Here is a 72089-nt window from a genome sequence, read left to right as displayed (position 1 = left end):
ACAATTTTACAAGCCAATGGTCTCGGGAAATCAGTCGGAGTAGCCATTCTAATATCAGATAACATTGACTTTCAACCTAAAGTCATCAAAAGAGACACTGAGGGACACTCCTTGCTGGTCAAAGGAAAAATCCACCAAGAAGAACTTTCAATTTTGAACATCTATGCACCAAATGCAAGCGCACCCTCATTCATAAAAGAAACTTTACTAAAGCTCAAAGCACACATTGCACCTAACACAATAATTGTGGGGGACTTCAACACTCAACTCTCCTCAATGGACGGATCAGGAAAGCAGAAACTAAACAGGGACACAGTAAAACTAATTGAAGCTTTGTACCAATTGGATTTGACTGGTGTTTATAGAACATTTCACCCTAAAGCAAAAGAATATACCTTTTTCTCAGAACCTCATGGTACCTTCTCCAAAATTGAACGTATAATTGGTCACAAGACAGACCTCAACAAATACAAGAAGATCAAACTAATCCCATGCCTCCTATGAGATCACTATGGTGTAAGAGTGGTTTTCAATAGCAACAAAAACAACAGAAAGCCCACATACACATGGAGGCTGAACAATACTCTACTCAATGACACCTTGGCCAAAGAATGAATAAAGAAAGAAATCAGAGACTTTTTAGAATTTAATGAAAATGAAGGTACAACATACCCAAATCTTTGGGACACAATGAAAGCCCTGCTAAGAGGAAAACTCATAGCCCCGAGTGCCTCCAAAAAGAAAATGGAGAGAGCAGCTTAATGACACACCTGAAAGCCCTGGAACAAAAAGAAGCTATTTCACACAGGGGGGGTAGAAGACAGGAAATCATCAAACTCAGGGCTGAAATCAATCAAGTGGTAACAAAGAGAACCATACAAAGAATCAACGAGTCCAGGAGCTGGTTCTTTGAGAAAAATCAACAAGATAGATAAACGCTTAGCCAGACTGACCAAAGGGCACAGAGAAAGTATCCAAATTAACAAAATTAGAAAGGAAAAGGTAGATATTACAACAGCAACTGAGGAAATCCAAAAAATCATCAGATCCTACTACAAAAGACTATACTCAACACAATTGGAGAATCTGGAGGAAATGGACAATTTCCTAGACAGATACCAAATACCAAAATTAAATCAGGACCAAATAGATCATCTAAACAGTTCCATAACCCCTAAAGAAATAGAAGGGGTCATAGAAAGTCTTCCAACCAAAAAAAAAGCACAGGACCAGATGGTTTCAATGCAGAATTCTATCAGACCTTCAAAGAAGACCTAACACCAATACTCTTCAAACTATTCCACAAAATAGAAACAGAAGAAACCCTACCCAATTCCTTCTATGAAGCCTCAATTACGCTGATACCAAAACCACACAAACATCCAACAAAGAAAGAAAACTTCAGACCAATTTCCCTTATGAACATCGATGCAAAAATACTCAATAAAATTCTTGCCCACCAAATGCAAGAACACATAAAAATGATCATCCACCATGATCAAGTAGGCTTTATCCCAGGGATGCAGGGTTGTTTCAATATATGGAAATCCATCAATGCAATCCACTACATAAACAAACTCAAAGAAAAAAACCACATGGTCATTTCATTGGATGCTAAAAAAGCATTTGACAAAATTCAGCATCCTTTCATGATTAAAGTCTTGGAAAGAACAGGAATTCAAGGCCCATACCTAAACATCATTAAAGCAATATACAGCAAACCAGTAGCCAACATCAAACTAAATGGAGAGAAACTTGAAGCAATCCCACTAAAATCAGGGACTAGACAAGGCTGCCCACTTTCTCCTTATCTTTTCAATATTGTACTTGAGGTACTAGCTCAGGCAATTAGACAACATAAGGAGGTCAAAGGGATGCAAATAGGAAAGGAAGAAGTCAAACTATCATTATTTGCAGATGATACGATAGTCTACATAAGTGACCCAAAAAACTCCACTAGAGAACTCTTACAGCTGATAAACAACTTCAGCAAAGTGGCAGGTTATAAAATCAACTCAAGCAAATCAGTAGCCTTCCTATACTCAAAGGATAAGAAGGCTGAGAAAGAAATTAAGGAAATGACCCCCTTCACAATAGCCACAAACTGTATGAAGCACCTTGGGGTGACTCTTACCAAACATGTGAAAGATCTGTATGACAAGAACTTCAAGTCTATGAAGAAGGAAATGGAAGAGGACCTCAAAAATTGGTAAAACCTCTCATGCTCATGGATCGGCAGGATTAATATAGTTAAAAGGGCCATTTTGCCAAAAGCAATATACAGATTCAACGCAATACCCATCAAAATCCCAACTCAATTCTTCAGAGTTAGAAAGAGCAATCCTCAAATTCATCTGGAATAACAAAAAACCCAGGATAGCTGAAACTATTCTCAACAATAAAAGAAATTCTGGGGTTATCAGTATCCTTGACCTCAAGCAATACTACAGAGCAATAGTGTTAAAAACTGCATGGTATTGGTTCAGTGACGGGCAGGCGGATCAATGGAACAGGATTGAAGATCCAGAAATGAACCCACACCCCTATGGCCACTTGATCCTTGACAAAGGGGCTGAAAACATCCAATGGAAAAAAAGATAGCCTTTTTAACAAATGGTGCTGGTTCAACTGGAGGTCAGCATGCAGAAGAATGGGAATTGATTTATCCTTGTCTCCTTGTACTAAGCTCAACTCCAAATGGATCAAGGACCTCCACATAAAGCCAGACACTCTGAAGCTAATAGAAAAGAAACTGGGGAAGACCCTTGAGGACATCGGTACAGGGAGAAAGTTTCTGAACAGAACACCAATAGTGTATGCTCTTAGAGCAAGAATTGACAAATGGGACCTCATAAAATTACAAAGTTTCTGTAAGGCAAAGGACACCATCAAGAGGACAAATCGGCAACCAACTAATTGGGAAAAGCCCCGTGAGGCTACAAACTCCCTCAGCTCCTTTAGTCCCTTCTCCAACTCCTTCACTTGGGGACCCCCACGCTCAGTCCAATAGTTGGCTCCTAGCATCTGCCTCTGTATTTGTCAGGCTCCATAGATCAGTGCTCAGCCATCATCAGAGAAGCTTCCTCGGGCAGTAGAGGGAAACAACAGAGATCTACAGCTATACAATAACAGCCCTAAATGTCTTTTTAAAATCCTTCCCCTCAGGTCTCAGGGAACACTGAAAAAGGAGATGCAAAGAGTTTAAGATCCAGAGGGGTTGAAAGATACCAAGGAAGCAAAGTTTGTGTACATACGAATTCACAGAGACTTGTAATGTTCACAGTGTCTGATCATTACTACATCAGATGAGGTCCTAGAATTGAGAGAAGATGGAGACCTATTCTCTTGCCCCTGACCCAAAAGCAATCTGCAATTCATTACCACTTGCAAATCAAAATTTAACTTTCTCCATGGGAGTTTCTTTGGAGAATCAAACCACTCTTAAAGGAAGATAGCATGCCCAGTAGTAGATGGTCAATAGGAACCAAATGCCAAGGCCATCTCTGGAGACTCTTTGTCTCTTAGTATTGTGTCAAGGCTCTGGTTTAAATATATTTTATTTCTTCTTATTATTGATTTTTCTTGTTATTTTAACCTGACAGGTTCTTTGCATGTTTTCTATGGCTTTTGTTATTGTGTTTTTGTGGCATCCATGAGTATGTAAATGTGAGTCTCTACAACTCTATCCATGTTTTGTGCCTTTCTTTACATTCTTTAATTTCCTTAGTGTTTTCAATTTTCATTTCATTTTATTTTATTTCATTTTATTTTATTTTATTTTATTTTATTTTATTTTATTTTATTTTATTTTATTTTATAGTTCCTTAAATGCCTGTTTGTTTTGTAAGGAAAGCCTGAATATAGAAACATCCAGATGAGCGGGAGTTGGACTCAGAATCTAGAAAGAGTAAAGAGAAGGGAAATCATCTTCAGGATACAAGAAAACTAGAGCTATTTTCTGTTGAGTGTACTTTTATGCTCTACTTGACTTTACTATAAGAGAGCAACTAGGATTGAGGTTCACAATAAAATTTATTCTATTCAATTTTTGGAAGGCCATTATGATCCTTTGTTGACTTACTAGTTTTATAAGATAGAATTAATAACTACTAAAACTGTTTTTACCAGAAACAAAATGGATCTCATATTGTAAAAATTTTAGTTAGTACAAAAGCAAAACTATTATTAATGAAAGATATTTTTACTTTATTTAAAATAAAATAAGTTATATTTAGTGGTTTGATTTCTAATTTCTAGGTATACATTCTACTATAGAAGTCAGGAATTATCTTAACTTTATTTCAGATAATTCTATGAAAAATGTATTTCTAATAATATACCCAAAGTAGACATTTTAAAAGTTTGGAATACAGGATATTAAACCCACTAATGTTAGAGTCTTCAGTCACTCCTGGCTTCCCCTCCTCCTTCTAAGAGATGGGACACATTAATGTGTATGCTCCTAAGCATGATGAAGTTGATTACAGTGCTGACTGTTCAGGGAACTAGAGACACGTTAGAAGTGAAATCTACAGATTAATCAGAGCATTAGTGATCAGGTTTTGTGCAGTTGTCAAGGGATTCCAGAGATTGCATGAGCATTTTCTTTGTAAAGAATGGTAGAGAAAATAAATGATTAATAAACCAGTTTTGCTACCACATCTATATTTTGTTGTCACAATATAAAAATAAAAAACAAAGACTTTCCTATATATATATGTAAACCAAACAAATTCTAAACTTGTGGTAAAGAGACTTTAGACACATCTTTTATTTCTTCTTATAATGTTTGAGGATCTATATTCAGATTATTTTGAACTCAAAACTGTCTTGCTACTCTAGAAAAAAAAATGTGCTTAAGGTGAAATCAATACTTCCTGTTTATGAACACAAATTAAAAACTGCCTAAGACTTATTAAGAATTTTAATGCAGCCTACTTCTAGTTATTTGCTAGAATGTAAGACTACTTATACCTATTTCTAGTGTCTGTGATCTACAATGAAAGTTATTTAACAAATGACACTTTGGAGTAGTGAATAAAATATTTTAGGATAAATTTGTGAAAATATGTGCTTAGAGACAATTACTGGAAATACATACATATATATATATATATATATATATATATATATATATATATATAATTTCTAGAGGATAATATAGATCATAGAAATCTATCACAGACACTAAGATAGAACAAATAGAGACCCCCAGAATTCTACCAGAGAACTCCTACAGCTGATACACAACTGCATCAAAATGGCTAGATATAAAATTAATGCAAAGAAATAAGTAGCTCTTTTTTTATACAAATGATAAATAGGCTGAGAACAAGATTAGGGAAATAAAACCATTTACAGTAGCCACGAATAAATATAAAATATATTGGTATAACTGTAAAAAAGCAAGTGAAAGATTTGTATGACATGTCCCTGAAGAAAGAAATTGAGATCTGAAGAAAAACAGAGCTCTGATAGGGCTGGACAGACCTCATGGCTGCTCATTTTAAAAGAGGTGCACACATACAATCAAAGCTAATAAAAATGTTTGGTAAATCTGCTCAATTCACTGAGTTCCTTGAAGGTGTCTGTTTCCCCCACATGATGACCTACTCTTTCTCTTTTCCCCTGAACAGCTCTTGTAATTTGGCTTGATCCTCTTAGACAGGATTGGATGACCTTTTCTCTGTCCTTGCTTTACAGAATCTTATTTATCTTCCTTTTCTAAAATACCATAATTTTTTTTTATTTATTTCTTTGCACCCTTACCCATTGAGGGAACATAGTCAGTCCATGCCCATGATGTAACACTTTTACAGAATTGAATTTGATTGAACTGTGCATGCCTATGAAGGAAAAACATAAGGGAGAATAGCCAGCAGTGTTTCTTTTACTCAATGTGTTTGTCAAACAAGACAAACTACCACATGTCAATGTCTAACACCTAGGGCAGGAGTAACCCCTTGCATTCTAACAATTGTTTGATTAGAGTTAAGGGTGAGGTTTACCTTGAAAGGAAATGCCATGTTCAATAAATCATGGTTAGTTGAAATATTTAGAGGGAATTATTTTTATTCTTTTTTTCCTGTTTCTTTGTCCATTCTTCCAATGACATACATATTTCTCCTAACAGATCGATTGTCATTTTTCCATTATTCATTATTATTTGTATAAAATAGTATGATTCTTTATGAAATTTTCACATAACATTCTGTGATCACATTTGCACACAATTACTATCTTACTCCACCTCTTCTATTCTGGTGATTCCTTTCCTTTTACCAAATATTCCACCTTCTATTTTTTGGATTTTATATATTATTTTAATGTAGATTTTTATCAGTAAGGTTTGCCTTTTTCAGTCTAGCTTGTTTTGTTTAATCTGATGTAGTTGAGAACTCCTAGTCTATTCATTTTCCTATAAATATGATTTTATTTTATCTTTGTATATATCTATTTCTGACCCTCCACACACATAGTATTTGTATGCATTACATTGCTTGTTTTCTAATTTAAGACTTAAAGTTATTAAAGATTATTATGTTAAGGAAATTACAGAATTAACATGTGCTTTCCCCAAGATTATAACATCACTAAGTACTTGCTGGTAAGAGAAGACTTCCTAATCTACCCAGCTGGTGCTGTTTGTGAATGGAGCCACAGTAATGCAGCCTTCAATAGTGACCTTCTGGGCTAGAATGGGTTTCTCAGTGGCATGCATTGATTTAAGTCATCCATAGACTTGTAGTTAACTTCTAATCCATATAATTTTAAGTAACACCATTAAATTCACTGTTCTATGCGATGGTGGGATAATTTATTTTTTTCTGTTGTTCATCTAGGTTAAATAGATGATTGTGTGCACCACATAGACTTTATTCTTTCATTCATAGGTTCCTTTTTAAATTTGCTATTGTGAAAAGTTCCAAAATAAACATGAGTTTACAGAAATTAATATTCATAATGTATTAATGTTTAAAGACTTACTGGAAATGTTTAACCATTTTATCTGCCAATACTTTTATTAAAGTTTTTATTTTAATGAAACTCCTTAATTAAAATTTTATTATGTTTTGAGAATTTCATAAAATGAATTTTGATCATACTTGCCTATTTCACCTACATATTCCCAGTTCTAGGCCCCCATTTCCCTATTCTCTCAGCTCTGTGACTTCTTTTTTCTTTTATAAATCAACAATTTGTGAGGTCTACATATTCTTGGGTCTCTGACCTTCCACTGGAATTTAGCCACCTTATCAGGGGTTACACTCTTTATGAAAAGTGAATCCTTCTCTCCCAGAAGCCATTGTTCCATGGCTATGCATGCCATGCATAAAGTTTTGCTCATTTTCAAGCTGAGATTTTGTCTAGCTTGTACTTGCACAGGTCTTTAACAAGATATCACAAATGCTCTAACTTTAGAAGACATGGTTTCCTTGTAGTCATCCAACACTTCTGACTTTTCAACTCTACCTTCTCTTCTTCAACAAACCCCAAACCTTCAGAGGAGTGAATACAGTGTATAAGTGCCATTTAGAACTGAGAATTGTGGAATGTATCATATTGTGTACTTTGATTAGCTGTGGGTCTCTGTTTTGTTTATAATCTACTACGAATAAAAGTTCCTCTGGTAAAGATTAAACAATGCAATAATCTATGGTTATAATGGTAAGTCATTATTAGCCAGTTTAATGCCTACCTCATCTGAAAAAACATTGCAGTAGAAAGTATTATAGGATACTTTTATTTACATTTCAAATGTTTTCCCCTTTCCAGGTCTTTCCTCCAGAAACCCCCATCCCATTCTCCCTACCCTTACCTCTTTGAGGGTGCTCCCATGCCTACCCACCCACTACCATCTTCTTGCCCTGGCATTCCCCTACACTGGGAGATTGAACACCCTTAGGCCCAAAGGGATCTTCTCCCACTAATGCCAAGAAGGCCATCCTCTAGCACATAAGCTGCTGGAGCCATGGGTCCCTCATCTATACACTTTGGTTGATGGTCAAGTTGCCTGCAGCTCTGGGGATCTGGACAATTGACACTGTTGCTCCCTTCATGGGGCTGCAAACGCCTTCAAGTCCTTCAGTCTCTTCTCCAACTACTCCTTCAGGGACCCCACTCTCAGATCAATGGTTGACTATAAGCATCCTCCTCTGTATTTGTAAGTTTCTGGCAGAGAAACTGTCTCTCAGAAGACAGGCTCCTCTCAGCAAGCACTTCCCATTATCCACAATAGTGTCCGGGTTTGTTGACTGTATATGGGATGGCCAATATTCACTTATTAGCGAGTACATACCATGTGTGTTGTTCTGTGACTGAGTTACCTCACTCAGGATATTTTCAAGTTCCATCCATTTGCTTGTGAATTTCATGACATCATTTTTTTAATAGCTGATTAGTACTCCATTGTATAAATGTACCACATTTTCTGTATCCATTCCTCTGTTGAAGGACATCTAGTTTCTGGCTATTGTAAATATGGCTGCTATTAATGTAGTGGAGCATGTTCACTTTTTCCTTTCCAATTTGTAACCATTTGATCTCCTTTTGTTGTCTAATTGCTGTAGTTAGAAATTCAAGTACTATCTTGAGTAGATAGGGAGCGAGTGGGCAGCCTTGTCTAGACCCTTATTTTAGTGGGACTGCTATAAACCTCTCCATTTAGTTTGAGGTTGACTACTGCTTTGCTGTATATGATTTTACTATATTCATGTATGGGCCTTGAATTCCTGATCTTTCCAAGACTTTTATCATGAATGGTTGCTGAATTTTCTCAATGCTTTTTCAGCATCTAATGAATGATCATGTGTTTTTTTCTTTGAGTTTGTTTATGTAGTAGATTACATTGATAGATTTCCCTATATTGAACTGTCCTCATCCCTGGGATAAAGCCTACTTGATTGTGGTGAATGATTGTTTTGATATGTTTCTTTCGATTCATTTCCTGCCTGACTTCTGCTTAAACATAGTATGAAATACCTACCTATATTTTGTAACACTTTCTGGTGTTACATTTGCATTTTGTTTAGGTATACACTAAAGAAGGCTACACAAACACAGGTTGGAATCAATAGACAGCCCTTATTTACCAGTTGACAACTACACTGAGTGTTAGGGACTTGTGTACAGTCCTGAGGCATTCTGAGGGTTAGCTTTGAGGCACAAAATCCACATGCTGGAATGATGCAGAACAGTTATGAGGGAGAGTTAAACAGAAGCAGACTTACAGAACAAAAATGCAAGGTTGGTATGTTTAGGAAATTTTCTCAGCACTATGGCTTTGATAAATTAGGTTTTTGTTCTTCTTTTGACAGGTATTGTGACCCACTTGCTATGTTCCAGGGCTTGAATGGTACTTCCATTATGGCATCAGGTTCATTGAGGTCTGGAGGTTCATGCTTATATAGCATGGTTGTGAGTTCAGTACTTATAAGCACTGTAAGTCAACTGTAGACCTTGTCACCAGATAGAAATTATTCACAATCACCATTATTATTGCTGTGATATTTCAGACCATTGTATGATAGTGTGTGCATATTTCCTTTTATTTTATTCATTCCTGTAGGGTCTAGATCTTCCCATTGTAGTTTCATCTTATCACCATTCTTATTTTGCCTTAAAAATGCACAGAAATATCTGAACAGTAGGTACAAAGAATCTTTGAATGCAAAAAGCCAAAATATCTGCAACAGTGTAATGGATATTCTGGAAAAAATACAAAAATAATAAATAATCATATAATAACAAAACAAATCAAATATTTTCACACACAACAATTAAGAGTTAAAGGGTTTTTTTTTTTTTTCAGATAAAGTCTTGCTTTCTCAAAGATGATCATGCTTGACCATGAGGGGATTTAGGAAATGGATTCATAGACAGCATATTCCCTTTTAGCAATTTGTACATACACATATGCTAAATGATACAGCGCCTTTTGTCAAAAGATAATAATGTAAATTTAGAGCTAAGTAAGGACATAATTTAAATAAGCAATCAAAGTCAGTGTTTTTAAAGAGGGGTGAGAATAATGTCTATACCCCAAATCTAGTTCATCATGAAAAATATGGCCTTTTTTCTTTTTTTTATACTCTACTGGCATAAACAAATTTTATCATTCACAATAAAACATGCAGAATATATATGATGAGAGCTGGTCCTTTTTGAAAGCACAATAAATAATCTAACACTGCACAGTAAAAAATGAGGACAGTTCATCAGGAAGAGGTGCTTCAGTGGTTTAGTGTAAAAAAAAAATTAAACTTGTTTTCTCAAGCTTCTACACATTCTACAGGCTAATTTATTATGCATTATTATTTACCTCCATAATTTGAAATAGTATGGTTAGAAAAGATTTTGTGCTTATCAGGGGTTCTAAATCCTTAAATTTTCAGTGCTTTGCATTTTCAATTCTTTATATACTAAGAGAAATAATATGTTTCCGACTTTCCCCTTATTTTTGTTTCTGTTCAGAGCTGGTACAGAGGCTGTTACAAAAAGGATTATTGACGCATGTCCTGAATCTAAAGCATGGCTGTGATAGAGACCTTTGATTCAGGAGGAAATAACAATACCTCCTGTGCAAAGGTGTTTTATTGTAATAACTGAGTCCATGTGATTATTATTGTGAAGAGAGTTTGCATTTACCTAAATATTGAGATTCTAGCACTACTTTATTGAATAAATGAATTTCCCTTTGTGTTTCTCAGAAAGTGGCTATAAAATGTCAGGGATGGTGGGTCACTGTGGCAGGAATGTTTTGCTGTCAGACAATTTAAACTACACATAAAAAATGATTTCACACTCCAAACTTAGAGGATGATCTGGATATTGAAATATCTATTTGAAGTAGTTTTTCAATAAAAATTGATATGCTGTCCCAATAATATTTGGAGAAATTTTGATACTGTACAATGGTATATATATTTGCAATTATTATATAACATTTTGGGATATGGTAAGAACACATTGCAAGTATGTGTCCATATCAAATTTGTTTGTTTGAAAGTACAATAATTGGATAAAGGTATGAGTTCTGATTTTAAAAAAAAACTAGATGAAAATCAGCTTCTACTGGAAAAAGAAAATAACTTATAATGGAAAAAAATACTTTTTGTGTGTAGAGATTAGATTTGAATGCTAAGAGAGACCAAAACAGTGTGACTAAAGAAATGAATCAGCCTATCAGGTGAAAGAAATTTTCAAACAGTCTGAAGAGTCACCCCAAGTCAACTGTGTTCCTTAGTGGATTGTAAGAAGATATGTAAAAAGCATCCTAAGCCAAAACAGAACAACATCCAATACACAAAAAGATTAACTCTCCCATCCACTCTTCACTTGCTCTCTTCTCCTGCCATGTTTTTTTAAGACCTGTTAACTTAGTGATGCTGCTTTCTCAGGTCTGATATTTCTACTAAGAATTGGAAAATATTTTCCAGCATCTCTGGTCTATAGAGATGTCAGTAGCAATCTTACTCTGTTATAGACACAAAAATGTCTTTAGATATGTTTCTCTCTGTCCAGGGGGATACAATAGTTGAGACATACTGTAGCACTCTGTCTGAAGGAGTATATATTCTTAGACTTTTTAGACATGAAAACATTTAATGAGTTTTACAGAAGCACTATTAATTTATTATCAACTTTCAGTCCTGAGGCCTATGGAGGTAGCCCTCGGACCTCTCCGCTTCCGGATCCAGATCGGCCTGAGCAGCAGCGCCACATCTCCAGGTCCTGAAAGAGGCAGGTGGGGCTTTCGGGCTGCCAAAGGGAGAGGTCAGTGTGCTCTGGTAAATCCAGCAGGCCCAGCAGGAGCCTTCAGGCTCCTGTTTTGGGATCTGAACAGCCTGGGCCACAGCACTCAGTCTCCAGGAAGTGCAGGGGACCTGGTGTGCACCCAGAGGCAGTCTGGGAGCTCACAGCAAAGCTCATTCCCTGTGGCACAGAGCTTAGGCTTCAGTCCTTAGGCCTCTGGCTGTAGCCCTCAGACCTCTATGCTACCGGATCCAGATCAGCCTGAGCAGCAACACCACATCTCCAGGTCCTGAAAGAGGCAAGTGGGGCTTCCAGGCTGCCAGCGGGGAGAAGTCGGTGTGCTCCAGTGAATCCAGCAGGCCCAAGCAGGAGCTTTCAGGTGTCTGCTTCGGGGTCTGAACAGCCGGGACAACAACACCCTGTCTCCAGGCAGTGCAGGAGGTAAGCTGTGCACCAGAGGCCACCTGGGAAGGGGCAGCTTGCACTGGTGAGTCTAGCATTGACAACAACAACTAACACCAGTGAGAACTAGATGGCAAAAGGCAGACGCAGGAATGTCACTAACAGAAATCAAGGCAATATGGCAACATCTGAACCCAATTCTCCTTTACCAGCATGTCCTGGATACCCCATCACACCAGTAAAACAAGATTTGGATTTAAAATCACTGGTCATGATGCTGGTACAGGAACACATGAAGGACATACTTAAAGAAATTCAGGAGAAAATCGATCAAAAGTTAGAAGCCCTTGCAAGGGAAACACAAAAATCATTGAAAGAAATCCAGGAGAATACAAAAGTCAATAATGAGGAAACACAAAAAACACTTAAAGAAATACAGGAGAACTTTGGTCAACAGGCTGAGGTCATGAAAGAGGAAACACAAAAATCTCTTAAAAAATTACAGGAAAGCACAAACAAGCAAGTGAAGGAGCTAAGCAAAAACAATCCAGGATCTAAAATCAGAAGTAGAAACAAGTAAGAAAACTCAAAGGGAGACAACTTTGGAGATAGAAAGCCTTGGGAAGAAATCAGTGGACATAGATGCAAATATCAACAACAGAATACAAGAGATAGAAGAAAGAATCTCAGACGCTGAAGATACCATAGAAACCAAGGACTCAATAGTTAAAGAAAATGCAAAAAGCAAAAAGCTTGTAACCCAAAATATCCAGGAAATCCAGGACACAATGAAAAGACCAAACCTAAGGATTATAGGTATAGATGAGAGTGAAGATTTACAGCTTAAAGGGCCAGCAAATATCTTCAATTAAATTATGGAAGAAAACTTCCCTAACCTAAAGAGAGAGATGCCCATGAATATACAAGAAGCCTACAGAACTCCAAACAGACAAGACCAGAACAGAAATACTACCCGTCACATAATAATCAAAACCCCAAATGTACTGAACAAAGAAAGAATATTAAAGGCAGTAAGAGAAAAAGGCCAAGAAACATATAAAGGAAGACCTATCAGAATCACAGAAGACTTTTCACCTGAGACTATGAAGGCTAGAAGATCCTGGGCTGATCTCATGCAGACTCTAAGAGAACACAAATGCCAGCCAAAACTACAATATCCAGCAAAACTCTCAATCACTGTAGATGGAGAAACTAAGATATTCCATGACAAAACCAAGTTTACACAATATCTATCCACAAACCCAGCCCTACAAAGGATAATAGGAGGAAAACACCAATAAAAGGAGGAAAACTTCACCCTGGAAAAAGCAAGATAGTAAACTTTCATCAAACCCAAAAGAAGTTAACCAATCAAATTTAAAAAATAATGTCAAAAATGACAGGACGTAACAATCACTATTCCTTAATATCTCTTAACATCAGTGGACTCAATGCCCCAATAAAAAGACATAGACTAACTGACTGGATACATAAACAGGACCCTACATTTTGCTGCTTAGAGGAAACACACCTAAGGGTCAAAGACAAACACTACCTTAGAGTAAAAGGCTGGAAGACAATTTTACAAGCAAATGGACTCAGAAAACAAGCTGGAGTAGCCATTTGAATATCAGATAAAATTGACTTTCAACCCAAAGTCATCAAAAGAGTCTCTGAGGGACACTTCTTGCTGGTCAAAGGAAAAATACAAGAAGAAGAACTCTCAATCCTGAACATCTATGCTCCAAATGCAAGGGCACCCTCATTCGTAAAAGAAACTTTATTAAAGCTCAAAGCACACATTGCACCTAACACAATATTGTGGGTGACTTCAACACTGCACTTTCCTCAATGGACCGATCAGGAAAACAGAAACTAAACAGGGACATAATGAAATTAGTTGAAGCTTTGGACCAATTAGATTTAACAGATATATATAGAGCATTCTATCCTAAAGCAAAAGAATATACCTTTTTCTCAGCACCTCATGGTACCTTCTCCAAAATTGACCATATAATTGGTCACAAGACAGACCTCAACAAATATAAAAAGGTCGAACTAATCCCATGCCTCCTATCAGATCACTGTGGAGTAAAAGTGGTCTTCAATAGCAACAAAAACAACAGAAAACCCACATACACATGGAAATTGAACAATATTCTACTCAATGATACCTTGGTCAAGGAAGAAATAAAGAAAGAAATTAAAGACTTTTTAGAACACAATGAAAATGAAGACACAACATACCCAAATCTATGGGACACAATGAAAGCAGTGCTAAGAGGAAAACTCAGCCCTGAGTGCCTCCAAAAAGAAAATGGAGAGAGCATACATTACCAGCTTAATGACACACCTGAAATCCCTGGAACAAAAAGAAGCTATTTCACCCAGGAGGAGTAGAAGGCAGGAAATCATCAAACTCAGGGCCGAAATCACTCAAGTAGAAACAAAGAGAACCATACAAAGAATCAACAAAACCAGGAGCTGGTTCTTTGAGAAAATCAACAAGATAGATAAACCCTTACCCAGACTGACCAAAAGGCACAGAGAAAGTATCCAAATTAACAAACTTAGAACTGAAAAGGGAGATTTAACAACGGAAACTGAGGAAATCCAAAAAATCATCAGATCCTACTACAAGAGCCTGTACTCAACACAACTGGAGAATCTGGAGGAAATGGACAATTTCCTTGACAGATACCAAATACCAAAATTAAATCAGGACTAAATAGATCATCTAAACAGTCCCGTAATGCCTAAAGAAATAGAAGGAGTCATAGAAAGTCTTCCAACCAAAAAAAGCACAGGACCAGATGGTTTCAGTGCAGAATTCCATCAGACGTTCAAAGAAGAATTAATACCAATACTCTTCAAATTATTCCACAAAATATAAACAGAAGGAACACTACCCAATTCCTTCTATGAAGCCAGAATTACGCTGATACCAAAACCACACCAAGATCCAACAAAGAAAGAGAACTTCAGACCAATTTCCCTTATGAACATCGATGCAAAAAAACTCAATAAAATTCTTGCCAACCGAATCCAAGAACATATCAAAACGATCATCCACCATGATCAAGTAGGCTTTATCCCGGGAATGCAGGGTTGGTTTAATATACAGAAATCTATCAATGCAATCCACTACATAAACAAACTCAAAGAAAAAAAACCACATGGTCATTTCATTGGATGCTGAAAAAGCATTTGACAAAATTCAGCATCCTTTCATGCTTAAAGTCTTTAAAAGAACAGAAATACAAGGCCCATACCTAAACATAGTAAAAGCAATATACAGCAAACCGTTAGCCAGCATCAAACTAAATGGAGAGAAACTTGAAGCAATCCCACTAAAATCAGGGACTAGACAGGGCTGCCCCCTTTCTCCGTATCTTTTCAATATTGTACTTGAGGTACTAGCTCGGGCAATTCGACAACATAAGGAGGTCAAAGGGATACAAATTGGAAAGGAAGAAGTCAAACTATCATTATTTGCAGACGACATGATCGTCTACCTAAGTGACCCAAAGAACTCCACTAGAGAGCTCCTACAGCTGATAAACAACTTCAGCAAAGTGGCAGGTTATAAAATCAACTCAAGCAAATCAGTGGCCTTCCTATACTCAAAGGATAAGCAGGCTGAGAAAGAAATTAGGGAAATGACCCCCTTCACAATAGCCACAAACAATATAAAGTATCTTGGGGTGACTCTTACCAAACATGTGAAAGATCTGTATGACAAGAATTTCAAGACTCTGAAGAAGGAAATGGAAGAAGACCTCAAAAAATGGGAAAACCTCCCATGCTCATGGATCGGTAGAATCAATATAGTTAAAATGGCCATTTTGCCAAAAGCAATATACAGATTCAATGCAATAACCATCAAAATCCCAACTCAATTCTTCACAGAGTTAGAAAGAGCAATTATCAAATTCATCTGGAACAACAAAAAACCCAGGATAGCTAAAACTATTCTCAGCCACAAAAGAAAATCTGGGGGAATCAGTATCCCTGACCTCAAGCAATACTACAGAGCAATAGTGTTAAAAACTGCATGGTATTGGTACAGTGACAGGCAGGAGGATCAATGGAACAGGATTGAAGATCCAGAAATGAACCCACACACCTATGGCCACTTGATCCTTGACAAAGAGGCTGAAAACATCCAATGGAAAAAAGATAGCCTTTTTAACAAATGGTGCTGGTTCAACTGGAGGTCAGCATGCAGAAGAATGGGAATTGATCCATCCTTGTCTCCTTGTACTAAGCTCAACTCCAAATGGATCAAGGACCTCCACATAAAGCCAGACACTCTGAAGCTAATAGAAAAGTAACTGGGGAAGACCCTGGAGGACATCGGTACAGGGAGAAAGTTTCTGAACAGAACACCAATAGCGTATGCTCTAAGAGCAAGAATTGACAAATGGGACCTCATAAGGTTACAGAGTTTCTGTAAGGCAAAGGACACCATTAAGAGGACAGATCGGCAACCAACAAATTGGGAAAAGATCTTCACCAATCCTACATCAGATAGAGGGCTAATATCCAATATATATAAAGAACTCAAGAAGTTAGACTCCAGAAAACCAAACAACCCTATTAAAAAGTGGGGTACAGAGTTAAACAAAGAATTCTCACCTGAAGAACTTCGGATGGCGGAGAAGCATCTTAAAAAATGCTCAACTTCATTAGTCATTAGGGAAATGCAAATCAAAACAACACTAAGATTTCATCTTACACCAGTCAGAATGGCTAAGATTAAAAAATCAGGAGACAGCAGGTGTTGGAGAGGGTGTGGAGAAAGAGGAACACTCCTCCACTGCTGGTGGGGTTGCAAATTGGTACAACCACTCTGGAAATCAGTCTGGCGGTTCCTCCGAAAACTGGGCACCTCACTTCCAGAAGATCCTGCTATACCACTCCTGGGCATATACCCAGTGGATTCCCCACCATGTAATAAGGATACATGCTCTACTATGTTCATAGCAGCCCTATTTATAATTGCCAGATGCTGGAAAGAACCCAGGTATCCCTCAACAGAAGAGTGGATGCAAAAAATGTGGTATATCTATACAATGGAGTACTATTCAGCCATTAGAAACAACGAATTCATGAAATTCTTAGGCAAATGGATGGAGCTAGAGAACATCATACTAAGTGAGGTAACCCAGACTCAAAAGGAGAATCATGGTATGCACTCACTAATAAGTGGTTATTAACCTAGAAAACTGGAATACCCAAAACATAATCCACACATCAAATGAGATACAAGAAGAAAAGAGGAGCGGTCCCTGGTTCTGGAAAGACTCAGTGAAACAGTATTCGGCAAAACCAGAACGGGGAACTGGGAAGGGGTGGGAGGGAGGGCAGGGGAAGAGAAGGGGGCTTACGGGACTTTCGGGGAGTGGGGGGGGGCTAGAAAAGGGGAAATCATTTGAAATGTAAATAAATTATATCGAATAAAAAAATTAAAAAAAAAAAAAAGAAAAAGCAATCGTCAAATTCATCTGGAATAACAAAAAAAAAAAAAAAAAAAAAAAAAAAAAAAAAAAAAAAAAAAAAACCCAGGATATCTAAAACTATTCTCAACAATAAAAGAGATTCTGGGGGTATCAGTATCCCTGACCTCAAGCAATACTACAGAGCAATAGTGTTAAAAACTGCATGGTATTGGTACAGTGACAGGCAGGAGGATCAATGGAACAGGATTGAAGATCCAGAAATGAACCCACACACCTATGGCCACTTGATCCTCGACAAAGAGGCTGAAAACATCCAATGGAAAAAAGATAGTCTTTTCAACAAATGGTGCTGGTTCAACTGGAGGTCAGCATGCAGAAGAATGCGAATTGATCCATCCTTGTCTCCTTGTACTAAGCTCAAATCCAAATGGATCAAGGACCTCCACATAAAGCCAGACACTCTGAAGTTAATAGAAAAGAAACTGGGGAAGACTCTTGAGGACATCGGTACAGAGAGAGTTTCTGAACAGAACACCAATAGTGTATGCTCTAAGAGCAAGAATTGACAAATGGGACCTCATAAAATTACAGTGTTTCTGTAAGGCAAAGGACACCATCAAGAGGACAAATCGGCAACCAACAAATTGGGAAAAGATCTTCACCAATTCTACATCAGATAGAGGGCTAATATCCAATATATATAAAGAACTCAAGAAGTTAGACTCCAGAAAACCAAACAACCCTATTAAAAAATGGGGTACAGAGTTAAACAAAGAATTCTCACCTGAAGAACATCAGATGGTGGAGAAGCATCTTAAAAAAATGCTCAACTTCATTAGTCATTAGGGAAATGCAAATCAAAACAACCCTCAGATTTCACCTTACACCAGTCAGAATGGCTAAGATTAAAAATTCAGGAGATAGCAGGTGTTGGAGAGGGTGTGGAGAAAGAGTAACACTCCTCCACTGCTGGTGGGGTTGCAAATTGGTACAACCACTCTGGTAATCAGTCTGGCGGTTCCTCTGAAAACTGGCACCTCACTTCCAGAAGATCCTGCTATACAACTCCTGGGCATATACCCAGAGGATTCCCCACCATGTAATAAGGATACATGCTCTACTATGTTCATAGCAGCCCTATTTATAATTGCCAGATGCTGGAAAGAACCCAGGTATCCCTCAACAGAAGAGTGGATGCAAACATTGTGGTATATCTACACAATGGAGTACTATTCAGCCATTAGAAACAATGAATTCATGAAATTCTTAGGCAAATGGATGGAGCTAGAGAACATCATACTAAGTGAGGTAACCCAGACCCAAAAGATGAATCATGGTATGCACTCACTAATAAGTGGATATTAACTGAGAAACCTGGATTACCCAAAACATAATCTACACATCAAATGAGGTACAAGAAGAAAGGAAGAGTGGCCCCTTGTTCTGGAAAGACTCAATGAAGCAGTATTCAGCAAAACCAGAATGGGGAAGTGGGAAGGGGTGGGTGGGAGGACAGGGGGAGAGAAGGGGGCTTACGGGACTTTCTGGGAGTGGGGGGGCTAGGAAAGGGGAAATCATTGGAAATGTAAATAAAAAATATATCGAATAAAAAAATGTAACTGAATGTCTTAAAGGCATTCATAAAATCAAAAAAAAATTATTATCAACTTCTACTTTCTTAATGATTAATTTGTATCTTACATCTGAGACTATACATAAACTATATTTCTCATACTGTATTCTAATTAACCACATCTATAAGTATTAGTTTACCAGATGCTAACTTTTGAATGTTAGCATAAATATTTATATAGGCTTGAAGGTGGGTTTCATTGTTTCCTTTAATGGTAAAGATAGGAAACTTCCTTTTTAAAGGGATTAAGGATGCTTGGTACACATACATCTTATTTGGCCAAGGAAAATTCATGGAGCACTTAATTTGAAATCATATCAGGCTTGACTTTGAAGTTTTCAATAAAATGATTGATAAAACTTGTGATAAAAGATGTCAGGGAGATAGACAGTCACACTTTTCTTGTGGTAATATGAGTTTCTTTGCTACAAGCTTGGGGTAGGATAAGTGTATTTTTAAAATTATCAACATTTTTGGATATTCTGTTTCTCTATTGTCTCTTAAAAGTACCTGCAGGAAGGTGAATAAAGTAGACTTGGAGATAATATTGCTCTACTTAGATAACAGCAATCATTAGAGAAGACCTTCGTAGAATTTGAAACTATTGTGCATTTTGTAAGGTATGCAGCAAGTTTGAAATCCCAACATGTTCTCCTGACTGTTCCATTTCTGCCCCTCTCTACTGTTTTTCAGTGAATCCCAAGTATTGGACTTATTTTAGAAGCCATGAATCCTTCCTTGTCAATTTGGCTGCAACTGTAATGCCATTATTGTCTGATTTCTCTCTTTTGCTTTGGATGAAGTATCCCTCTTCCAATTAAATGTGTCAGGTAAGTCCTGAATTAGACCAACTAAGAACTTGACCACTACAACTTATCTCATTCCTATTTCTCTACAGGGAAACAACAGCTTGACCTAAGAGATGTGCATATGCATAAGGGGTGTATAGACTGTGGTTTTGATAAAAAATATCAATAGAATTTATTAATTTATTTTATTTATACACAAAGCAAGAGAATAGTAGCAAGTTTTAGCATTTTTTTTTAGGCAAGTCAAGAGCTGTTATTGATAGGACTGTTGGAAGTCAAAGCATATAAGTTTGCAATTTTTGGTGTATTTATCTGAGGGACATTCAGAAGGATATAAGGTGACAGTGAAAATAATATGGGACTTCCTACTGAGCTAAGACTTTTCTCATAGGAAAAGTGGTGAGAAGAAATAGGAGTCTGCAGAGCTAAACAACTGTGCTCAACTACAGAAAATTAGGAGATCCAAGAGGTCTTCTAAAATATTGTGTCTAGGTTAGATTCCCACCTTGGGTGGTTTCCTCTTCCCATCTTGATAAGAGATGTCACACTTTGTCAATATAGTTCACTTTTTCCTTTGTACTATCTTCATTTTAGTAATCTTGCCTTTCCTTTGTTTATTTGTTGCTTTTTTCTAGACAGTTTATTCTTTGTGTGTCCTCCGGACTTAAACATGTTTCACATTAGAATCCTTATTAAATAATCACATAGAAAAAATTACTGTTTTTTGTTCACTCAGCAGATGTATGGAAGTCTTTGCAGCTCTCTCTATCTAGCAATGCCACATATATTAGTAGAGCCTGAGACCTTAGCACGTAGACATTATTCCATAATGGAAATAACATTTAGACTGTAAATCTCCATGCATAGACAGCACCACCTGCCAAAACTAAAACAACGACTTAATTCATAAAAGCCCATAGATTTAGGAAAGTCTCTAAGTGTACTAATCTGGATTTTGGCATCTACAGTTCTGCTTCTGGCTATCAGTTCATGTTAACTAAAGTATGGAAAACTGGACATACTTTAAAACACACCAAGAGCTAGGCTTGGAGATTCTGAACATTGAGTGTTACTGCCAGTGGCTATAAAATTTTTTGATTGGCTTTAAACCAAAGTCTTGTGGAATATTTCACAAGACCTTCCCTTGAATGTTTTTAGGCTCTCATAAGCAGTTCACTGGTAGTCTTTCTACTAGTGGATGTTTACACTCCTTCCCAAGGCAGAACATTCATAATCTTGTTAGAAAGGAGCTTTGCACATGGAAATTATTTCTGTGTTCTTGATGATTGATTTTCCCCTTTATATTTTCCTTGTTTTGGTACATGTTATTATAGTTATTGTGAAGAACTTAGAGAACTTAAAATATTATAAAATGAACATATGAATTGTTATTAAGTGTTTCATAGTTATGATCTTATTAACTCTTCCCAAGTGATAATCAACTATTTTAATGGCAGGTTATATGTAGATAACAAATATATTATTATCACATTCTAGTATTTACTTACTAGCTTTTTACTTTTATTTAGGTCACTCATGTTTAGATGTCTGAGTACAGAGTAGGGAATTTAGATAATATCCCTAACCTATTGTGTTCAAAAGTATTAGATTTTATTGTCTTTCTTTATTTCCCTTCATTTCATTTTCTCTGTTCAGGATATAAATCTAGGGTCACATTCATGCTAGGTAAGTACTCAAACACTTGCTACAGAGTTATATCTCCGACCTATTAGTAGGTACCTGTATGGTGAACTATGAACATTAAAGTTAAGCTATCTTCACAAGATCTGTACAAGTTTGGACTTGTGAATGATTCATTATGGAAGAAAGAAGGGATCATTAGGATTCAGCACTTTAGTAGGGACTGCTGACAGTTAATGGTGTCTGAGGAGAAAGAATGCCACTTTCTCTTGTGGTATCACAAATGGTAAATTGATACTGCTCCAGAAAATATCTTTAATCCATGTTCATGGAAGCAATCATATAGAGTTCAAGCAACATGCATGAAATTGGAAAGGACAATTATTGCCAAGACTATTCTTTTCAAGAAAAATGGGTGGATGAGAGAGTGTAATATGAGATTAATAGAAAAATATTTATTATGGAAATGTATGTATCAAAGAAGAAAATAATTAAAAAACACTTGAAGTATTATAACTCACTTACAATCTAAAAATTTATTCTCTAGTATTGACATATGTCCACCATCTTCATCAATTTGAAGCACATAAGGAAACTTAAAATTAGTTTTGAGTAACTGTAGATATCTTGTCAGTTGATTATTTAAAGGAAAGCTTGATTTTACATAGATACACAAAACAATGATCACACAACTTTATAAATTGTAACTGTACAGAGTGGTGGAATTTATAAATTTAAACACATGAAGGCATATTTTTCTGAATAGAAAGATTAAGTTTAAGGATTATTTGTGTCAATTTTACATTATTATATTAGAAATGTATCCAGATATAAGACTGAAGAAATGCACCAATGGAAGCAAGCCATTATGTACTGAAGTATGTATAGTAAAAATATTTTTAAATCTCTGACTATTTTGCATGAATGAATAACTATCACCATTCTGCAAAGTTTTGTTTTTAAATGATGTCACTTTCTTCATATCAATACATCAACTACTCGACATTGAATTTAATACTATTTGTATTCTACCTAGAATGATCTCAAAACTTAAATTCCAAAAATGAGCCTATCAAACATCCCAGATTTTTTCACAGAAATGAGATAATTAAACGACTTAATAAAGACCTCAAATTGTAATGAATACACTCTTTACTACAGTTCTTTTTATAATAAGACACAGACAGGTATACTGTTCTCACACTATAGTCTGACTGTCGGATTCTGAATAACCTTAATGAAAACTCCTCTGTGTGTGTGTGTGTGTGTGTGTGTGTGTGTGTATGTGTATGTGAGAGAGAGAGAGAGAGAGAGAGAGAGAGAGAGAGAGAGAGAGAGAGAGAGATGTTTTTTGTGATATCATTAGCAATACTTTAGCAACATTACCTCTAATCAAAATATCTCTGTGGAGGGGAGGGTTTAGCATAGAAACTTCATAAATAAGTGAATTTTAGAACATTAATATCTAAAAATGTTTATACTTTAAAAATTGAATTATAAGAATAATTTTAAATTATCATATAATCCAAGAAAAGGATGGTATAAGTATTCCAGAAAGTGTAGTTTTAGTTCTTGCTATAAAGTGTCTTCTATACAAATATTTTGAATCACTTTCTTTAATATATATTTATTAAATGGGTGAAATATTTTATTTATTTATTTAGTTGGCATTTGTAAAGATAAATTCTTGAATATTTAACTCAAAAGACAATTTCAAGGTGCACATTCTATCAATTTTTTTCTCAATAGTCATGTTAAAATACCATCAACCAGTGGGCATATGTGCTCATCTTAATCATGTAATCAACAAGAGTTAGCAGGAAATGATGATTCCCCAATTAGTGCATAGAGATTAATGTTTTACCCCATTATTAGCTCTTCTTGCTATGTGATCATAATTCCACTCTTAACATTGTGCGATTTTCTGGCCATAAATATACTGTTTAGTAAAATGTACCAGGAGCACATAAGAGCTATAGAAAGATGGTATCTGGCCATAATAACTCTTCTCCCATTCTGTGATTAAATACATGGAAAGCTTTGAAGTGATTAAGACAACTCTCTCTTTTTAAAGTATTTTTTTATTTGATATATTTTTTATTTACATTTCAAATGATTTCCCCTTGTCTGGCCCCCCCACTCCCTGAAAGTCCCATATGCCCTCTACCTTCCCACTGTTTACCCATCCACCCCTTCAGTGTCATTAAATATGATATTCTTTATTTATTGTTGAGTTTGCTGCATTTTAATGTATCAAGCTTTTTCTATTTTTTCCTTTGTGTTATATGATTTTAAACAATTGCAAAGATAGAGCTAAATATATTAAATTATAAATTATCCTAAAATGTTCTTTCTCTAATATGCACATTTCTATTTCTGTTTGTCCATAATTACATTTACTTATTGTACATATTTTATTAAAATAATGAGTTTGTATATGTAATTATTTATATAATGAACTTATAGCTTTGCTCAATATCACACAAAATACTGTAAAACTGCCACAAAAAGTAAAAGTATTATATCTAGGCAAGCACTGACACTTGAATATAATTGGGTATTTCAAAGATACACAATGTATCTTTCAGATGTAACTCTGGGGAAACCATCAGGCTTATATCTTTTATACTCATATCCTGTGTTTAAAGTAGGTGTAGTAACTTTGGACTCTGAAAATTTTCAAATTTCTTTTGTGACAACCATGTATATTTTCAATGGCTCAATTACTTTAATCTGCTTCATGTGAAGCAGTTTGTTCAATCTTCTTGTTATATTCTCTGGCTTTCAAGATATGTGTTCTGTCATTTTTCTCTTTTATTTTATATTGAAATTTCTTGTATTCACACATAGGTGTAAGTTATTCTATAGTAACAATGTATTTAAAATATGAGGTACTTATTAATATTTATGAAAATAATTTGCTGTATATGTCTCATACAGAGTTACTTCTAAGTATTTACAAAGTCATGGATTTGATATTTGGCAATAATAAGAAAAAGAGACAGAGAAAGATACACAGATACAGGAATCAAGAGAAGCAGAGACAAGAGAGACACAGACAAGGAAAAGACAGAATTAGATGATATAAGGAAAGAGAGATACATAACACATACATACATACATGCATACATACATACGTACGTACGTACGTACATACATACATGCATACGTGATGGATGCCTAGATATAAAGATGATGGCAATCTGAAAGTCTATCTGAAAACCCCCACCTTACTTTTTGTTCATATTAACTTGTCTAACTTTTTACCTTGGCATATGATCTGGGTTCTCACTCTTAAATCAGTTTTAAAATTTGACTACCTTGTTAGCACTGAGAAATTACAATGTCGTATTTCATAAAAGAAGCTAAAGTGATAGAAAAAAAGGTCGAAGACTACCTCCAACGCCATTACTTAAAACTCAAAACTCAAAACCATACACATTGCAGGCATTTTTCAGTGCGCTTAAAAAGGGGCTTAATTTTGTATGCATAGAGTAGATTCTATTATATATATTAAGCCAACTTTATGACAATAGGGAATATTTGTGGGCTTGAAAAATCAATAACGTTTTTATTAGAACATAGTCCCTAGTTATTGTCTTGCATTATAGATGATGATTTCAGCTCTCCTTGGTGAAAATGTGATTTATTATTGTAAAAGTGTTCTCACCACAGCCTGTGCTCTTTACAATTCATAGAAACAATAATCCTGCAAGGAGACATGCCCATGTCTACTCAGAGTTCAAATAGTTACTGTTCAGCACTTACGGCTAATTTGGGTTACATAAGCAATCCCCTGTAGCAGAGTTGCTCTTTAGAGTGAGATCTCTGTTCACTTGAGTTCTAACATGCTTGAAAACCTTCAAGTGTATTTTCATTTTGTTATTTGACTTAATGTACCACTTAAATATTCAGATAAGCCATATTTTTGTCAAACAAATTTGTCTCTGATCATCTGGTATTTAAAAATAACACTGATGAGTAAGCAGTGGTTACAGTTGTTTATTCTGTTGAGAATTCTTCCATATATGCTAGAAGCACTATATTTGAGCAATTCTTCAAATCTACCTTAGCAGGAAACAGGTATGTGTAAATATAATGTAGACAGAGAAGACAGAAAGACTAGCCAATCTGATTTTATAAATCTGGTCTTTTGTGGCTGCAAGCTTTGGACATATAGCTTCAATATTATACAATTCAAGATGTAACCACATTTAGTCTTTTAAAAGAATGTCTTCCATACAACTTCCCTCACAGTAGACATGGAAATTTAGCCAACCACAGTGATAGACAATAACCAGAGATGTGGTTTGGTTCAGAAAACATTCTATACATGATTGATACACAGTATGCACACGAAGTAACTTGGCAGAAAGATACCAGGGAGATGGGGAATTTCATTTTAAACTAATATATTTCTAGATCATACAAAGTTTCTGTAGACACTTATGAGAGTCTGTCAGTCTCACAACAGCTTTGGTTTGATGGCTTCTCTGAATGCTATCTGATTATATACTATAAGAACTAGTATCAGATGACGTTTCCTCCAGTTCAAACTCCTAAGGTTTAAGAGAAAATTAAATATCACTTCCACCAATACATCTCACAATGTAAAGAGATAGAACTATGTGTCACAATTAGATCCCAACTCAGATATGTGGATTCCTTTACAGTGTTTTCTTTCCAGGATTCAATCCTAACCCTCTTTAGCTTATTAATAGGTTTATAGCCACCTCTCACCTAAAGATTACACGAAACATCATAGGGAATTGACCTTACAATAATAGAGTCTTGGGTTTTGCCTCTTCAAGTCCACTCTGCTGTAGGGATTCCACATTTTGATCTTGGCTTGTTAACCTCATTAGCTGTGATTCTCAACACCTGTGTTTATAGTTTGTTGGGGACTTAAGGAGCATGACATTTTTATATCGGAACCAGACCCCTACTCACACCCTAAAAATATCTATTATCCCAATATAACATGGAAGGTGAAGTGATTACCTGAATAAGGGGTAAGCATAAGTTAAGAATAGGTTGTTACAGGGAGATGTACATGTCTGTATTTTAGGAGGTTTCAAACGACAGAGGTTTGGGCATCAGGCAAAGGAACAGCAGTTGAAGTTAATTTCTTTTGTCTTTCCCTTTTCTCCTAGAGAGGTTGATGGGGTTTTGTTTGCTTTCCTAATGAGGTGGTGATTTACACATCTTGCAGAACTGCTATTTCTATGCCCTGTGTTTATGATTTTAGCCTTGTAAATCTGATTTTGGAGCATATATGAACTCAAAACAGATGTGTGCAGCTGGGCAGACCCCTTTGCCATTGCTTTTCCTTAGGATGATAATCCACATGCCGAGGTTTCAAATGAGTTTAATACGCATTTTCTTGATTAATGGAAAATGGCAGAGTGTAGGAGACTGAAACAGTTCGTGCTTTGCTTGATTAATTAATAAGGGACTCTCTTTTCCCAGCTTCAACTCATTATGCTAATGAAGTGTCATCAATTAAGGCTTTCCCTTGATTATTGAATCTGTCAGGTAGTGCTCAGTGAAAATGTTGCATTCCTTCCCTGTCTGGGTGGAATTGCCATTACAGCTTTTTATGAACTGCTCCTGCCATTAGCTGATGTTTGTTCTATTTTCTCATTATTGCCTCTTTTTCCTTGACCTTGAGAGAGGAAGATCTGGGAGATCTTGGAATGACCAAGATAATGTGGTATCTGGAGGATGGATCAGAAAAATGTTGTAACAGAAATATATACATTAGTGTTTATTTGGAGGCTATTTGCAATTATTAATGCTAGAGTAAACAATTAATTTCAAGTTGATGCTGAATGTCCTAGAGTATGTCTTTGACTTTGTTACCAAGCTGAAAACATGGCTTTGACGCAAGTCACCATTTGTCTTGCCATTATTTACATTAAGGTTAAAAGAAAGGATATTTCCCAGAAGAAATATCCTCATAGAAAAAGGGATACATTCCAAAATGAACTCACTTCAGGTAAAATTGTCCTTCTTTTCAGATATTGCTTCTATTCACAAACATGTAGAGGTGGCAGAAATGTGTGTGTGTGTGTGTGGGGGGGTGATTAGGAATTGAAACAAGTAAGGACTTAGAAAACAAATACACCTTTATGTTAGTAGGCTCTTCTCACCTGAAAATGAAGCCCTCAGTATGAATCAACCTCATTACTTTGTGTAGGCTAATACACTCAGTAGGGAATGCAGCACTTTAAGGGAAGCTGGTGCTCATTAGTGAGAGACTGTTGAGCCACTTAGAAAGAGAGTAAGCAGAAGAACTAAGAAAGACACTCACAGTCACCATTCCATTCCCACATTGGTAATTGACATCTTAGGGGAACAATGATAATGGATTTGTTTAATTTTCTCTTTTAACTCCACCTAAGGGAACAAAATAATTTTTGTAGCTTTATGGTACATCCCTGGCCCTGGAGACAACTAATATTTTTCAGCCAGTAGTATCATCTGTTTAATTAATCCATCAATGTCTTACTTTCTCTAAATGAAGAATGAGGGTATAATATGCACTCATGGTGAATTTTCTAAAGATTTGTATTCTAAATAAGTGAAGAAGATGGAGGTATTTCACTACTTTTTAGCAAACAAATTAATATTTCTATTTGAACAATTAGAATTACATAATAAGATGTTGTATAAAGAAGGGATACTATATCCATTTGCTTCACTTCTTTGTTTCTAAGAAAATATATGTCCATGTAACAGAATAAAGAAAGTCTGGAAATCAATACACAGTGTTCAGATGTGCTGCATTGTTGTGTCTTTTTGAATAAGGTACAAACAGCTCACAGATGAGGAATGTGATAAAACAAGTATAATAAAAGTGTATTTGCAACACTATGTAAATACTTTGCCCTTGTGCATGACAATGTGTTTCTTATTGCTCTAGTAAACAACTTTCTCTGTGTTAGGAAGAAGCATTGTGTAAGGCAGCATAGAGCAGTAATTATGTATGCAAGCACCTGAACAAAGAGACTAGTTTCGAACCTCAACTCTACCTTGCTGACCAAACTAATCAGTGTTCCCATAGCCCAAATGTCTGTCCCACAATAAAACTAATACCTGATTCATTGATTACATAATGAGTTAATTGAACCAGCACCATTTGTTGAAAAGACTATCTTTTTTCCACTGGATGCTTTCAGCTCCTTTGTCGAAGACCAAGTGACCATAGGTGTGTTGGTTCATTTCTGGGTCTTCAATCCTATTCCATTGATCCGCTTGCCTGATATTGTACCAATACCATGCAGTTTTTATCACTATTGCTCTGTAGTAGAGTTAAAAGTCTGAGATATTGAATCCCCCTGAAGTTCTTTTACTGTTGAGAATAGTTTTAGCTATCCTGGGTTTTTTGTTATACCAGATGAATTTGAGAATTGCTCTTTCTAGCTCTATGAAGAACTGGGTTGGGATTTTTATGGGAATAGCATTGAATCTGTAGATTGCCATTGGCAAGATGACCATTTTAACTATATTAATCCTGCCAATCCAGGAGCATGGAAGGTTTTTCCATTTTCTGAGATCTTCTTCGATTTCCTTCTTCAGAGATCTGAAGTTCTTGTCAAATAGTTCTTTCACTTGTTTGGTTAGAGTCACCCCAAGACACTTTATGCTGATTGTAGCTACTTTGAAGGGGGTCATTTCCCTAATCTCTTTCTCAGTCTGCTTATCCTTTGAATATATAAAGGCTACTGATTTGCTTGCTTTGATTTTGTAGCCAGCCACTTTGCTGAAGTTGTTTATCAGCTGTAGGAGTTCTCTACTAGAGTTTTTATGGTCACTTAAGTATACTATCATATCATCTGCAAATAGTGATAGTTTAACTTCTTACTTTCCAATTTGTATCCCTTTGACATCCTTCTGTTGTCTAATTGCTCTAGCTAGGACTTCAAGAACTATATTGAAAAGATATGGAGAGAGGGGGCAGCCTTGTCTAGCCCCTGATTTTAGTGGTATTATTTCAAGTTTCTCTCCATTTAGTTTGATGTTGGCTACCAGTTTGCTGTATATTGCTTTTACTATGTTTAGAGAATGCGCATCAATCCATTCTTATCTCCTTGTACCAAGATCAACTCCAAATGGATCAAGGACCTCCACATAAAACCTGACACACTAAAACTAATTGAAAAGAAACTGTTCAGAAACTTTCTCCCTGTACCGATGTCCTCAAGGGTCTTCCCTAGTTTTTTTCTATTAGCTTCAGAGTGTCTGGCTTTATGTGGAGGTCCTTGATCCACTTGGATTTGAGCTTAGTACAAGGAGAAAAGGATGGATCAATTCCCATTCTTCTGCATGCTGACCTCCAGTTGAACCAGCATCATTTGTTGAAAAGGCTATCTTTTTTCCATTGGATGTTTTCAGCCTTTTTGTCGAGGATCAAGTGGCCATAGGTGTGTGGGTTCATTTCTGGATCTTCAGTCCTGTTCCATTGATCTTCCTGCCTGTCACTGCACCAATACCATGCAGTTTTTAACACTATTGCTCTGTAGTATTGCTTGAGGTCAGGGATACTGATTCCCCCAGATTTTCTTTTGTTGCTGAGAATAGTTTTAGTTATCCTGGGTTTTTTGTTGTTCCAGATGAATTTGATAATTGCTCTTTCTAACTCTGTGAAGAATTGAGTTGGGATTTTGATGGGTATTGCATTGAATCTGTATATTGCTTTTGGCAAAATGGCCATTTTAACTATATTGATTCTACCGATCCATTAGCATGGGAGGTTTATCCCATTTTTTGAGGTCTTCTTCCATTTCCTTCTTCAGACTCTTGAAGTTCTTGTCATACAGATCTTTCACATGTTTGGTAAGAGTCACCCCAAGATACTTTATACTGTTTGTGGCTATTGTGAAGGGGGTCATTTCCCTAATTTCTTTCTCAGCCTGCTTATCCTTTGAGCATAGGAAGGCCACTGATTTGCTTGAGTTGATTTTATAACCTGCCACTTTGCTGAAGTTGTTTATCAGCTGTAGGAGCTCTCTAGTGGAGTTTTTTGGGTCACTTAGAACACCAATAGCGTATGCTCTAAGAGCAAGAATTGACAAATGGGACCTCATAAGGTTACAGAGTTTCTGTAAGGCAAAGGACACCATCAAGAGGACAGATTGGCAACCAACAAATTGGGAAAAGATCTTCACCAATCCTACAACAGATAGAGGGCTAATATCCAATATATATAAAGAACTCAAGAAGTTAGACTCCAGAAAACCAAACAACCCAATTAAAAAATGGGGTACAGAGTTAAACAAAGAATTCTCACCTGAAGAACTTCGGATGGCGGAGAAGCATCTTAAAAAATGCTCAACTTCATTAGTCATTAGGGAAATGGAAATCAAAACAACCCTAAGATTTCATCTTACACCAGTCAGAATGGCTAAGATTAAAAATTCAGGAGACAGCAGGTGTTGGAGAGGGTGTGGAGAAAGAGAAACACTCCTCCACTGCTGGTGGGGTTGCAAATTGGTACAACCACTCTGGAAATCAGTCTGGCGGTTCCTCTGAAAACTGGGCACCTCACTTCCAGAAGATCCTGCTATACCACACCTGGGGATATATCCAGAGGTTTCCCTACCATGTAATAAGGATACATGCTCTACTATGTTCATAGCAGCCCTATTTATAATTGCCAGATGCTGGAAAGAACCCAGGTATCCCTCAACAGAAGAGTGGATGCAAAAAATGTGGTATATCTACACAATGGAGTACTATTCAGCCATTAGAAACAATGAATTCATGAAATTCTTAGGCAAATGGATGGAGCTAGAGAACATCATACTAAGTGAGGTAACCCAGACTCAAAAGGTGAATCATGGTATGCACTCACTAATAAGTGGTTATTAACCTAGAAAACTGGAATACCCAAAACATAATCCACACATCAAATGAGATACAAGAAGAAATGAGGAGTGGCCCCTGGTTCTGGAAAGACTCAATGAAACAGTATTCGGCAAAACCAGAATGGGGAAGTGGGAAGGGGTGGGAGGGAGGACAGGGGAAGAGAAGGGGGCTTACGGGACTTTCGGGGGGGGGCAGAAAAGGGGAAATCATTTGAAATGTAAATAAATTATATCGAATAAAAAAATAAAAAAAATAAAAAAAAAAGAAAAGAAACTGGGGAAGACCCTGGAGGACATGGGCACAGGGGAAAAGTTCCTGAATAGAACACCAATAGCTTATGCTCTAAGATCAAGAATTGACAAATGGGACCTCATAAAACTACAAAGTTTCTGTAAGGCAAAGGACACCGTCAAAAGGACAAAACGTCAACCAACAGACTGGGAAAGGATCTTCACCAACCCTAAATCCGACAGAGGGCTAATATCTAATATATACAAAGAACTCAAGAAAGTAGAACCCAGAGAACCAAATAACCCCATTAAAAAGTAGGGTATGGAGCTAAACAAAGAATTTTCACATGAAGAACTTCGGAGAGCTGAGAAACACCTTAAGAAATGTTCAACATCATTAATCATTAGGGAAATGCAAATCAAAACAACCCTGAGATTTCACCTCACACCAGTCAGAATGGCTAAGGTCAAAAACTCAGGAGACAGCAGGTGTTGGCGAGGATGTGGAGAAAGAGGAACACTCCTCTACTGCTGGTGGGATTGCAAGATGGTGCAACCACTTTGGAAATCAGTCTGGCGGTTCCTCAGAAAACTGGGCATATCACTCCCTGAGGACCCTGTTATACCACTACTGGGCATATATCCAGAGGATTCTTCAGCATGCAATAAGGACACATGCTCCACTATGTTCATAGCAGCCCTATTTGTAGTAGCCAGAAGCTTGAAAGAACCTAGGTGTCCTTCAACGGAGGAATGGATACAAAAAATGTGGTATATTTATACAATGGAGTACTATTCAGCCATTAGAAACAATGAATTCATGAAATTGTTAGACAAATGGAGCTGGAGAACATCATACTAAGTGAGGTAACCCAGTCTCAAAAGATCAATCATGGTATGCACTCACTGATAAGTGGATATTAGCCCAGAAACTTTGAATACCCAGGACATAACCCACAAATTAAATGATGTCCAAAAGAATGGAGGAGTGGCTCCTGGTTCTGGAAAGACTCAGTGCAAGAGTATAGGGGAATTCTAGAACAGGGAAGTGGGAAGGGGTGGATGGAAAAATAGGGGGACGGAAGAGGTCTTATGGGACTTGCGGGGCGTGGGGACCGAGAAAAGGGGAAATCATTTGCAATGTAAATACAAAATATATCAATAAAAAATAAGTTTAAAAAGTTATCTACCATATTGATAAGTACATATGATACTACCTCCCACATTTTATTCTTTCATTATTGATAATTTATTGCTTATTTTTCTCCAAGCAAGAGTAAAGCATAAATATCCTCATATTTAGATTGACTCCAACTTGAAAGTGCCTTCTTAAGGAGTTGTATCACTTATTTATGAAATATATGAATTCTGTTATAATTTAGAAAACACACCAGAAGTGAAAAAGAAAACACAAAATGTAAGTATATACCAATTTAGATTCAGAATCACCAAAATACTGAACTGTGCAAAGTATTATCTGATATTGTGATTTAAATATAAATAATTTGATTCATGTTTTTTCTACAAATGCTTATTTTTATTGATGCAAGAGATTAAGTGTGCCAAGATGTCATCAACAGAAGAATGAATACACAAAAGGTGGTACAATTATACAATGAAATACTACTCAAATATTAAAAATAATGATTTCACAAATTTTGCATGCAAATGGATGGAACTAGAAAATATTCTGAGTGAAGTAACCCAGACACAAAAGGACATGCATGGAAATACAGGGACAAAAAAAAAATGGAGCAGAGTCTGAAGCAAAGGCCATCCAGAGACCATCCCACCTTGGGATCCATCCCATCCTCAGACACCAAACCTCCTCCGCACTGAAGCAAAGGCCATCCAGAGACCATCCCACCTTGGGATCCATTCCATCCTCAGACACCAAACCTCCTCCGCACTGTTGCTGATTCCAAGATGTGCTTTCATTCAGGAGCCCAGGAGTGCTGTCCTCTGAAAGGCTCTGCCAGCACCTGACTAAGTCAGATGCAGAAATTCACAGCCAACCACTGACCTGAGCCCAGGAACCACAATGGAAGAGATAGGGAAGGACTGAAGGAGCTGAAGGGGATTGCAAACCCATAGGAAGAATAACAATATCAACTAACCTGAGCACTCAGTGCTCCCAGGGATTAAATCACCAGCCAATGGTTCAAGCTACAGATATAGCAGAGGATGGCTTTATCTGGTATCAATGAGACAGGAGGTGCTTGATCCTGTGGAAGCTTCATGCCCCAGAGAAAGGGGGTGCTAGAAGGCACAGGTAGGAGTGTGTAGGTGGGTGGGGGGGAGTATCCTCTTAGAAGCAAAGGGGAGGTGAGATGGGAGGGTGTTGAGAGAGGGGAGACCAAGAAGGGGGACAGCATTTGAAATGTAAATAAACACAATAACCAACTTTAGAAATAGAGATTAAGTATAGCTTGTTTTAAAGTGTGTAGGTGTTTGCCATATTCTTGTAAGCAGTAAATTTTTTCATATCTTCTATATTTCAATCTTTCAACCATTAATTTAATGAATTATAACTGAAAGATCAAGTAAGACTTCATAAAGGATCATTCAACTAAAATGGAATTCTACATTAGGATAAACTATTACAATATTGGATGCTGTGTTAATTATTATGTTTCCTAATGATAAACTCATTGTACTGATGTTCTTTACCTAAATTCAAGCACTAAAATATTAAGGTAGAGAAATTGATAAGTTGCTTAGCTTATGTAAACCCTATGTTTTATAAGTAAGCAAATAAATAATGAAGAAATAAAAAAACATAATGAGTTAATAATTTTAAGCTTGGTAGAAGTATATTGCTATTTAAATATTTACTTGTTACTTATTTTTATTGGATATTTTATGTATTTACATTTCAAATGTTATATTCCCTCCCATTGCCCTGGCAATCCCCTACACTGGGGAATTGAGCCTTCACAGGACCAAGGCTCTCTTCTCCTATTATTGACACACAGTGCCATCCTCTGCTACATATGTGGTTGGAGACATGGGTTGCTCCATGTGTACTCTTTGCTTGGTGGTTTAGTACCTGGGAGCTCTGGGGGTCTGAATGGTTGGTACTGTTCTCTTTCCTGTGGATTGCAAACTCCTTTAGCCACTTCAGTTCTTTCTCTAACTCCTCCATTGGTCCTTATGCTCAGTCCAATGGTTGGTTGTGAACATCCACCTCTGTATTTGTCAGATTCTGGCAGAGCCTTTCAGGAGACACCTATAACATGATCCTGACAGTAAGCAGTTCTTGGCATCCTCAGTAGTGTCTGGGTTTGCTGTCTGTATATGGGATGGTTCCCCAGGTGGATCAGTCTCTGAATGGCCTTTCCTTCATCTCCAAATCATATGCTATTACAGGAAATAGAATAGCAACAAAAATTGGAGCTATAAAGATTATACAGTTTATTTTCTATATCTAAAGATATCTTCTTATCTGCAACATAGCCTTAATGTTGAGGTCTAGCTTATTTTCCTTTAGAAGAATGGACTAAAATTTGTCCTTATAAATAATAAATATTTAACACATGTACTTATTGTATTCAATTGCACTACATATATAATATTGTCATCAGCTCATTAACATAGCTTCTTTTCATTGGACAAAATAGATAAATAATAGCATTTCTGTCCTTCAAATAAGCATGAAATGCAAGTACTGTAGGAAGACAGGTAAATTCTAAAGCCAGCATTAAAATGAATTATGTGCATCTACTTTCTTGTTTGGAGTATTCTTTTCTTGTAACAACAAAATCCTGAATAATATCAGAAATGAAAATGCGACAAGCTTAATAAAAATGAATTATATAGATGTAGAAAATCTTTACTAGTCTCAAAAATGTTTCTTTCTTTTTATAAAGAGAAGGAATCTTTTCCTTTTTTACTGGCATATGTATAGCCAAGTTGAAATGATCCCAAATTACTTTTTTTGAAACTTGAATTTTTAGTCTATTTTTTGTTGTTGTTTTTCTCTTCCATTTGATAGGTAAAAGATACTCTGTGAAATAAAATCTCAAACATATTCTTGTAACTTTAAGTTGTCTTTCATACCAATAAAAAATCCATGGCTCTTATCTTAAAGAGAATATGAGATAGTTTGTTCTGGAGCCATTGTGAGTCACCATGTCCTGGGAATACAGAAATATGTTACCACAAATTTCATTTTGAACATGAAAGCAGTTCCATGAAATTTTATGCCTTATAGAACAAAGACATTCATAAATCAGGGTACATTTAAAATGCATCATGTGTATATTAGAAAGAGAGCTATAGTCAGATGGCTAAAACTATTCTAGGGGTCCAAGCTAATTTCTGAGAACATCGTTAGCTTTTAAAATTGGTAGCTTTCATAACAAATGTCTTTATCTACTGTGCTATCTTATTGATCACATAAAATATAAAGTTCAAAAATCCATGCAATCAATGTGTATTTCTCCCTTCCTAGAAATAATGTCACTTTCCATTATCCCATTATTTTCATATTGCATTTAATCATTCATAGATTCTTATGAGATAAGGATCTTCCTAATTACCATTCTTTAATCAGAAGAGAACTCACACTATATTCTCAAATGTTCAAGTAACAAAATATTCATTAGAAATATATACCAATTTTTAATGTCATAAATGACTTATGAGTAAGAAGTCTTAATACTGATTTTCTTTTAATGTGTCTTAACCCAGAATACCTTATTTGTGCTACAGCTTGTTTATTGACTAGAATGTCTCTAAAACATTATAGGATAATATCATTGTCAAATTATTTTGTGTTTCAGTGTCTGTAAGTTTACTTCCATAAAGCCATAGTACTAGAGACACTATAATATCAACATAAGATAAAGTTTTAAAAATACATATTTATATTCTGTAATGTAAAATTTGCTCTCACAAAATTTGAAACAATATGAATATACATTAGATTGTGAGACTATATATATCTATATCTATCTATCTATCTATCTATCTATCTATCTATCTATCTATATACTTAAAATAAGGAATTAGGTTATTCAGTGAGGAAACAATCTTAAAATTCTCATGTGTAATTATTTGGAACATAGTTCAAATGTCTGTTAGACCTCGAGCTTTAGAGGAAAATAGCTTTTCAAAGATAGATTGTTACTAAGTGTGTGACTGTTATTTATGTATTGTGCCATTAATTATATAAATACCTGATGTACAGAGCCATATTGGGGCAGTCCTTCACATGGTCAGAGTTTGACTTTGGTCAAGGACAATCCCTGGCTTTGGGCAGGAATCTGCCATTAGGACATAATAGGGAAGTAGGTTAAAGCAGGAATTTTTATCCTTAGGTGGAGTGCTAGGAGTGTACTTGACTATGGTCAAGGTTAACTTCTCCCAGATAGCCAGGATCCTGCTCCACCTAGGGTGGAGTGCTTGAAGTAAGTTCATTGTTCCTCCAGGTCTAGGAATTCCTGAATTAAGCAGGTGACCCACCCAGCTGCCTGAGCAGTCAAGACCAGGACCTCCAAGAGAAGCTAGACAACTTCCACTGGAACTCAGCCTGAAGTCTGGGGGGAAAGGTTTGCCCAAACTGTTAAAAGGTCTGGCGCCATTAAAGTTTCCGGCTTTGATCAGTGAATATTGTCTTGGCCATACTTCTTTTTGCCCCTTCCCTATTTATCCCTCAGCTTTTGTTCCAGAAACCCACTTCGTAATAGCTGCAGGCAGCTATGGAACCCAACAACCTGAGCTCCAGGAAGAAGTAATATTCTTTGAACAGAGTTTGGAATGAACAGTAGGTAGGTTAAGCATGAAAGAGCTAAAAGATATCACTGCTTTATACCCTGAGAGACAAAGATAAGATGGCAAAATATTCTGATTACTGAAGATATATTAATAATCTTTAATGGTAGGGCTTTATTTTGTGCAAAAATTATCTTCTGGGTGTATAGCTGCCTAGGATATATATGACATGACATGGAAGAAGACTTCCTTTCTCACATGAAGAAGGAAAAGCAAAGATGAAAACTATGTCCCAATTATGATGCTAATGTAGATGGAACAAAATGCCCAGCACTACTACTGTCTTGATATTTACTCAGAGTAATGAAGTGTTTAACAGAAAATCTTTCGTTCCTACCTTTGAAGATAATAATTTAGCACCATACAACTTTCATATCCTTAGAGTCTAAGACTCCTAAAATTAATGTGATATTCATTCCAGGGAAGCAGTTAAACTAACTGCAAATAAGCCCTGTGGACAAGTCTCATCCCAATCCCTGAAGCATCACACCTTTTTCCTCCCTTTTTCCTCGGCTCCCATATCCAGTGGATCACATATATCTCCTCCAAACTTCACCCAACTAACAGCTGCATACCCAATAACCAACTTCAACAGGAATACCCTGGGATCATATAAACCTAGGGTGGGGAAACAAGTAAACTAAATGTAGTTCCTCACCTTTCCCTCCTCTCTTCCAATTCTAAGTTCCTAGCAGAATCTCTGATGTAGCTGATTCTCCCTACTTGCCCTGATGTCCAGGTAATCACCCAGATCTTTTCCAGAAACCATCCCCCAACTCAGTCTGATATGTCTGTCCCTAACCCTACCAGGCCTTCTCTGGGAATCCACAAACTAATGCTGCCAAGGAAGCAAGTAATCCAGCAAGGAAGTAGGCTAGCCTCAGACCTTCATTCTCCCTTCTCTATTCCATATGCATATACCTAGTCCAATCCCCAATGTGATAGCATCTTCTCACTCCCAGTCTTCATTCCCAGAGGAGTAAAGAGATGCATATGAAACACCTTGCTGCTCTGTCTCCTGTAGTTACCCTCTGTACCTCAGCCCTTCGACCCCATTCTCATTTTAGTCAGCTCTCAATGCTCGGAGAGACATTTTACCCAGAACTCTCTTATTGGTAACCATTATTCAGGACCTGTGAGATTTCTACCTGGAAACACAAAGCCAACACATTTTCCTAAAAAGCAGGAAAGGCAACAGGAACCAAGAAATAAAACACCCAAGCAGCAAAGATAAGACCAGATTAAAACTACAGACCTTCCTAACTCAGTTACCTAGGTGCCAGAGTAAAAAACAAAATAATACCTTCCAGGATGACATGTATTCTCAAGAGACCAGTAACCCTACCAAAACAGACACTGATTATTACAACATAGCTGAAGCACAAGAAAGAGACTTTAAATAAACTTTGTCAATATGATAGAAGTTCTTAAAGAAGAACTTAAGAAATCCTTGAAAGGAATCTATAAAAATACAATAAAAAAGTTTAAAGCCTGAGGATGAAAATAGAATCAGTGAAGAAAACTAAATCTAAGGGAAATCTGGAAACAGAAATTATGGGACACCATTGCTGATGCCAAGAAACACTTGCTATCAGGAGCCTGGTATGGCTATTCCCTGAGAGGTTCTACCAGCACTTGACCAATAGATGCAGATACAGCCAACCATTGGATTGAGCCCAGGGACCCCAATGGAAGAGCTAGAAGGACTGAAGGAACTAAAGAGGATTGCAAGCCCACAGGAAGAACAGTATCAAGTAACAAGACCACTCAGAGCTCTCAGGAACTAAATCACCAACCCAAAGGCATACATGGAGGGATCCATGGCTCCAGATAAATATGTAGAAGAGAATGGCCTTATCTGGCATCAATGAGAGGTGGTGCACTTGTTCCTGTGGAGGCTTGATACCTAAGCTTAGGGGGATACTATTGGGGGAAGGAGGGAGTGGATGAGTGTGTAGAGGAGCAACTTTATAAAGGCAAAGAGGAGAGGGAAGAGTGAAGATGGGAAATGGCATGAGGGTTTCTGGAGGGAAAACCAGGAAGGGAAAGATCATTTAAAATGTAAATGAATAAAATGATTAATCAAAAATTAAAAATAAAATAAAAATAAAAAAGGAGATGCCTATCAATTGCAACAATCTTACAGAAGAGCAAACATCAGAAAAGGAAGTTCTCCTCACAGTTTGCTCCTGCAACACGAAGCTTAGGTTCCAGTCCTGAGACCTCTGGCAGGAGCCCTCAAATCTCTCTGCTTCCGGATCCAGATCAGCCTGGGCGGCAACTCCACATCTCCAGGTCCTGCAAGAGGCAAGAGGGGCTTCCAGGCAGCCAGCTGGGAGCAGTCAATGTGCTCTGGTGAAACCAGTGGGCCCCGGAAAGAGCCTTCAGGTGTCTGCTTTGGGATCTGAACAGCCTGGGCCATAGCACTCGGTCTCCAGGAAGTACTGGAGACCTGGTATGCACCCAGAGGCAGTCTGGGAGCACATAACTTGCACTGGGGGCACTGAGATTAGGTTCCAGTCCTGAGGCCTCTGGCAGGAGCCCTCAGATATCTCTGGGCAGCAACACCACATCTCCAGGTCCTGCAAGAGGTAAGAGGGGCTTCCGGGAGCCCGGCCGGGAGGAGTCAGTGTGCTCTGGTGAATCCAACAGGCCCCAGCGGGAGCCTTCAGGTGTCTGCTTCAGGATCTGAACAGCCTGGGCAAAAGCACCCTGTCTCCAGGCAGTGCAGGAGGTAAGCTGTGCACCAGAGGGCACCTGGGAAGAGGCAGCTTGCACTGGTGAGTCTAGCATTTACAAGACCAACTAACACCAGTGAGAACTAGATGGCAAAAGGCAAATGCAGGAACGTCACTAACAGAAATCAAGGCAAGATGGCAACATCTGAACCCAATTCTCCTTTACCAGCATGTCCTGGATACCCCATCACACCAGTAAAACAAGATTTGGATTTAAAATCACTGGTCATGATGCTGGTACAGGAACACATGAAGGACATACTTAAAGAAATTCAGGAGAAAATGGATCAAAAGTTAGAAGCCCTTGCAAGGGAAACACAAAAATCATTGAAAGAAATCCAGGAGAATACAAAAGCCAATAATGAGGAAACACAAAAAGTCACTTAAAGAAATACAGGAGAACTTTGGTCAACAGGCTGAGGTCATGAAAGAGGAAACACAAAAATCTCTTAAAGATTTATAGGAAAGCACAAACAAGCAAGTGAAGGAGCTAAGCAAAACCAGGATCTAAAATCAGAAGTATAAACAACTAAGAAAACTCAAAGGGAGACAGCTTTGGAGATAGAAAGCCATGGGAAGAAATCAGTGGACATAGATGCAAATATCAACAACAGAATATAAGAGATAGAAGAAAGAATCTCAGATGCTGAAGATACCATAGAAACCATGGACTCAACAGTTAAAGAAAATGCAAAGTACAAAAAGCTTGTAACCCAAAATATCCAAGAAATCCAGGACACAATGAGAAGACCAAACCTAAGGATTATAGGCATAGATGAGAGTGAAGATTTACAACTTAAAGGGCCAGCAAATATCGTCAATAAAATTATGGAAGAAAACTTCCCTAACCTAAAGAGAGAGATGCCCATGAATATACAAGAAGCCTACAGAACTCCAAACAGCCTGGACCAGAACAGAAATACTTCCAGTCACATAATAATCAAAACCCCAAATGTAATAAACAAATAAAGAATATTAAAGGCAGTAAAAGAAAAAGGCCAAGTAACATATAAAGGAAGACCTATCAGAATCACAGCAGACTTTTCACCTGAGACTATGAAGGCTAGAAGATCCTGGGCAGATCTCATGCAGACTCTAAGAGAACACAAATGCCAACCAAAACTACTATATCCAGCAAAACTCTCAATCACCATAGATGGAGAAACTAAGATATTCCATGACAAAACCAAGTTTACCCATTATCTATCCACAAACCCAGCCCTACAAAGGACAATAGGAGGAAAATACAAGGAGGGAAAGTTCACCCTGGAAAAAGCAAGATAGTAACCTTCTTTCATCAAACCCAAAAGAAGTTAACTAATCAAATTTAAAAAATAACGTTAAAAATGACAGGAAGTAACAATCACTATTCCTTAATATCTCTTAACATCAATGGACTCAATACCCCAATAAAAAGACTTAGACTAACCGACTGGATAAGTAAACAGGACGCTACATTTTGCTGCTCATAGGAAACACACCTCAGGGTCAAAGACAAACACTACCTTAGAGTAAAAGACTGGAAGACAATTTTACAAGCAAATGGTTTCAGGAAACAATCTGGAGTAGCCATTTTAATATCAGACAAAATTGACTTTCAACCCAAAGTCATCAAAAGAGACTCTGACGGACACTTCTTGCTTGTCAAAGGAAAATTACAACAAGAAGAACTCTCAATCCTGAACATCTACGTTCCAAATGCAAGGGCATCCTCTTTCTTAAAAGAAACTTTATTAAAGCTCAAAGCACACATTGCACCTAACACAATAATTGTGGGTGACTTCAACACTGCACTTTCCTTAATGGACCGATCAGGAAAACAGAAACTAAACAAGGACACAATGAAACTAATTGAAGCTTTGAACCAATTGGAGTTAATAGATATATACAGAACTTTTTATCCCAAAGCAAAAGAATAAAACTTTTTTTTATTCGATATAATTTATTTACATTTCAAATGATTTCCCTTTTCTAGCCCCCCCCCCACTCCCCGAAAGTCCCGTAAGCCCCCTTCTCTTCCCCTGTCCTCCCACCCACCCCTTCCCACTTCCCCGTTCTGGTTTTGCCGAATACTGTTTCACTGAGTATTTCCAGAACCAGGGACCACTCCTCCTTTCTTCTTGTACCTCATTTGATGTGTGGATTATGTTTTGGGTATTCCAGTTTTCTAGGTTAATATCCACTTATTAGTGAGTGCATACCATGATTCACCTTTTGAGTCTGGGTTACCTCACTTAGTGTGATATTCTCTAGCTCCATCCATTTGCCTAAGAATTTCATGAATTCATTGTTTCTAATGGCTGAAAAGTACTCCATTGTGTATATATACCACATTTTTTGCATCCACTCGTCTGTTGAGGGATACCTGGGTTCTTTCCAGCATCTGGCAATTATAAATAGGGCTGCTATGAACATAGTAGAACATGTATCCTTATTACATGGTGGGGCGTCTTCTGGGTATATGCCCAGGAGTGGTATAGCAGGATCTTCTGGAAGTGAGGTGCCCAGTTTTCAGAGGAACCGCCAGACTGATTTCCAGAGTGGTTGTACCAATTTGCAACCCCACCAGCAGTGGAGGAGTGTTCCTCTTTCTCCACACCCTCTCCAACACCTGCTGTCTACTGAATTTTTAATCTTAGCCATTCTGACTGGTGTAAGATGAAATCTTAGGGTTGTTTTGATTTGCATTTCCCTAAAGACTAATGAAGTTGAGCATTTTTTAAGATGCTTCTCCACCATCCGAAGTTCTTCAGAAAGCCTTGGGAAGAAATCAGGGGACAGAGATGCAAATATCAACAACAGAATACAAGAGATAGAAGAAAGAATCTCAGATGCTGAAGATTCCATAAAAACCATGGACTCAACAGTTAAAGAAAATGCAAAATGCAAAAAGCTTGTAACCCAAAATATCCAGGAAATCCAGGACAAAATGAGAAGACCAAACCTAAGGATTATAGGCATAGATGAGAGTGAAGATTTACAACTTAAAGGGCCAGCAAATATCTTCAATAAAATTATGGAAGAAAACTTCCCTAACCTAAAGAGAGAGATGCCCATGAATATACAAGAAGCCTTCAGAACTCCAAACAGACTGGACCAGAACAGAAATACTTCCCGTCACATAATAATCAAAACACCAAATGTTCTAAACAAAGAAAGAATACTAAAGGCAGTAAGAGAAAAAGGCCAAGTAACATATAAAGGAAGACCTATCAGAATCACAGCAGACTTTTCACCTGAGACTATGAAGGCTAGAAGGTCCTGGGCAGATCTCATGCAGACTCTAATAGAACACAAATGCCAACCAAAACTACTATATCCAGCAAAACTCTCAATCACCATAGATGGAGAAACTAAGATATTTCATGACAAAACCAAGTTTACCCAATATCTATCCACAAACCCAGCCCTAAAAAGGATAATAGGAGGACAACACCAATACAAGGAGGGAAACTTCACCCTGGAAAAAGCAAGATAGTAACCTTTCATCAAACCCAAAAGAAGTTAAGCATACAAATTTAAAAAATAACGTCAGAAATGATAGGAAGTAACAATCGCTATTCCTTAATATCTCTTAAAATCAATGGACTTAATGCCCCAATAAAAAGACACAGACTAACTGACTGGATACGTAAACAGGACCCTACATTTTGCTGCTTACAGGAAACACACCTCAGGGTCAAAGACAAACACTACCTTAGAGTAAAAGGCTGGAAGACAATTTTACAATCAAATGGTCTCAGGAAACAAGCTGGAGTAGCCATTTTAATATCAGATAAAATTGACTTTCAACCCAAAGTCATCAAAAGAGACCCTGAGGGACACTTCTTGCTGGTCAAAGGAAAAATACAAAAAGAAGAACTGTCAATCCTGAACATCTATGCCCCAAATGCAAGGGCACCCTCTTTCGTAAAAGAAACTTTATTAAAACTAAAAGCACACATTGCACCTAACACAATAATTGTGGGTGACTTCAACACTGCACTTTCCTCAATGGACCGATCAGGAAAACAAAAACTAAACAGGGACACAATGAAACTAATTGAAGCTTTGGACCAATTAGATTTAACAGATATATATAGAACATTCTATCCTAAAACAAAAGAATATACCTTTTTCTCAGGACCCCATGGTACCTTCTCCAAAATCGACCATATAATTGGTCACAAGACAGACCTCAATAAATATAAGAAGATCGAACTAATCCCATGCCTCCTATCTGATCACTATGGAGTAAAAGTGGTCTTCAATAGCAACAGAAACAACAGAAAACCCACATACACGTGGAAACTGAACAATACTCTACTCAATGATACCTTGGTCAAGGAAGAAATAAAGAAAGAAATTAAAGACTTTTTAGAACACAATGAAAATGAAAACACAACATACCCAAATCTATGGGACACAATGAAAGCAGTGCTAAGAGGAAAACTCATAGCCCTGAGTGCCTCCAAAAAGAAAACGGAGAGAGCATACACTACCTACTTAATGACACACCTGAAAGCCCTAGAACAAAAAGAAGCTATTTCGCCCAGGAGGAGTAGAAGGCAGGAAATCATCAAACTCAGGGCCGAAATCAATCAAGTAGAAACAAAGAGAACCATACAAAAAAATCAACAAAACCAGTAGCTAGTTCTTTGAGAAAATCAACAAGATAGATAAACCCTTAGCCAGACTGACCAAAGGGCACAGAGAAAGTATCCAAATTAACAAACTTAGAAATGAAAAGGGAGATATAACAACGGAAACTGAGGAAATCCAAAAAATCATCAGATCCTACTACAAGAGCTTGTACACAACACAACTGGAGAATCTGGAGGAAATGGACAATTTCCTTGACAGATACCAAATACCAAAATTAAATCAGGACCAACTAGACCATCTACACAGTCCCATAATGCCTAAAGAAATAGAAGGAGTCATAGAAAGTCTTCCAACCAAAAAAAGCACAGGACCAGATGGCTTCAGTGCAGAATTCTATCAGACCTTCAAAGAAGAGTTAACACCAATACTCTTCAAACTATTCCACAAAATAGAATATAACTTTTTCTCAGCACCTCATGGTACCTTCTCCAAAATCAACCATATAATTGGTCACAAGACAGACTTCAACAAATATAAGAAGTTTGAACTAATCCCTTGCCTCCTATCAGATCACTATGGAGTAAAAGTGGTCTTCAATAGCAACAAAAACAACAGAAAACCCATATACATGTGGAAACAGAACAGTATTCTACTCAATGATACCTTGGTCAAGGAAGAAATAAAAAAAGAAATTAAAGACTTTTTAGAACACAATGAAAATGAAGACACAACATACCCAAACCTATGGGACACAATGAAAGCAGTGCTAAGAGGAAAACTCATAGCCCTGAGTGCTTCCAAAAAGAACATGGAGAGAGCATACACTAACAGCTTAATGACACACCTGAAAGCCCTGGAACAAAAAGAAGCTATTTCACCCAGGAGGAGTAGAAGGCAGGAAATCATCAAACTCAAGGCCGAAATCAATCAAGTAGAAACAAAGAGAACCAAACAAAGAATCAACAAAACCAGGAGCAGGTTCCTCGAGAAAATCAACAAGATAGATAAACTCTTAGCCAGACTAACCAAAGGGCACAGAGACAGTATCCAGATTAACAAAAGTAGAAATGAAAAGGGAGATATAACAACAGAAACTGAGGAAATTCAAAAAATCATTATATCCTACTACAAAAGCCTATACTCAACACAACTGGGGAATCTGGAGGAAACGGACAGTTTCCTAGACAGATATCCGACACCAAAACTAAATCAGGATCAAATAGATCAACTAAACAGTCCCATAACACCTGAAGAAATAAAAAGGGTCATAGAAAGTCTCCCAACCAAAAAAAGCACAGGACCAGATGGCTTCAGTGCATAGTTCTATCAGACCTTCATAGAAGACCTAACACCAATACTCTTCAAACTATTCCACAAAATAGAACCAGAAGGAATTCTACCCAACTCCTTCTATGAAGCCAAAATTACGCTGATACCAAAACCACACAAAGATCCAACAAAGAAAGAGAACTTCAGGACAATTTCTCTTATGAATATTGATGCAAAAATACTTAATAAAATTCTTGCCAACCGAATCCAAGAACACATCAAAATGATCATCCACCATGATCAAGTAGGCTTCATCCCCGGGATGCAGGGATGTTTCAATATAAGGAAATCCATCAATGCTATCCACTACATAAACAAACTCAAAGAAAAAAACACACGATTATCTCATTAGATGCAGAAAAATCATTTGACAAAATTCAGCATCCTTTCATGCTAAAAATCTTGGAAAGAACAGGAATTCAAGGCCCATACCTAAGCATCTTTAAAGCAATATACAGCAAACCAGTAGTCAACATCAAACTAAATGGAGAGAAACTTGAAGCAATCCCATTAAAATGTCAGGGACTAGACAAGGCTGTCCTCTCTCTCCATATCTTTTCAATATAGTACTTGAATTTCTAGCTAGAGCAATTAGACAACATAAGGAGGTCAAGGGGATACAAATTGGAAAGATAGAAATCAAATTATCACTATTTGCAGATGACGTGATAGTCTACTTAAGTGACCCAAAAACCTCCACCAGAGAACTCCTACAGCTGATAAACAACTTCAGCAATGTGACTGGTTATAAAATCAACTCAAGCAAATCAGTTGCCTTCCTATACTCAAAGGATAAGCAGGCTGAGAAAGAAGGTAGGGAAATGACACCCTTCACAATAGCCACAAACAATATAGAGTATCTTGGTGTGACTCTAACCAAACAAGTGAAAGATCTATATGACAAGAACTTCAGGTCTCTGATGAAGGAAATCGAAGAAGACCTCAGAGAATGGTAAAATCTGCCATGCTTGTGGATCAGCAGGATTAATATAGTTAAAAAGGCCATCTTGCCAAAAGCAATCTACAGATTCAATGCAATCCCCATCAAAATCCCAACTTAGTTCTTCACAGAGTTAGAAAAAAGAATTCTCAAATTCATCTGGAATAACAAAAAACCCAGGATAGCTAAAACTATTCTCAACAACCAAAAAAATTCTGGGGGTATCAGTATCCCTGACTTCGAGCAATACTACAGAGCAATAGTATTAAAAACTGCATGGTATTGGCACAGTGACAGACAAGTTGACCAATGGAATAGAATTGAAGATCCAGAAATGAATCCACACACCTATGGTCACTTGATCTTTGACAAAGGAGCCAAAACATCCAGTGCAAAAAAGATAGCCTTTTCAACAGATAGTGTTGGTTCAATTGGAGGTCAGCATGCAGAAGAATGCCAATTGATCCATTCTTATCTGCATATACTAAACTTCACTCCAAGTGGATCAAGGACCTCCATGTAAAACCAGACACACTGAAACTAATAGAAAAGAAACTGGGGAAGACCCTTGAGGACATGGGCACAGGGGAAAAGTTCCTGAACAGCACACCAATAGTTTATGCTCTAAGATCAAGAATTGACAAATGGGACCTCATAAAATTACAAAGTTTCTGTAAGTCAAAGGACATTGTTAAAAGGACCAAACGGCAACCATCAAATTGGGAAAGGATATTCACCAACCCTACATCTGATAGAGGGCTAATATCCAATATATACAAAGAACTCAAGAAGTTAGACCCCAGGGAACGAAATAACCCTATTAAAAATGGGGTACAGATCTCAACAAAGAATTTTCACCTGAAGAAATTCAGATGGCCGAGAGGCACCTTAAGAAGTGCTCAGCATCATTAGTCATTAGGGAAATGCAGATGAAAACAACCCTGAGATTTCACCTTACACCAGTCAGAATGGCTAAGGTCAAAAACTAAGGAGACTGCAGGTGTTGGCGAGGATGTGAAGAAAGAGGAACACTTCTCCACTGCTGGTGGGGCTGTAAGATGGTACAACCACTGTGGAAATCAGTCTGGAGGTTCCTCAGAAAACTGGACATGAGACTTCCAGAGGACCCTGCTATACCTCTCCTGGGCATATACCCAAAGGATTACTAGGCATGCAATAAAGACACATGCTCCATTATGTTCATAGCAGCCTTATTTATAATAGCCAGAACCTGGAAAGAACCCAGATGGCCCTCAAAGGAGGAATGGATTCAGAAAATGTGGTATATTTACACAATGGAATACTACTCAGCAATTAGAAACAATGAATTCACAAAATTTTTAGGTAAATGGTTTGATCTGGAAAATATCATCCTAAGTGAGGTAACCCAATCACAAAAGAATACACATGGAATGCAGTCTCTGATAAGTGGATATTAATTAGCCCAGAAGCCCTGAATACCCAAGGCACAAATTGCATAACAAATGACTCCCATGAAGAAGTATGGAGAGGGTCCTGATCCTGGAAAGGATCGATCTAGCTTTGGAAGGGAATATAAGGACAGAGAAAAAGGAGGGATGTGATTGGAGAAGGGATGGAGAAAAGAAGGTTTATGGGACATATGGGGAGGGGTGATCTGGGAAAGGGGAAATCATTTGGAATGTAAACAAAGAATATAGAAAATAAAAATATTTAAAAAAAACAAAATGAATTTCTCCCAACACATGATTATCAAAATATTAAGGCAGAGAACAAAGAAAGAATATTAAAACCTGCAAGGGGTAACAACCGTGTAACATAGAAAAGCAGACTTATTAGAATAAGAATAGATTTTTCAATGAGGACTCTATAATCCAAAAGGGCTTGAAGGAACATAGATGCCATCCTAGTCTACGATGTCAAGCAAAAAAATTTAATCACAATAAATAGAGAAAATAAGACATTTCTTGATAAAAACCAAATCCAAGCAATGTCTTTCTAAAAATCCAACCATATAAACATGTGATTGTCTCCTTTGATGAAGTAAAATCATTTGAATTTTATTAAATTCCCTTCAGAATAAAATTTCCAGAGAGATTAGAAATACAAGCGACATAATAAAGGCAAGATAAAGCAACCCCATCGCCAACATCAACTTAAATGGTGAGAAACTCGAAGTGATTCCACTAATATGGAGAACAAGACCAGGTTTCCCACTATCTTTGTACCTATTCAGTGCAGTTCTTCAAGTCTTAGCTAGAGAAATAAAGAAATAAAGGTGATCAAGGATACAAATTGGAATACAAGTTCAATTAACTTTATTTTCAGAGTACATGGTAGCATATATAAGTGACCCTAACAAATATCATCTGGAAACTCCTACACCTGAAGACAATTTCAGTAAAGTAGATGGATATAAAATTAACTCAGAAAAATCAGTAGCTCTTCTATATGAAAATAACAAATGACCTGAAAAAGGAATCAGAGAAGGATCACCTCATACAATAGATTTTAATAATTTAAAATAGTTTGAGGTAACTGGGACCAAACAAGTGAAAGACTTGTGGGATAAAACTCTACATTAAAGAATGGAATTGAAGAAGATGGAAGATGCCCTGGGCTCCTGGATCTGTAGGATTTTAACAGTAAAAAAAATGGCCATTGTACAAAGAGCAAGCTACAGAATCAATAAAATCCAGATCAAAAGTACAACACAGTCTTTACTAATTTTAAAAGTCCAATCTTGAACTTTATATGAAATGGCTTAAACAATCTTGAATGATGACTGCCTGAGTTATCTCCATCCCCAATTTTACACTCTCATGTAAGGGCTCTTCTGCTTTGTTTATTAAAACTATTATTTTCAGTGTTTTATTGTTTTTTCCTCTCTTTTCACCATTCAGGTCTTTTGTTATATTATGGATTCCATTTTAAGGTTATTATGGGAACTCTGAGTGTGCAAGTGAGTGTATATCTCTCTTTTGCCCTCTCTTGGATACTTTCCCTTTTTTATTGGCAATTTGATTTGTTAGTTTTTGTTTTATTTGATTACATTTTATTGTATTGTTTAAAAATTACTTAGCATTCTCATAAGCATTTGGTTAACATGTGATTATATGTGTATACATGAGTGTTTTGTGTGTGTGTGTGTGTGCACGGTGAGGTACATACACCTGTATCATCTCTGTAGAGTTAGGAGGAGAAGGTTAACGTTCACTATTTTGCTCTATCACATCCTTATCATTTAGAGACAGTCTTGAATCACCTGCAAGACCTAGACTTTCTCCTGTTTCTTACAGTGATGGTGTTAAAGGCCTCTATGGAGCCACACAGACATGAGTTCTGATAATCTGAACTCATGTCCTCATGCCCTTGCCACAAGGTTTCTTATTCTCCCCTGAAGCCATCTCTTCAGCCTAACATTCATGTTTTAAACAAACACAAAATTAAAATTCTAATAGTATTTATAATTCATTTTTATTTAACTTAGAAAATATTTTCTGCTGCAAAAATAAAGATGAATAATTTGGATATGAAGTAAATATATTTGCTGCTGGATATTCTGGCATGGAAATTTATGTGCTTGAAATTGATAGATTTGTGTTAGAAGCACAATTTGTAATTCAATTTCTGGCAAGATGAAATTGTCTTTATGTTTGTGGAATATCGTTTTTTATCTGTCATTGCATATTTTTGATAATTAACATTTATTTTTACTCACGCTTTTGCTTTATACATCCAGGAATTTGAAAAGCAAAGCAGGAAATGCATTGTTCTAATAAACAATGAAATCCAAAGAAAGTGTCAAATAATCCCCACACCAAGGGCTTCTTACATTAAACCATATGTAGTCACAACTCATCTGCCATCACAACAGAATTGGATGGACACCAGACTAGCAAATAGATATTTCCCAGAGGATGCACCACCCATATAAAGTAGAAAGTGCCCTTCTGTAAAGGCATGAAGAATTGATTCACCTTCTCCTTATTCCTGAATCAGGAGATGTAATTGCCATGTTGTTATTTAATGATCAGAATCAGTTGGCTTCTGTATTCTTTAAAGTACTTATTTTCAATAAACCCAATTGAATGAGAGAACCAAATTGACTATGGGCAGCTTTCTCCCCAAATAAAGCTTTAATTTTAAAATCAAATCATTACTCTTTAAAACAATGAAAATGTGATAGATTGTGAAATAAAATGCATGTTTTGTACAACATGAATATTTAAATAATGAAAATAACCCTTTCATCAAAAAAAATGGATTCTCAAATCTATCAGGAGGAGTTTCTCCTATCCACTTGTATTAAACAATTTATCTCCACTCTCTACTTAACCAGCCTTTCGTACTTCATGTTTGTATACATGGGATATATGTTTCCTTGTTTTTTTTTTTTTTTGTTGTTGTTGTTATGTTTGCCACATTTTATTATTAGGTAAATTTATTTTCACCTTTCTCCAATTTCCATATATTGTGAACATGTTTACTATCACTAAATATTTCTCTATAGTAGAAACTTAGGAATCTTTACTATTATGGTAATTTGTATTGCATATTTGTCTATCCAAAGTCAGAAACTTTTTATAATTTAATTTCTTACTATATTCTTTTAAATACGGGTTTGTGTGTGTGTGTGTGTGTGTGTGTGTATTCATGAGCTCACATACTTTCCCAAAAATAATAGCTTGGATTTTACTGTTTTGTTATTAATGGTCTGTAGAGTTGTGTTTCCTTGGTCATAAGAGGAAGCATGTTTGAAGTCCACTGTTGTTAGCAGTCAAATGTTTGGAATAGCCCCATTAATTTATATTTATCTTATGATGTCTTAACTGGAAAAAATAGATATTGTTTTACATATGTGTTTGATATTTAATCAATTGAACTATCATTTATTTCTGGTCTTCAACAAAATTTATTATATTTGATACCATTTCATATGTTACACTGGCATTTGCACTGTTATAATAAACATTATGCCCTCATGTTTTAAGTAGCTCGAGATTTGTTGTTGCTGTTGATTTTCAATTTACTAGACATGCACTTCAGTTTAACTAAAATATGTTATGTTGATTAAATTCAAGAGACTATAAACATATTATTTATTATTTTAATGATAAGGACTGCCTCCCCAGTATGGAACAAACCCTATATCTTGAGCAGCCAATGTCCTTGGCCATATTTGATTTTGTTTACCCATGCATTCATTTTCAGACACAGCATCTCTCGATAGCTTGGGTTGGCCTTTGATCTCACTCTGTAGTCCAGCCCATCCTCAGATTTACAATTTTCCTGCATCTTTCTCCAAGTGCTCCTGTTACAGAAAAAGACAAAATACCCCATTGAGATCATGTTTACTGACATTTTCTTTTAACTATTTTGTTCTATTTAACTCATTTAAAAAATATGATACATAAGGATGAATTCCTAAACACTGAAGTTATATTTTGCTTATAATTTGCAATTCTACAGAATTAAGGTTTATAGTAATATTTATCCTAATACATATATATCTTATTAAAACAAAACTTATTCGATTTAAATCTTGATAAACTGAAGTATGGAAGCTCTTATTTATATATAGGTTATACTATGTTAAACCCTTACCAGTGGATTTTTAAAGATCTGAATATGCAAATTGATGTAAATTTTAAGGAAGTAATTTCTTAATCCCAACAAATTGTTTTAAAGAATTATAGAGCTATGATTTCCATGCAAATATACTGTGTGCTAAGTTCAGCTATTTCTTCTGTTTTTAATAAGCCAGACTTACAAAAACAGCCAGCTCAGCAATGCTGTTAGCTGCTAGTTTGTTGTGTGTGATCGATTTTACTTCTAAATCAATTATACTTTTAAAACGTGAAGGAGCATATCCAAGTCAGCCCTGTCTTTCTCAATATTAAGCTTTGGATTTTCCCATGCTGGCTTAATATTGTTGATCCCATCAACACTTCCATTTTGCTCCAATTCTATCCCTTGAATGTATTTTTACATGTTATAGTTTTAATATATTATTTAAATGTCTGATAGGTTTGTAATCTAGCTTTGATTTTGAAAACAGTATAACCTTTGGAACTATAATATTGACTTAGGGCACAAGGCTGTGGATGACATGCTAGTTCACAAATTAGCCAGGTGTACAAAACAGTTTCTTAGATGAAAGGATTCATGTAAACAAGTCTTAAAAATAATCTTATCATTTTTCAAATTTTAAAATTAACCTTGATTGAAACTTTTGACAACATAAGTTGTTACTGAATGCCTAGTTTAAAAAAAATATTTATGAGCAGTGCAGCAGTGGCTGGTCCAGCTGAAGGGCCATCAGCAGTGGAACCAAAGCGACATAGGGTCCAGTTAGGCCCTGCGCCCACGACCACCGACCTTCGCTGACCAGCCGGGCGGCAAGCAGCTGCGGTTGTGTGGCGCCTTTCACTGCACAGAAGCCACTTCAGAACACGGCCTCCTGCCAGTCAGGAGAGACTCACCTCCATCTTGATTTCGGACTCCAGAGATCAGACAGACTGAGGTACACAAACATAATCCGAGGCCAACACCGCAGGGGTCTGAGCCTGACGGGCGTTGGCCTGCACCCAGGCCCTGGGCTGTTCGGGTGGCCATCGGGGTGCCAACCCAGCCAGGAGGTTTTTTGCCCTGTCCGGTGCACGCGCCGCCATTTTGCCTACAGGACCCAGAGTGCTAGGGAGGGCAGAGACGGCTAACAAGCATAGCCTGTGGCTAACAAATCGGGGGTCTAGGCCCCAAAAGGCACAGGACTGACCCCAAGAACTGGGCGGCTTGGTGGGCCATCTGTGTGTCAACCCGCCCAGGAGGTTGTTAGCACAGTAGACTCTCCCGGTGCTTTCGGGGAGCACGGACGTGCACGCCGGCCATCCGGGTCACCTGGCAGACCCAATTAACAGTCATAGCCCTAGGGGAACTTTGCTCGGATCTTGGCCTCCCAGGCTTTTGCCTGGACTCAGGGACTGGGCGGCCAGGCTAACCTTGTGTGCGCCAGCCCGGTTGGGGAATCAGCTGCCCAGCGGAGTGAGCAGAACACAGGGGAGGTCACAGCAGCATACACCTTTGGCGCTCCCTGGGGATGCACACGGGCTCCATCTGGTCCACAGACACAATCTGGGGCAGGGCCTCAGGCAGAAGGCCTCAGCTCAACTCTCTCTGCTTCAGATCAGCCTGGGCGGCCGCACCACATCTCCAGGTCCCTCAAGAGGCTAGAGGGGGCTTCTGGGCGGCCAGCTGGGAGAAGTCGGTGTGCTCCAGTAAATCCTGCGGGCCCCAGCAGGAGCCTTCAGGTGCCTGCTTCAGGATCTGAAGAGCCTGGACAGCAGCACCCTGTCTACAGGCAGTGCAGGGGGTAAGCTGTGCACCAGAGGCCAACGGGGAAGGGGCAGCTTGCAATGGTGAGCCCAGCACTGACAAGACCAAGTAACACCAGTGAGAACTAGATGGCAAAAGGCAAATGCAGGAACGTCACTAACAGAAATCAAGGCAAGATGGCAACATCTGAACCCAATTCTTCTTTACCAGCATGTCCTGGATACCCCATCACACCAGTAAAACAAGATTTGGATTTAAAATCACTGGTCATGATGCTGGTACAGGAACACATGAAGGACATACTTAAAGAAATTCAGGAGAAAATGGATCAAAAGTTAGAAGCCCTTGCAAGGGAAACACAAAAATCATTGAAAGAAATCCAGGAGAATACAAAAGCCAATAATGAGGAAACACAAAAAATCACTTAAAGAAATACAGGAGAACTTTGGTCAACAGGCTGAGGTCATGAAAGAGGAAACACAAAAATCTCTTAAAGATTTATAGGAAAGCACAAACAAGCAAGTGAAGGAGCTAAGCAAAACCAGGATCTAAAATCAGAAGTATAAACAACTAAGAAAACTCAAAGGGAGACAGCTTTGGAGATAGAAAGCCATGGGAAGAAATCAGTGGACATAGATGCAAATATCAACAACAGAATATAAGAGATAGAAGAAAGAATCTCAGATGCTGAAGATACCATAGAAACCATGGACTCAACAGTTAAAGAAAATGCAAAGTACAAAAAGCTTGTAACCCAAAATATCCAAGAAATCCAGGACACAATGAGAAGACCAAACCTAAGGATTATAGGCATAGATGAGAGTGAAGATTTACAACTTAAAGGGCCAGCAAATATCGTCAATAAAATTATGGAAGAAAACTTCCCTAACCTAAAGAGAGAGATGCCCATGAATATACAAGAAGCCTACAGAACTCCAAACAGCCTGGACCAGAACAGAAATACTTCCCGTCACATAATAATCAAAACCCCAAATGTTCTAAACAAAGAAAGAATATTAAAGGCAGTAAGAGAAAAAGGCCAAGTAACATATAAAGGAAGACCTATCAGAATCACAGCAGACTTTTCACCTGAGACTATGAAGGCTAGAAGGTCCTGGGCAGATCTCATGCAGACTCTAATAGAACACAAATGCCAACCAAAACTACTATATCCAGCAAAACGCTCAATCATCATAGATGGAGAAACTAAGATATTTCACGACAAAACAAAGTTTACCCAATATCTATCCACAAACCCAGCCCTAAAAAGGATAATAGGAGGACAACACCAATACAAGGAGGGAAACTTCACCCTGGAAAAAGAAAGATAGTAACCTTTCATCAAACCCAAAAGAAGTTAAGCAATCAAATTTAAAAAATAACGTCAGAAATGATAGAAAGTAACAATCACTATTCCTTAATATCTCTTAACATCAATGGACTCAATGCCCCAATAAAAAGACACAGATTAACTGACTGGATACGTAAACAGGACCCTACATTTTGCTGCTTACAGGAAACACACCTCAGGGTCAAAGACAAACACTACCTTAGAGTAAAAGGCTGGAAGACAATTTTACAAGCAAGGTCTTAGGAAACAAGCTGGAGTTTCAGATAAAATTGACTTTCAACCCAAAGTCATCAAAAGAGACTCTGAGGGACACTTCTTGCTGGTCAAAGGAAAAATACAACAAGAAGAACTCTCAATCCTGAACATCTATGCTCCAAATGCAAGGGAACCCTCTTTCATAAAAGAAACCTTATTAAAACTCAAAGCACACATTGCACCTAACACAATAATTGTGGGTGACTTCAACACTGCACTTTCCTCAATGGACCAATCAGAAAAACGGAAACTAAACAAGGACACAATGAAACTAATTGAAGCTTTGGACCAATTGGATTTAACAGATATATATATATATATAGAACATTCTATCCTAAAACAAAGAATATACCTTTTTTTCAGCACCTCATGGCACCTTCTCCAAAATCGACCATATAATTGGTCACAAGACAGACCTCAACAAATATAAGAAGATCGAACTAATCCCATGCCTCCTATCTGATCACTATGGAGTAAAAGTGGTCTTCAATAGCAACAGAAACAACAGAAAACCCACATACACGTGGAAATTGAACAATACTCAATGATAACTTGGTCAAGGAAGAAATAAAGAAAGAAATTAAAGACTTTTTAGAACGCAATGAAAATGAAAACACAACATACCCAAATCTATGGGACACAATGAAAGCAGTGCTAAGAGGAAAACTCATACCCTGAGTGCCTCCAAAAAGAAAATGGAGAGAGCATACATGACCAGCTTAATGACACACCTGAAAGCCCTAGAACAAAAAGAAGCTATTTCACCCAGGAGGAGTAGAAGGCAGGAAATCATCAAACTCAGGGCCGAAATCAATCAAGTAGAAACAAAGAGAACCATACAAAAAATCAACAAAACCAGGAGCTGGTTCTTTGAGAAAATCAACAAGATAGATAAACCCTTAGCCAAACTGACCAAAGGGCACAGAGAAAGTATCCAAATTAACAAACTTAGAAATGAAAAGGGAGATATAACAACAGAAACTGAGGAAATCCAAAAAATCATCAGATCCTACTACAAGAGCCTGTACTCAACACAACTGGAGAATCTGGAGGAAATGGACAATTTCCTTGACAGATACCAAATACCAAAATTAAATCAGGACCAACTAGACCATCTAAACAGTCCCATAAAGCCTAAAGAAATAGAAGGAGTCATAGAAAGTCTTCCAACCAAAAAAAGCACAGGACCAGATGGTATCAGTGCCGAATTCTACCAGATCTTCAAAGAAGAGTTAACACGAATACTCTTCAAACTATTCCACAAAATAGAAACAGAAGGAACACTACCCAATTCCTTCTACGAAGCCACAATTACGCTGATACCAAAGCCACACAAAGATCCAACAAAGAAAGAGAACTTCAGACCAATTTCCCTTATGAACATCGATGCAAAAATACTCAATAAAATTCTTGCCAACCGAAACCAAGAACACATCAAAACGATCATCCACCATGATCAAGTAGGCTTTATCCCGGGAATGCAGGGTTGGTTCAATATACGGAAATCCATCAATACAATCCACTACATAAACAAACTCAAAGAACAAAACCACATGGTCATTTCATTGGATGCTGAAAAAGCATTTGACAAAATTCAGCATCCTTTCATGCTTAAAGTCTTGGAGAGAACAGGAATTCAAGGCCCATACCTAAACATAGTAAAAGCAATATACAGCAAACCGGTAGCCAGCATCAAACGAAATGGAGAGAAACTTGAAGCAATCCCACTGAAATCAGGGACCAGACAAGACTGCCCCCTTTCTCCTTATCTTTTCAATATTGTACTTGAGGTACTAGCTCGGGCAATTCGACAACATAAGGAGGTCAAAGGGATACAAATTGGAAAGGAAGAAGTCAAACTATCATTATTTGCAGACGACATGATAGTCTACCTAAGTGACCCAAAAAACTCCACTAGAGAGCTCCTACAGCTGATAAACAACTTCAGCAAAGTGGCAGGTTATAAAATCAACTCAAGCAAATCAGTGGCCTTCCTATACTCAAAGGATAAGGAGGCTGAGAAAGAAATTAGGGAAATGACCCCCTTCACAATAGCCACAAACAGTATAAAGTATCTTGGGGTGACTCTTACCAAATATGTGAAAGATCTGTATGACAAGAACTTCAAGACTCTGAAGAAGGAAATGGAAGAAGACCTCAAAAAATGGGAAAACCTCCCATGCTCATGGATCGGTAGAATCAATATAGTTAAAATGGCCATTTTGCCAAAAGCAATATACAGATTCAATGCAATACCCATCAAAATCCCAACTCAATTCTTCACAGAGTTAGAAAGAGCAATTATCAAATTCATCTGGAACAACAAAAACCCAGGATAGCTAAAACTATTCTCAGCAACAAAAGAAAATCTGGGGGAATCAGTATCCCTGACCTCAAGCAATACTACAGAGCAATAGTGTTAAAAACTGCATGGTATTTGTACAGTGACAGGCAGGAGGATCAATGGAACAGGATTGAAGATCCAGAAATGAACCCACACACCTATGGCCACTTGATCCTCGACATAGAGGCTGAAAACATCCAATGGAAAAAAGATAGCCTTTTCAACAAATGGTGCTGGTTCAACTGGGGGTCAGCATGTAGAAGAATGCAAATTGATCCATCCTTGTCTCCTTGTACTAAGCTCAAATCCAAATGGATCAAGGACCTCCACATAAAGCCAGACACTCTGAAGCTAATAGAAAAGAAACTGGGGAAGATCATTGAGGACATCGGTACAGGGAGAAAGTTTCTGAACAGAATACCAATAGCGTATGCTCTAAGAGCAAGAATTGACAAATGGGACCTCATAAGGTTACAGAGTTTCTGTAAGGCAATGGACACCATCAAGAGGACAGATCAGCAACCAACAAATTGGGAAAAGATCTTTACCAATCCTACATCAGATAGAGGGCTAATATCCAATATATATAAAGAACTCAAGAAGTTAGACTCCAGAAAACCGAACAACCCTATTAAAAAATGGGGTACAGAGTTAAACAAAGAATTCTCACCTGAAGAACTTCGGATGGCGGAGAAGCATCTTAAAAAATGCTCAACTTCATTAGTCATTAGGGAAATGCAAATCAAAACAACCCTAAGATTTCATCTTACACCAGTCAGAATGGCTAAGATTAAAAATTCAGGAGACAGCAGGTGTTGGAGAGGGGGTGGAGAAAGAGGAACACTCCTCCACTGCTGGTGGGGTTGCAAATTGGTGCAACCACTCTGGAAATCAGTCTGGCGGTTCCTCCGAAGACTGGGCACCTCACTTCCAGAGGATCCTGCTGTACCACTCCTGGGCATATATCCAGAGGATTCCCCACCATGTAATAAGGATACATGCTCTACTATGTCCATAGCAGCCCTATTTATAATTGCCAGATGCTGGAAAGAACCCAGGTATCCCTCAACAGAAGAGTGGATGCAAACAATGTGGTATATCTACACAATGGAGTACTATTCAGCCATTAGAAACAATGAATTCATGAAATTCTTAGGCAAATGGATGAAGCTGGAGAACATCATACTAAGTGAGGTAACCCAGACTCAAAAGGTGAATCATGGTATGCACTCACTAATAAGTGGTTATTAACCTAGAAAACTGGAATACCCAAAACATAATCCACACATCAAATGAGATACAAGAAGAAAGGGGGAGTGGCCCCTGGTTCTGGAAAGACTCAGTGAAACAATATTCAGCAAAACCAGAACGGGGAAGTGGGAAGGGGTGGGAGGGAGGACAGGGGAAGAGAAGGGGGCTTACGGGACTTTCGGGGAGTGGGGGGGCTAGAAAAGGGGAAATCATTTGAAATGTAAATAAATTATATCGAAAAAAAATATTTATTTTAAATGTTGCTTTAGAACATCGCAATAGTTTACTTTTGGAGCCTAAAATTGTGATTTATTTTTTTCTACTGTGCCTTATTCTTTGGAATTTTTGCTTTACACTTCATATTTATAATAAAACTCTGTTCATGAATGATTATTTTTCTTTGAGGAATATTCTTAGAATTTGCTTACAATGAAGAGTTTGGGGATCCAAATAATGGGTCAGTGGGTAAAGGCGATTGCTGCTAATTCTGATGGGCTGAGTTCCATTCACTGGACACACTTAAGAAAAGAGCCATCCCCAGCCAATTTTCCTCTGACCTCCACAAGTGTGTATACATGCAGGTATTAATACAGGCATCTATACACTAAATAATATAATAAACTTTAATTAAGATTTTAATTTCATGTATTGAATGTTTAAGATTTTAGGTCCTTTTTTTGACTCTGACAGTATCCATCTTTGTGTTCTTCTTGCTCCCATAAGTAGAGCCACCCTTTAGACTAAAATGGCAGGCTTGATAAAAACCCACATTATAAAATCCCCCTATTGCAGAATAGAATGTAGAGTTCTCTTGAATTTAAGTTTAAATTGCTCTTTTCCTTGATACAAGGCATTTCTTCTTTTAATATTTTTTTCAGGAGCCTTCATAATGCCTTTCAGGCTCTGCTGTTATAAGGATACATTAGATTGTCTTTTACCACTTCCTCTCCTATATCTTTTATCTTTTTTTTTTTAATTTTTTTATTCGACATATTTTTTAATTACATTTCGAATGATTTCCCCTTTTCTGTCCCCCCACTCCCCTAAAGTCACATAAGTCCCCTTCCCTCCCCCTGTTCTCCCATCCACCCCTTCCCACCTCCCTGTTCTAGTTTTACCCTATACTGCTACACTGAGTCTTTTCAGAAGCAGGGGCCACTTCTCCATTCTTCTTGTACTTCATTTGATGTGTGGATTATGTTTTGGGTATTCCAATTTTCTAGACTAATATTCACTTATTAGTGAGTGCATACCATGATTGATCTTTTGAGAGTGGGTTACCTCACTTAGTATTATGTTCTCCAGCTCCATCCATTTGTGCATGCCAGAGGAGCCCTGCCAGACCCTTACAAATATAGAGTTGCTAACAATCAACTATTAGACTGGGCATGGAGGATGCTGCCAATGGAGGAGCTGGAGGATGGTCCAGAGGAGCTGAAGGGGTTTACAGCCCCATGGGAAGAACAATGATTTCGGCCACCCAGATGCCCCAAGACTCCCAGGGACTGAACCATCAACCAAGGGGCACACATGGTTCCAGCCAAAAATATGGCAAAGGAAGGCATTGTTGGACATCAGTGGGAGGAATGGTCCTTGGTCAGGTAAAGGCTCAACAGAGGCCCGAACAAAGGGAAACCGAGGGTGGGGGGAGGAGGGAGTGTTTTGGGTAGAGAGGCATATATAAGTGGAGGCAGGGGAAGGAAGGGGTGGGGGTCTTAGGGGAGGGTGAATATCAGGAAAGGTTTTAACATTGGCAATGTAAATGAAGACGATATTCAAAAAAATTAAAGAAAAAAAAAGGAATTCCCGTCCCACAAAAAAAAAATTATCTACAGGTTTGGTGGTGGTGGTGGTCATGGTGGTGGTGAAAATGGTATTCACCTCTGTGCTGCTAAGTGTTAAGTTCTTCTATGTTCTGGATATTATTTCTGTTGCAGGCACCTATAAGTACAAGTCCTCTGTCATTCTTTAAGATCTCTTTACACTTGTCAGAATGATATACCCCTTGTTGTTTCTTTTTTGCATTTCTTCCTTTCGCTGTTGGTATCTCTGTCTCTGTCTCTCTGTGTCTCTGTCTCTCTCTGTGTGTCACTCTCTCCCTCTCTTCATCTCTCTGTCTTTCCCTCTCTCCCTCTCTCCCTCCCTCCTTTCCTCCCCTCTCTCTTTCCCCTTCTATTTTTAAATTGCTGACCATTCCATTGTTATTAACTACTTGCTTTAATTATTTTCTGAAAGTAAATTTGTGATACTGGTCTCACATTAACTCATTTCTTTGCTACATTAGTTCAGTTCTATCATTGGTGAGAATACTTTAATTTTATTAATCCTATGTACATATGTAATGTCTCTAGCACCATTGACTACAAAACTATTGTTTTTCCAGTGAGTGCCTTTTGAGCCTTTATTCCAAATCTTTGAGCTCACTTAAATTTGTGAGTTGATTTCTGTATTTATATTTTGTACTACTGATTAGTGCATGTTTACTTATGATAACACGTTCTGGATTTGATTAATATAACTGTGTGCCATGTTTTTCAGTGTAACAGTATTGACATTTCATGGCTTGTTCTTGTTTCTCAACATTTGTTTATTTGTAGACTATTGTACTACCCTATAAATTTTATGAATTTCCTACATCAATAATGGTCATCATATGAGCATTTAAATACTGTTCTCTTTTCAATATATATGCATAGAATATCTTTTCTTATATACTTGATTTTTCTTCAAATTCATCTGTAGATATTTTATAATTTTGTAGTGGAGACCTTTCACATCTTGGCAAATGAGAGTGTATTTCATCTCTGTTTTAGAAAATTCACCATTCATACAGCAATGAATCATATTTTCTTTTTGTTTTTTAAAAAATATTTTAGTCATGTGTACAGGTGTGTCTTGATGTGCATCCATACTGTGGTATGTATACACAATGGAGTACTATTCAGCCATTAGAAACAATGAATTCATGAAATTCTTAGACAAATGGATGGAGCTGAAGAACATCATACTAAGTGAGGTAACACAGTCTCAAAAGATCAATCATGGTATGCACTCACTAATAAGTGGATATTAGCCTAGAAAATTGGAATGCCCAAAACCTAATCTACACATCAAATGAGGTACAAGAAGAATGGAAGAGTGGCCCATGGTTCTGGAAAGACCCAGTGTAGCAGTATAGGGCAAAACCAGAACAGGGAAGTAGGAAGGGGTGGATGAGAGAACAGGGGGAGGGAAGGGGGCTTATGGGACTTTCAGGGGGTGGGGGGGGCCTGAAAAGGGGAAATCATTTGAAATGTAAATAAAAATATATCGAATAAGAAAAATTAGTGTAGGTGCTTACAGAGGTGTCTTATCTACCTGGAGCTTCAGCTAGAGTGCTTGCACATAACAGGATCTGGTGCTAAGAACTGGACTACAGACACCTGCAAGAGCAGTGTATGTTACAAGTCACTGAACAATCTCTCCAACCTGATTTTCATACTTTTAACGTATATATTACATTTTCAGCAACAGAGAGAAGCCACATCATTTCATTTCTGCGTAAAAATCTTGTTTTCAAAATGTGAGGGTTCAAAGATGCCCAGAGAAAGGATTGAAGGTGGGAACGTGATTGAGAAATCTCTCTCAAAGATGCTCAGTCACAAATGAGAATCAGAAATGTGTTGTCCTGTTGCAATAGACAGCACTTATAAACTAAAACATTATATGTTTCAGAAATCTCCAAGAGCTTTACCACATCAAGTAGTTATAAATAAATTTAAGTAGAATCAAACATTTCACAATTATGCTTTATCAAAATTGTACATTATCTGATTGGAAAGCACATTTTTGTGTATTGATTTGTCCAGGCATGATGGTCCCTATATGCTATACTGAACGAGCAGAGTAATGAACATGGCTGAATAATACCTTTATTCAGCAAAAGAAAAAGTCAGCTATAAAATAGATTAATTTACCTCTCAAATTTGTCCAAGTAATTAATTATTTCTGTCAGTCATCTTTATCCTGGAACATGAACCACATGTAGAAAATGATGTTGCTACAATCATGACACAGTAAAAAATTATAAGCTTGCTTAAAACCTGAAATGTGCATGCACGTGCATATGCATGTGTGTATAGTCCTGAACCTTACAAGTTGGGTTCTCTAGCATGAAATTTATGGAGAATATTATCATTTTTCAATGTCAGTAGGTTGGAAAAGCCTTGGTTCTTAACCAAGTCATATGCTCTACTTGAACTTTCCCACTGCCTTTGCCTATAATCTAAAATCTATAATGACTCTAATCACATGTGCTAATGCTGTTCTTAAGACTGCTCTTCACAATTTCTGTTATAGTAAATATTATTTGCTGGTTTTCATTCCACCTTAGATCATTTTGTAACCAAATAAAATACATAAAATTTTTGTTTTTATAATAAGCCTTAAAAGCACCAAAGCTAGGAAGATATCAACAGTCTATGCTATTTTGTCTACTAAGCTGTCATTACCCTGAGATATGGCTTACATGTTCTGCCTGGGCTGCTCCTCCTCCCACTGGCCACCCTCATGGCTGTCTTTAAGATCTACCTACCTAATGGCATCTTCTTCACTTTTGTCTTCTGTCACTTCTCTTTTGTGGTCTCTGCCTCAGACCAGTCCAGTGACCAAAATCTCACCTACTTCTTTTCTTCCCAGCTGCAGGCCACTGGCATCTTTACTTAACCTTTTACAACAACATCCCTACATTTTACTCTATCAATTTTAGCTAAAAAGCATGACTGAGTTAGGAATGTTAAATTGTGCTCTAGATTGTGATTGGTGCTCTAGTGTTACGAAAATATTAAGTTACAATAAAAAAGTTTACTAACCAAAGTTTCCCTATATTTCAATTTTATTTTGTTGATCAAATTTATACTAAATAAAATTAATAAAATTAATGATAATCATGTTATTAACCTATTCAGACCTCTAAGCAGAACAGTAAACTTAAGGAACAGATTAGAATGTCCTGGTAATACAATAATTTCTTTCTTTTAGAGTTGTCATGCCTTCATAATCATCATTCCTTAGGACGATAAACTCATCCTATTAAGTTAGAAAATAGAATCAGAAGAAAAGGAATACTCCTGCCAGCTGAACTGTTCCACTTACTAAAATCAGTTCCCAAAGATCTATTCCACTGCCAGCCCCATACACTATGGCCCTATCCTGCCTCACTGTTAGTCTCACATTAAGTGAATTTTATCCAAATTCATGGTTTTTACCTCCTGTATTGTTATGTAAAGTTTAGGAAAAACTGTATTGTTAATTTATAATGTGTATATACTAGGTATTCCCTTGCTTAATCTTTATCAATTGAAGTTTTGCCATCAGGATTGTGTGCTAAATAATTGTACATGTAATAAACTGAATGTGTATTATTCAATACTAACTCAGAAAAATGTATTTTTATTTTTATTACTTTAAGCATAATATAAATACATTTTCTGTCTGAAAATGCAAGACTGACAATTCTTGATCAAGGAACAGAGTAATGTTAGGTAAAAGTGGCAACAAAGTAACAAAACTCCACACTCATCACCTTTCTGGGATACACATCACCACACATCATTGCAACATTTCCTTATAGACTATCACATGCTTCTATTCTTGATTTAGCTTCTACTTTGCTACTATGTTAGTCAGGTGCAGCTTATTTTATCTGCCTCTGTCTTCACATATCCAAAATGTTTATGTTACCCAAATAATACTTTCACATTTCAAACTGTAGTGATGTTGTTTTTAGCTGAAAATACAAACTTACAACCTCATTATCATATTGATTTTCTAAAAAAGAAGATGGAAAATGTTAAGTGACTCTACAAAATCTAACATTTTTCTGATTTTGAAAGAAAAACAATCTTCTGGGTTTACTTTCTGTACTGAAAGGATTATGCAAATAATTTTCCTGAGAAGTTAAATAGATTGCATCAACCTCTTTACATTTTGACCACTCATCTCTTCTAAAAACTATTATAAATTAAAATTACACAGTTTCCTGAGAGCTTAACACAAATTTTACATGATAGATTTTGTCAGCTCATGTGGTTATTTGAAGTTCATCTTTTTTTTCTTTTTTTTTTTGAGAGTGTTTCTCCACCCCCTTAGAGTTAGATGTCAGTAAGTGGCTCATTTTGTCCAACAGATTTCTAACTTTCTGGTATGTCTACATCTTGCAGTTATTTAATTTCTTTGTGGATTTCATACTAGCTAAAACCTCTGCGTTTGACTTTTCTGCTCGTTGTCACTTCAGCAACAATAAGGAACTGCAAGCTGTATTCTAGTAGTTTAGAAATGTTCATCTTTAGTATTTAATACTGACTGAATTTTCAAGCTGGTGATATAAACCAGTACTTTATTCGGTAATCCATGATATTTTTGTTGCACATTTTCATAAACAATTGGTTTAGTAAAGTAATGATGTATTTAACTATTCTAGTGTTTTTTTTTTTTTTTTATGGTGGAGTGGTTCAAGCTAGAATTTGCTTTTGTAAGCCTCTCTCTTTCACACACATATATGTTGCTTCGAGAAATGCCTAACTCATTTCTATTTTGTCTTTAATTAATATTTCCTATTAATTTTGTAAATTAAGTTTATTTCACAAGGCATGCATATACTGGGTTGCATGTATTACAAGCTTCTTCTTACAAGGCATGGCATCCTCCTCTCTTATTTGATTATTAGAATCTTTTAGTAATCAAAGTACAATTAAATACTTTCCTTTTAGATTTCTTTCATTGACTTAATTAACAAATATTCCTTGTGACAGAGATACTTAACTTTTATTTGTTATTTATATGGATAAGATTTTGTAATATGTATATCTAAATTTACCTTGGTGTTTATCTCAGCTCCATTATATCTTATAATTTAGTTTCAGTCTTTCTTTTATTAGTTTGTAGCCATGAGTTTCTGATATAGGTAAGCTGTCATACTTTCAGTCTTTGATTAATAAGAATTGATAATCTGTGCTATACATTTGGCCTGGATATGGACTTTGTTTGAAGTGATATTTATCTATTTCCTGGCTTGTTGGGACTTATTTTCTTCAAACTTTTTGATATTATTTTAGTCACTGTATATTCAAATACTATCTGACACTTCTTTCTTTTTCTGAAACAGCAATTACCTATGTATTAAGCCTTAATTTTGGCCTATGTTTCTTCAGTTTGTTTTTCAACAGTTTTTCACACTATAATTCAATTTGTGGGCTTTTGTACTTGCTTATTTTTGTAAGTCATCAATTATTTGTACATCTCTTAATATTTATTAAATAACTCAATTAAGTTTTTTTGTCTCATTTGTTAACGTTTTAATATTTCCTGTTTGATTCTGGGTATATTATTTTCTGGTAAAATTTTACATTAAGTTAATTGAAAGGATATTTCGGTCTTATGTAATTTAGAAAAACCCAACCACCAAAAGTATTATAATAATGATAATTAAGATAGGATTAAGAGCATACATATCTCTGGGGAATGGAAACACAGAGATAAAACCCAGAGGGCATCATGTAATGTGCAGATAAGGTGCCATTATCTGGATTCAGGTGGAATAATTTGAAAAATTAGGGAACCTTGTAGAAAGTCCAAAGTGCCTCACACTGAGCTGTCAACTTGTATGGAAATTTTCAAAGACTGTCAGAGGGTGATGAGAAGAGCATGTGGGTGATGTAAAATCCACATTTGACTAGAGCATTTCAATTTTTCAATTCACTCTTGACCTGCCACAAATACTGTCTTTTTCTAGACCTTCCTATTAGAAGTGATATAAGCTTCAAATAAAAGTTTGACTGATGTTGAGAAAACATATTTTGGGAAGAGGACTGAAAAAACATAAAAGAAAAGCATGAGAGAACGCATTCAGTCATTCCTGCTATTCCACACATATGAGTGTCGGCCAGCATGTAGAGATTCACAGCTTCTATTACACACATGTAAACAAAGAAATACACACACACACACACCACCACCACCACCACCACCACCAACAACAACATATGGGCACCATTTCTGTTTTTTTCCACTTTATAAGCTATAAAATCCAGTATATCATTACTGCACACCACTTATTGTTGGTTCAACTCAAGACTACCTTATGGTTAAACACCATGAATAGACCTTTGGTTGTCTAATCAACCTGGGAGTTGCCTTTATCTACCAGTCATATGTTCTTATGTGAGAGCAAAGCTTAAACTTTATTAGAACTTGTTCTTTCTTCTCAGGGAATCATATGTCATTAGGATCCTGAAACTCTAATATCAAGTAACTCAAATCACTGGGGAAAAATGTCCCAGTGTGCATAGTAAGTTTGACCTGTTATTTCCATTTTTTCCATGTCGTATGTACCAACTGAAGGCATGGAAACAAATGCCTCTGATTTAGTAAACCATGAGTCCTAGTAATTATCTCTATGACTTTGTAAATGGTGGCACTCAAGCTTGCAAATCAATTTCTTCCCCTCTCTGCCTATTTTTCTTTTCAGGAAAATACATTTTTGTCATACAAAGTAGTCTGATTACAGTTCCTCATTCTCCAATGTTTCCCAGGTCCTATTAAATTCCCATCTAAATTTATATCCTTTCTGTCTCACTTAGGAAATGGACATCTAAATATGAATAATAAAATAAGACAAAAGAAATAAACAAACAAGCATAGAAAAAGAACCAAAAATGCACAAAACCATAAATATATATATATATATATATATATATCCCATAAATACAAAAAAACTGGATGCAAAGGTCCTATAAGGTTAAAAACTATAAATGATAAATAAAAGGAAATAAGAAAGGAAAGGAAAGAAATAACCTTATTATGAAACAGAGACCCTCTGAAGATGCCATTATTTTTATTTTGTGTTGGCCATCTTCTGTTTTTGGTAGGGTACCTGCCTTCAATAGTTGTTTATATTCCTAGGGAAACTCACTTTGAGAGAATTAATTTCTTATTAGCAAGTAGATATCAACTGGAGATAGCTTTTTGCTTAGTGGTAGAGGCATTTTTCTATTTTCTCTCTCAATAATGTACCCCCCTTGCAGGCCCTCTGCATGTTACCTCAGTCTCTGTGAGTTCATGTGTGGTGGTCCTGTTGTACTTAGAGGGCTTTTTTTCCTTGATGTCTTCTGTCCCTTGTGACCCTTATAGTCCTCCTATCTCCTCTTCCATAGGGAATCTCTGACCCTTAAAGGCACAGGTTTGTTGAAGATATCCCAGTTAGAACTAAGTGATATCTGGTTGTAGGTGTCTATGTTTGTTCCCATCTGCTGCAGTAGGAAGGTTCTCTGATTATTGATGAGCAAGACATATCTATGATACAGATATGAGCATAGCAGATTGTTTTTAGGCATCACGTTGTTTTTAGGCATTCCATTAGCTGAACAGTAATATTTGTTTTTCTCCAGGTTCCTAGTTACCAGGTCTCAATGTGTACCTGGTGATCTTTGTGATCACCATCATTGGGAATAAGTTTCATCTCATGGACTGGACCTTAACACAAATCAAATTTGTATTGATTACTTCCACAAGCTTTGTGCCACAATTACGCTAGCCCATCTTGAAGGCAGGTCATCATTGCAGATCAAAGACTTTGTAGCTGGGTTGTTGTTTAGATTTCTTGTTTAGTAGCACACACCAATATGAGGCCCAGAATGTCTATACAAGTTCTAGACTAGATAAAAGAACCAAAAGATCACAAAGTTGTATGTTAAACTTCAAGGCTCACTCTCTGAAAAGTATGCTTTCATTATATGGATCTTGGGTACCCAGGCTTGAAATGACTCTATGTGCGATCTTTCAAAATACAATGCATTGTGCCCTTTATTCACTGACCTTACTTATAATGGGTGCAGTCATTGAGTTAATGTTACCTTTCAATTATTGTAGTTAGCTCCCTGTAAGATTATTAATTATAGTCTTAAGGAGTAATATAGTCAAGGCTTAGAGTTAGTCTCAGTTACTGCTTTTGATTAGATGAAGTATTTAAGCATATTGTTAATTTGGAAAATCATTTCTTTAGCCCCCACATATAATCTTTATTGCTGTTTTTATGGCTACAGTGCTTATGAAAGTTTCACCAATCCACATTAGGTAATGACATAGGATTGTTACCATTGGCAGTTAATTTAGTACACAGTAACATTAGTTACTTTCCCCATTATTTTGACAAGTATCTACCAGAGCAACTTAGAGGAGGACTGGCTTAATTTAGTTTACAGTGTGCACTGAAATCCATCATGATTAGGATAAAATGGTCACTAGAATATCAGCATGGTGGTTACATTTAATTCCCAGATACAAAATAAAGAATGATGAGCATTGGTACTCAGGTCACTTCCTACTCTTTACCTAGTTATGGACCCCAGTCCATGAAACAAAACTAGTCCTCATTAGGATTCTACCACATCATTAAAATAATATATACAATTCTTAACAGGCAGGCCTAAAATTTGTTTTTCTGGTGATTCTATGTTCTGTTGACTTGAAAATCAAGATTAATCATTACAATGGTCTTTGAGAAGATATGTTTACTAGATGTGAAAGTCTAGATGGCTTATTATAAACAAAATAATGCAAATATTCCTAAGATTTACATTTGTAGTTTTACTGTTTATATTTTAAAACAGTTAAATGTATTTTTTCATTATAGTTGGTTTTTTGAAGGAAGAAATAAGTTTAAAATAAAAACTGTTGGAATTATTTGTGCGTATGAAATATTGAGATGTTATCAATGGATTTAAATAAAATTAAATTTAATATTTGGGGGTAGTAAAGATTGATATTTCAGCTCTTCTAAAGTTTCATTAAAGATACATTAAAACCTCATATTTCTAGGTAAATTTTTTTCAGTTCAAAAAGAGGATATATATATTTCTTTAAAGAGTGTCTTTCATTAGATTCAGTGTATCTGGTTTTATGTTGAGATCCTTGATTCACTTGGACTTGAGCTTTGTGTAAGGTGACAACTATGGGTCTATTTTCATCTTTCTACATACAGACAGCCAGTTAGACCAGCAACATTCATTGAAGATGCTATCTTTTTTCCATTGTATTTTTTTATTTTTTTTGGCTTCTTTGTCAAATATCAAGTGTCCATCAGTGTGTTGTCTTCTTTTCCATTGATAAATGTGTCTGTCTATCTACCAACATGTGTTGTCACCTAAGATTTTGTTTTTATCCATTCTGATTGGTGTATGGTACAATCTCAAGGTCATTTGATTTCCATTTCTCTGATCACTAAGGACTTTGAACATTACTTTAGGTGCATCTCAGCCATTTGAGATTCCTCTGTTGTGAATTTGCAGTTGGTTTTATGTTGAGATCCTTGATTCACTATAACCTACTTTTTGGCATTCATAAGTTCCTATTTATCAATTTTTGATCTTAGAGTATGAGTCATTGGAGTTCTGCCCAGTAAATTTCCCCCTGTGCCAATGAGTTCAAGGCTCTTTCCCATTTTCGCTTCTATTAGATTCAGTGTATCCTATCTGGTTGTATATTGATGTCCTTGATCCACTTGGACTTGAGCTTTGAATAAGGTGACAAATATGGGTCTAGTTTCATTTTTCTACATACAGACATACCAGTTAGCACCATTTATTGAAGATGATTTATTTTTTCCATTGTCTACTTTTGGCTTCTTTGTCAAAGATCAAGTGTCCACAAATTTGTGGTTTTATTTCTGGGTCTTCAATTCTATTCCATTGATCAACATGTCTGCCACTATAGCAATAACATGCATTCTTGATCACTATTGCTCTGTAGTAAAGCTTGAGGTGAGGGATGGTGATTCTTCCAGCAGTTCTTTTATTGTTAAGAATCATTTTCACTATTCTGGGTTTTTTTTGCCTTTCCAGATGAATTTGAGAATTGCTCTTTTATTGACTTTGAATAATTGTTTTGGGATTTTGATGGGGAATGCTTTGAATCTGTATATTTCCTTTGGTAGGACTGCCACTTTTATTATATTAATTCTGCCAATCTATGAGCATGGGAGTTTTCACCATTTTCTGAGATTTTCTTCAATTTCTTTCTTGCAAGTCTTGAAGTTATTGTCATATAGGTTTTTCACTTGTTTTGTTAGAGTTACCCCAAGATATTTTATATAATTCATGGCTGTTGGGAAGGAAGTTGCTTCCCTTATTTCTTTCTCAGCCTGTTTATCTTTTTTTATAATGGAAGGCTACTGATTTATTTGAGTTAATTTCATATCTGCCCACTTTGCTGAAGTTGTTTATCAGATGGAGAAGTTCTCTGGTAGAAATTTTAGTGTCATTTATGCATACTATCATATCATTTGCAAATAGTAATACCTTTATTTTTTCTTTGCTAATTTGAATCCCCTTGATCTCTTTTTACTTTCTTTTTTGTTGTTGTTCTAGTGAGCA

The sequence above is a fragment of the Apodemus sylvaticus genome, chromosome 6 (assembly GCF_947179515.1).
Source record: "Apodemus sylvaticus chromosome 6, mApoSyl1.1, whole genome shotgun sequence".
Lineage (NCBI taxonomy): Eukaryota > Metazoa > Chordata > Mammalia > Rodentia > Muridae > Apodemus > Apodemus sylvaticus.
This window is presented reverse-complemented; position numbering follows the sequence as displayed.